A 72089-nucleotide genomic window follows, 5' to 3' on the forward strand; every position below is an offset into this window, starting at 1 on the left:
GGAGAGGACATCATCTGCCGCGCCGCTGCCCGTCGTCATCTCACCACCACATGTGACACCCCTGTAGCATGAGCTGGGGAGAGGAGGAACAAAAGACAATGGGCAATTGCCACCGTGCTGCTACAGCTGCCAAAATGTGCCGCGCTGCTGCCCCACAGTCCGCCTACTGCGCCGGCTGCAGCTCATACTCCGGGCCACCATCGCCATCGATCACTACCCCCTCTTTTGTCATCGAAATCTCCTTTTCCAATCATTGGCCTCCATCCACGTAATCCTGGGAAGCAGAAGCTTCCTAGAAGCTTCTAAAGGAAAGGCCCTTAAGCCCTGTGCACGTGGTCTTTACCTGGATCTTAAAACCCACGCCTTGTGAAGGGTATTCCTGCATAAGGGAGGAGCAGACAGACTTGAAGGCTGTTTTGCCAAAGCTCGGAGGAAATTCGGAGATCGCATAAAGGATCGCAGAGTTCGTCATCAACGATGGCTCCCAAGGAGACGCAAGGCGCACCCACGGGAGGTTCTTCCCCAAACATACAGGTGGACATCCCCACGAGCCCTCAAACCCAGGTTCTACGATTTTAATTCCACGTAAAATAAATGCGTTAAGCATGATAACTTTCATGGAAAGGAAGCACTTATGCATGTTTCTAATTCACCTAGCCTAGTTAAAATGCATTTGGGAAAATTTGCCTACTCGAATAATTTACTAGAATTAATTCATGACATGCAATTGGGTTATTTGCATTTCTAATGTTATGAATGTAAATTACCTATCCATCTTACAAGCTTAGTAGCATGTTGCCTTGTCGTGCATTTCAAAGTGACAAGCCTAAAACGCATATTGCCTAGCGTTAAAAGATGAAATTGTTAAGTGCATCTTTGATTGGCCGTGGAAAGAATAAGCGTATATTGCATTTAGTCAATAACTTCCTTGTTATGACTTGCATGGAAAGAGTTGTTAACGTCCGTTGCACGGCATGAAAATGAAACCTTGGACAATTGCATGTTACATATTCGTCATGCGAAAAAATCATTCATCAAGAGTTGCATTTGGGAAAGGTTGCATGGGTTATCAAAGCATGAAATTCTAAAGCTTAGACAAAAGGTTGTAGGCATAATTCCTTGATGTAAATCCTAGTAGGTTCTATGTATGTTATTCTCCACATTATCATATGTAATGACTTTAGCAAGAAATGATAGGGTTATTGCAAACCTTTTGGTGCGTAGAAGTAATGAATCGCATGTTTACATGTATTGTGACGTCTTGGAGCTATTTACACCTTTAGAACAAGTTTAGCTTCTCTAGGAAAGGATCCTCCTTGTCGCAAGACAAGTAGATCAATTTAGTTAAATCACTTGTAATATTATAACCATTAGGGATTCGTATGGGCATAACTAGTCGATAGGATAAATACCTCATGTACTAGCTAGGGCTTGGCACGTTAGAAATGCAGCCTAGTATCGTGCTTGGACGCCGAGTCGAAACCCTCAAACCCAAAGGTCCCACCCACATTCACGGAATGTTTGGGTCAATTGGACGCCCATGCAAACAACGATCTAGGGTTTCTACCCTAAGGATCGACTGACCTAATGTTAAAACTTGGATTGAGTTTGAAAACCCTAGGACTGAACGTTGTCGGCCTAGTACAATTAGGATTGGGATGGGTAAGAAGACACCCTAAACCCCGCATCTTGTCTAAATAAAAATCCTTGACAAGAAACGCCGTTCAATGGGTGAAATGATCCCATGAGTTAGGTGCGACACTTGTGCAACAAGTTGCAACGTCGCATGGCTTTGTGGTTTATCCACAAGATAAATTTGCCACTCCTCGAAATAAGGTTGGCAAGTTCTAGCGCAAGTCTAACTTGCAAGAGGATGAGTAGACATCCTGTTACATGACCTTTCTTGGGATGATTTGCCAAGTTAAGGGAAGTTATGTATTGCTTAGTAAGCAAAGGATCAAACAAGTTAGAGCGATGTGGTCACCAGGATTCACTGTCTTAACTTAAGAAACCTAAGGTATTGGTTAGTCTGGGTTGACAGGGTATGACCCTAACCCAAGGACAAAAGGGTAAACAAACAAACCCTTGGGGATCTTGCCAAGTCGCAATTGGTCCCGGATCGAATGGTGGATGCATTCGGAGAGAAGGATTCACTCCTTAGCAGTTGGCCAATTAAACGACCACTGGATTGATTGTGCTTGTAACAGTTTAGGAGCACTGTTTGCATTATTTGCTCAAGGAACTAAAGATGGAAAGATAATTAATGCTTCAGGTTGAAGGCTTGAAGGGAGAGACAGCATCAGTTACCCCCGACTGTCTGCCTGACCCTAACCGAGGGGGTTGTTAGCCGCGCCAGGAACGTGGACCGAACCCGCCGTGAGAGGTCTCTCCGTTGGGTGCTACTTGGAGAGCAGGAGGACGCTTGGGTGCCAAGGGGACCTCTGGTTATAAAACCCTTGCCTTCCGGGCTCTGCACAAGAGGCCAATGCGACTCGAGATTGGATCTCGAGGCCCCCATACTAGTCTACGAGGGGCGGAATCTTGGATTAGTAATCCCTGTGGATTGCTGGATTGCCTACGGGCGAATTATGGATTAGCCTACGAGCTAGACTATATGGATGTATTCCAAAGATAAATAAGATCAATTGATGTAAAGGAACTTGTTTGAAACTGTTTTTCTATGTCAAGTGCTAAGATTACGTGAAGGAACCAATGACTAATTGGCTAATTAAGGAAGTTGTTTTATGCATGTCAAACTAAATGTGGTAGGTAATTAGGTAACTAAAGCAAACTGAGGAAAGTGCGGTGGATGTGGCCATGGGTCCGTCTGTAATATTTTCGCACACTGCGTACCGTAAATATTGACTTCCCGCACGTCGTGTAAATCCTGTGCAAGGTTATCCCCTACATCGTATTATTGGTAGCTTAATCCATACCATGCACGCTCAAAAAAATGAGGCCTCCGCATTGTAAATAAGAGGCTGAGGTTGAAGACCGTAAAAGCCGCGAGGGAACACCCTTTTTGAAGGGGCAATTTGGAGATTTTTAGGCAAATTTTTTTTAATTATTATCCCTTCCCCCCAGCCGATGCATGGCTGGAGGAGAGGCAGTGTGGGGAGGAATGGCCAAGGAGGAGTGAGTCGGATTGCATGAGGAGGAGTCCTCCACGTGTGTGGAGGCCCTCTTTCCCACCCCAAGGCCTATAAAAACCCCCCCCCAGGGAGTCAGAGGGGGGAGGAAAAAGCGTGGGAGGAGGCCGCCGTGTAGGAAGTCGCCAGTCGCCTTAGGCCGCCACCACATTCCGCCAGACCGCCACAGTCCGCCGCCGTGCAGGAAGCCGCCAGGCCACCTCAGTCCACCGCCATCCCCGCCCTCTTCACGACAAACCCCCCCCCTCGACGTTGCTGCAGGACAGAAGCTTCTTAGAAGCTTCTTAAGAAGCTTCTAAGGATTAAGGCCATAGGCCTTGATCCTACGCGACTTCGCGATTTTGAATCCAGTTAGGGAAATGCCTATTCCCACACAAGGAGAAGATAGCGATCCTCTAGCCGTCTCGGAAAGCGAGAGTAAAGGAGTCCGTAACCACGACTACAATGGCTCCCAAGAAGTTGCAAGGCGCGACCGCGGGAGGTTCATCTCCGAGCATACAAGTGGATATCTCCCCGAGCCCACAAGTCCAGGTTTTTTCGAGTTTATTCTCGCATAAAGAAATGTTTAGGCACGCTTAATTCCATAAGGGAGAATGCATTTTACGCTTATTTTTAATGCATGTGGCAGTGTTAAAAATACATTTGATAAATTATCTCTTTAAACATTAGATAAGGTTGGTGCATGTCATGGAATTGAAACGGTTGCATTTCCGGAGTTGTCCGCCTTAAAGGACTAGCTGCATGTTGCTATTTAGGAACATTATCAAAGTAATGAGTCTAAACATATAGGATAAAGAAATGAAATTGATAAGTGCATTTGGTTACTAGACATGGTAGGAATAAGCGTGTGCCGCATTTTGGGTAACATCTTCCTTGTAATGATTTGTGGGGGAAAAGTTAACACCCATAAGATATTATCCGGGAAGAAATAGAAGAGTACGAAAATGATCTTATGAACTTGCAAGTAGCATGTAACATGGGATAAGTTAACACTAGTTTTAGTTGGTATGAACTTCATTAACTACATTGTAGCTAGGGGGAAGTTGCGTGTTGCATAGTCATCATGCAGAAATTCCATTCATTAGGAGCCGTATCTAGAAAAGGTCGCATGGGTTATCAAAGCATGAGATTCTAAAGTGTAGACAACAAGGTTGTAAGCATAATTATTTGATGTAAGCCCCAGTATGTCCTAGGAAGGTTAGTATCCAGATTATCATGCATTTTTACTATACCAAGGAAAGATAGAGTTATTGTGAACCATGTGATGCGTGGGAGCAATGAAGCACATGTTTACATGTAATATGTTAGTTGCAACTGTTTTTCCTCTTTTAGATCTAGTTTATTGTCTCTAGGACGGATTCATCCTTGTCGCGAGACAAGCATAATGAATTATCCAAATCACCTAGCCACAAAGGAATCATATGGTACTATAGACACCCCGAACACTAACTAGGTTAAGGATTCGACCAAGTTTTCCAAATGTCGCTAAGTCGAAACCTTCAAGCCAATAGTCCTAACCACATTCCCAAAATGTTGAGCTAATTGGATGCTCATGTAAACAATAATCTAGGATTCCTACCTTAAGGACCAAGCGTTCAAGACGATGAAACTCGATTTGAGTTGGACTAAACGCTGTCGATTTAGTGAAATTAAGGATGGGTGGGTAAAAAGACACCCTAAACCCTCCTTCTCGTCTGAAGTTAATTCCGTGACCTGAATACGCCATTCATTAGGTGAAATGATCTCTTAGAATGGAAGCGACACTTGTGCAATAAATTGCAACGTCACTTAGCTTTGCGGTTTGATCGTAAGAAGTTTTGCCATTCCGTGGATTAAGGTTGGCAGGTTCTTGCGCCAGTTTAAACTCGCAAGGGAAAAAGGGTAGTCGTCCTTTTACTCCATCCTCATTAGGGAAACTTTGTCAAGTTAAGGGAAGCTAGGCATTTGCTTAAACGCAAATGATTAATCAATAAACTAAAGCGACATGGTCGCCGGAATTTACCATAAACCAAACCTAAAGTATTGACAGGGTATGACCCTAACCCAAGGACGATATGAATCTTGCCAAGTTGCAATTGACTCCGGATCGAATGCGGGTTGCATTCGGAGAAAAGGAGTCACTCCTTAACAGTTTGCCAGCCAAAACGACCACTGGAATTGATTGTGCTTGTAACAGTTTAGAAAGCACTGTTTGCCTTGTTTGCTCAATGAACTAAAGGATGAAATGATATCTAAATACTTCAGGTTGAAGGCCTGAAGAGAGAGGCGGCTTCAATTACCCCCGACTGCCTGCCTGACCCTAACCAAGGGGGTTGTTAACCGCGCCGGGAACGTGGACCGAACCCGCCGTGAGAGGTCCCTCCGTTGAGTTCTACTTGGAGCAGGAGGACGCTTGGGTGCCAGAGGGGGCTCTGGCCGTAAATCCCTCGCCTTCCCGGCCCTGCACAAGAGGCTAACGTGACTCGGGATTGGATCTCGAGGCCCGCATACTAGTCTATGGGCAAAAGCTTGGATTAGTGATCCCTGGTGGATTACTGGATAGCCTTCGGGCGGATTATGAACAAGCCTACGGGCGGAACTCCTTGTATTTCAAAGATAAAAGGATAAAATGATAATAAAGAAGTTGTTTGACATTGTTTTCTTTATGTCCTGTGATAAGATTACGTGAAGGAACCAGTGCTTAACAGGGTTAATCAAGGAAGCTGTTTGTTACATGTCAAATTAATGTGGTAGGTAATTACATAACTAAAACAAACCGAGGAAAGTGCGGAGGATGGACCATGGGTCCGTCCTATGGATGGGTGGTCCCGGTCAGCCGGGAACTTTTCTTAAAAATCTTCAACGAACAGAGGGATGATCCTCATCGCCGAGCAAATAACTAGAAGGATGACTTAGATTTACCTGTTACCCGATTCACGCTGTTTTAGGGGAACGGAATGGGACTATGCCTTATGGCAGAGAGGTTGAGCATTGCATCCCTCTCATTTCCCATTCTCCTTGAACCAAGTGCAGCGTGAATCCGCTTCGGACCTGGCGTTTCTGCGTAAAGTAGTTCGCTCGGGTCTGACGCTAGTTGCTGCTAGCTAATGACCAAACTAGAAAACCTTAATTCCAGTCGATCCTAAGTGGGAAACGGCCAGGACACTTCCGCTACGTGGCAGACGCGGAAGGACCTAGATTACAAAACCCGTAACATTCCATGGGAGTGCCGGGCGGAGTTCTCTAGGCAGCCTTCCGATGGACTGCCAAGACGTGTCCTAGAGGATTCTAGTGGACACGTTACAGTTGGTATCAGAGCCGACCAACAATGGAATTGTTTTCATAAGATTTCATTAAAAATGAAGTAAAGAAATTGTTCCTGTCCAAACATTTCCTCATCTTCAATACTGTCTTGTAGAATTACGAGGCGTGGAACAAGTTTTTGGTGTTCCGGATCATGTTTATGACTGCAATGCATTCTCCGCATTATAGGCAGAGAATTGAAATGATGAACATCCTGGAGCAGATTTATAATCCATCACCTCTATATATAGAGCGAAGATGGACTGGGTCTTCAGGAATCTATTACATAGCTGCCCACCGGTTCACTTATCTACAGACCAACCTGAAGAGGATCAAGTGGTTGGAAGATTTGAAAATCGTGAAACTGTTCATTTTTGTGGAAGCTCACGTAAATTCAACTTTGCATATTCGAGGTCGGAAAGTTGAATTGAACTCATATGTATATGAGGAAGTAACCCGTGTAATTCCAGCTGATAGGATTAAGGTATTGGGCCGCCATGGGAAGTATGGATTCCAGCGGAAAGGATATCCTGAACTTCCGATGAATTATCGATTCCTAAAGATTCATGACCCAAAACCCTACTATTACACAGTTCCTGTAGACAAATCCAATACAATGTTGTTCTCCCCAAACTAAATGTAATGATTGGATTATCATCACACGAGATGTTGTATAGGGCTACGCCATATAAATATAAATAAGGACTTCTTTTTATCACTATCCGATTGTGCATCAGGGTTGTTGCAAGAAGTTAAGTAGCTTCATGATTTACGAGATAGCTGAACTAAAGAAAAGCTAATGTCAATGATCATACAATAATGTTAAGAAAACTTTTACTCAGGCACAACCCCAGGTACAGGTTCCAAATTCGCCCCCTACATCAAGTACTACTGTGATCCAGGAGAAGAAGTTCCTCCTCAAACAGATAAAGCCACTCGAGTTTGACGGGAGAGGCAGATTCGTCCAGTCGGATGCTGAGATTTGGATTGAATCTATGGAGGACTACTTCGAAGCAGCTGGCACTGCACCAACCAATCAAGCCATGCTCGCCAAATTAAAACTCACCGGTGAAGCCAGACTATGGTGGAAACAATGGTGAAGGGATCAAGGGATTTCAGAGGGGTCCGTTACCTGGGAGAAGTTAAAGCAAGCCGTGCAAGGGAGATATTTGCCACCTGCATATCGTACACAGAAAATGAATGAGTTCTATGAGCTAAAACAGTTAGGAATCACTCTTGACGCATACTACTCTAAATTTGTCTCACTCTTAAAGTATGCGCCACAAATGGACACGACACAGCAAGTATCCAAATTTTGCGCAGGCTTAAATCCACCTGTAAATACCCGTCTCGAATCTATGCATCCATCAGATCTTCAGGATGCACTCATTCGAGCGGCACCTATAATTCAGGAAGTGCAAGCTAAACCAAGGGGTATTAAGAATTGGTCTTATAGCGACCCGAACAGAGGAGCATTCAGACCCCAAGTTAAGAGAGTTCAAGGCCACAATCAGGGACAAAGGAAGAAAGTAAGGACAAATAACGTCAACAACTTTGTTCCTACTCACGGTAATGGCCGAAACATCCGATGTTTCCACTGCAATGAACTCGGTCACTTCAAAAGGCAATGTCCCAAGCTTAGCGAAGGACTCCGTCAAGGTGCAGGGCGCGGTCAAGGAGCCGCACCCGTGGTAGAGGAAGAGCTGCCTGCATTATCAATAGGCAAAGATGTGAAGCAGAGGAAGAGGAAGATCCGACTATGGAAGCGGATTTCGAAAGAGCGATGGTCCATGCCGCTCTACATAAGAAGGGCCCGAATCGCCAATTCTCGGTGATTCAGACACCGTCGGACTATCAAGGTAAAGGTTTCAAAACCTTGATTGATTGTGGCAGTACACATTCCTTTATCTCACCAGCATGTGCTAAGAGATTAGGAATAGCCACAGTAGAAGCACCTACCCTACTTGTGGAATTGGCAAACGGTCGTGAGGTAACTTGTACCAGGCAAACTGCTAAGGAGGAGTTCTATCTGGGAGGAAAGAAAACCTCAGTCAAATTCAGAGTCATGAATTTAGGTATCCATGAGTGCCTACTCGGGATGGATTGGCTTAAGCCTAATGACGCTCACATCCACTGTGGAAAGGGTCAAGTTTCTTTCCGAAACTCTGAAAGAGAGTTTGTTACGACTCAAGGTGAAGCGGGAGTGCCAAGGATCCAGTTAGCCAAAGTATCGCGGATCATAAAAGGGGTTAAGAAAGGATTACCTGTTTACTTGATCAAACTCAACAAGTTAGATCGAAAGCAAGAGTCTCATGAGGGACCCTCTTGGCTAAAAGAATACGCTGACGTATTCCCTGAGGAATTAACTGAACTTCCACCTCCAAGAGAAGTTGATCATGAAATAAGGCTAATACCTGGAGCTGCGCCAATTGCAAAGAGACCTTATAGAATGTCTATTCCGGAAGCTATTGAGTTGAAGGAACAACTCAAGCAACTGTTAGATCAGGGTTACATCCGGCCTAGCAACTCACCATGGGGAGCTCCAGTTCTATTCCAGAAAAAGAAAGATGGGACACTTCGACTATGTATTGATTACCGTGGGTTGAATCAATCAACAGTCAAGAACAAGTATCCTATTCCTAGAATAGATGAGCTTCTCGATCGCCTTCAAGGTGCAAAGATCTTCTCCAAAATTGATCTCAGGTCAGGTTACTATCAAATCAGGATCAAGGATGAGGATATTCCAAAAACAGCCTTCAATACAAGATATGGGCACTTTGAATTCTTGGTTATGTCATTCGGGCTTACAAATGCACCTGCCACCTTCAATAGATTAATGCAGGATATTTTTAGACCATATCTTGATGATTTCGTGCTTGTCTTCTTCGACGACATTTTAGTCTATTCTAAACAGGAAGAAGATCATGAACCTCAACTACGGATTGTTTTGGAGACAATGAGGTCTCATAAGCTGTATGCAAAAATGAAGAAGTGTGCATTCTTCAAACGTCAAATTGAATATCTAGGATTCATAGTATCATCAGAAGGAATATCAGTAGACCCAGCCAAAGTCAGAGATGTGCTTGAATGGCCAGTACCAGTATCCGTCAAAGAAATACGCAGTTTTCTTGGCTTGACAGGATGGTATAGGGTCTTTATCAAAAACTATGCTTTGATTGCAGCACCTCTTACCGACTTACTAAAGAAGCAGACTTCCATTACATGGTCAACTCCCGAGCAAAATAGCTTCGACCAATTGAAGCAATGTTTGGTATCGGCACCTATTCTGAAACTTCCCAACCTCAATAAGGAGTTCGAGGTAGTAACTGATGCCAGCATTCTTGCCTTGGGGTGTGTTCTTATGCAGGAAGGTCATCCAGTAGCATACTCTTTAAGGAAATTGAAGAGTCATGAAAAGAATTATGCCACGCATGATCTGGAGTTATTAGCTGTCATCCATGCTCTAAAGCTTTGGAGACACTACGTGTTGGGTAACAAGTTTACTCTAGTAACAGATCATAAGAGTCTCAAATGGATTTTTACCCAGAACGAGCTCAACATGAGGCAACGGCGATGGATCGAAGTATTGGAAGAGTATGATTTTGAAATCAAGTATCAACCGGGGAAAGAGAATGTAGTTGCCGATGCACTCAGTCGCAAGGCATTCCTAAATTCCCTAATCTTGCAGAATCCATCAACGGCCAGATCTCTGGCTACAAAGGTATCTATGCCAAGCAACCCTATACTCGAACTAGCTAGAGAGGAGGCATGCCATGATTTGGCCTACCAAACCATGATAAAAGAAATAGCTACCAAAGAGCAGAATCTGAAGTCACAAGCTAAGTATCGGGAATTTTCCACTGATAATGGACTTGTTTATTACAGAACAAGGTTATGTATACCAACAAGCCAGTCACTTAAGCAAAAGATATTATGGGAAGCTCATGATTCCCCTTTCGCAGGACATTCTGGCTATGCAAAAACTCTTAATGCAGTTAGGAAGAGCTATCATTGGGAGAGGCTCAAGGGTGACGTTCTCAAATATGTCACTGAATGTTTGTCTTGCCAACGTATCAAGGCTGAACATGTCTTGATGCCAGGAAAATTGCAACCACTTGACATTCCCCAAATGAAATGGGAATTCATCAGTATGGATTTTGTGGTGGGCTTACCCCAAGTCCAAGGAGGATACAACTCCATTATGGTTGTAGTTGACATGCTTACTAAGGTTGCACATCTGATTCCAGTAAAGACAAACTATAAAGCCTCCGACATTGCAAGGGTGTTTATCAAAGAGATATTCAAGCTACATGGGCTACCTAGAAGGATCGTTAGCGATCGAGACTCTCTCTTCACTTCACACTTCTGGAGAGCTATCTTTGAAGCTATTGGAACTCAGCTCTATTTTAGCACTGCCTACCATCCCCAAACGGATGGACAAACAGAACGAGTAAATCAAATCATTGAGGATATGCTTAGGGCTTACTGCTGTCGAGAGCCGAAGAGGTGGATTCAATACTTGCCGTTAGTAGAATTTGCTTACAATGCTTCTTACCAGCAGAGCATTCAAATGACGCCTTTTCAGGCATTGTATGGTCATGATTGTCGAAGTCCCCTAAATTTTTCTGATCCTACCCTAAGGGTGGAAGCTTCAAGACAAATGTTGGAGGACATGGATGACCAAATAAGGTCAATAAGACAAGATATACAAGCAGCCAAAGATAGACAAAAGGCATATGCGGATTTGAAACGCCAAGAGAGGGTCTTCGGAGAAGGAGACATGGTCTTCATTCGTGTACGGCCGAAAAAGAGTTCTTTATCTCTAGGTGAATGCAAGAAGCTAAGTCCAAGGTATTGTGGACCGTATAAAATCCTCAAATGCCTGGGACCCAATGCTTATAAATTGCAACTTCCTGATAACCTAAAGGTTCACAATGTGTTCCATATTAGTCTCTTAAAAAAATATGTACCCAACCCAAATCATGTACTAGATGACGAACAAATTGTAATGCCTAGTCAAGGAGTCCTTGAACTAAGACCGGAAAAGATTTTAGATGTCAGAGAGAGACAGTTAAGATCTAGAATCTTGAAAGAATGCCTCGTCCAGTGGAAAGATTATCCTGAAGAGGATGCTACCTGGATGGATGAAAGCTCTCTCAATCTTCAATATCCCCAGTTTATCTCGAGATGAGGACATCTCGATTCTTCCAAGGGGGAGAGAATGTAATATTTCTGCACACTGCGTACCGTAAATATTGACTTCCCGCACGTCGTGTAAATCCTGTGCAAGGTTATCCCCTACATTGTATTATTGGTAGCTTAATCCATACCATGCATGCTCAAAAAAATGAGGCCTCCGCATTGTAAATAAGAGGCTGAGGTTGAAGACCGTAAAAGCCGCGAGGGAACACCCTTTTTGAAGGGGCAATTTGGAGATTTTTAGGCAAATTTTTTTTAATTATTATCCCTTCCCCCCAGCCGATGCATGGCTGGAGGAGAGGGAGTGTGGGGAGGAATGGCCAAGGAGGAGTGAGTCGGATTGCACGAGGAGGAGTCCTCCACGTGTGTGGAGGCCCTCTTTCCCCCCCCAAGGCCTATAAAAACCCCCCCCCAGGGAGTCAGAGGGGGGAGGAAAAAGCGTGGGAGGAGGCCGCCGTGTAGGAAGTCGCCAGCCGCCTTAGGCCGCCACCACATTCCGCCAGACCGCCACAGTCCGCCGCCGTGCAGGAAGCCGCTAGGCCACCTCAGTCCGCCGCCATCCCCGCCCTCTTCACGACAAACCCCCCCCCCCCCTCGACGTTGCTGCAGGATAGAAGCTTCTAAGGATTAAGGCCATAGGCCTTGATCCTACGCGACTTCGCGATTTTGAATCCGGTTAGGGAAATACCTATTCCCACGCAAGGAGAAGATAGCGATCCTCTAGCCGTCTCGGAAAGCGAGAGTAAAGGAGTCCGTAACCACGACTACAATGGCTCCCAAGAAGTTGCAAGGCGCGACCGCGGGAGGTTCATCTCCGAGCATACAAGTGGATATCTCCCCGAGCCCACAAGTCTAGGTTTTTTCGAGTTTATTCTCGCATAAAGATATGTTTAGGCACACTTAATTCCATAAGGGAGAATGCATTTTACGCTTATTTTTAATGCATGTGGCAGTGTTAAAAATACATTTGATAAATTATCTCTTTAAACATTAGATAAGGTTGGTGCGTGTCATGGAATTGAAACGGTTGCATTTCCGGAGTTGTCCGCCTTAAAGGACTAGCTGCATGTTGCTATTTAGGAACATTATCAAAGTAATGAGTCTAAACATATAGGATAAAGAAATGAAATTGATAAGTGCACTTGGTTACTAGACATGGTAGAAATAAGCGTGTGCCGCATTTTGGGTAACATCTTCCTTGTAATGATTTGCGGGGGAAAAGTTAACACCCATAAGATATTATCCGGGAAGAAATAGAAGAGTACGAAAATGATCTTATGAACTTGCAAGTAGCATGTAACATGGGATAAGTTAACACTAGTTTTAGTTGGTATGAACTTCATTAACTACATTGTAGCTAGGGGGAAGTTGCGTGTTGCATAGTCATCATGCAGAAATTCCATTCATTAGGAGCCGTATCTAGAAAAGGTCGCATGGGTTATCAAAGCATGAGATTCTAAAGTGTAGACAACAAGGTTGTAAGCATGATTATTTGATGTAAGCCCTAGTATGTCCTAGGAAGGTTAGTATCCAGATTATCATGCATTTTTACTATACCAAGGAAAGATAGAGTTATTGTGAACCATATGATGCGTGGGAGCAATGAAGCACATGTTTACATGTAATATGTTAGTTGCAACTGTTTTTCCTCTTTTAGATCTAGTTTATTGTCTCTAGGAAGGATTCATCCTTGTCGCGAGACAAGCATAATGAATTATCCAAATCACCTAGCCACAAAGGAATCATATGGTACTATAGACACCCCGAACACTAACTAGGTTAAGGATTCGGCCAAGTTTTCCAAATGTCGCTAAGTCGAAACCTTCAAGCCAATAGTCCTAACCACATTCCCAAAATGTTGAGCTAATTGGATGCTCATGTAAACAATAATCTAGGATTCCTACCTTAAGGACCAAGCGTTCAAGACGATGAAACTCGATTTGAGTTGGACTAAACGCTGTCGATTTAGTGAAATTAAGGATGGGTGGGTAAAAAGACACCCTAAACCCTCCTTCTCGTCTGAAGTTAATTCCGTGACCTGAATACGCCATTCATTAGGTGAAATGATCTCTTAGAATGGAAGCGACACTTGTGCAATAAATTGCAACGTCACTTAGCTTTGCGGTTTGATCGTAAGAAGTTTTGCCATTCCGTGGATTAAGGTTGGCAGGTTCTTGCGCCAGTTTAAACTCGCAAGGGAAAAAGGGTAGTCGTCCTTTTACTCCATCCTCATTAGGGAAACTTTGTCAAGTTAAGGGAAGCTAGGCATTTGCTTGAACGCAAATGATTAATCAATAAACTAAAGCGACATGGTCGCTGGAATTTACCATAAACCAAACCTAAAGTATTGACAGGGTATGACCCTAACCCAAGGACGATAGGAATCTTACCAAGTTGCAATTGACTCCGGATCGAATGCGGGTTGCATTCGGAGAAAAGGAGTCACTCCTTAACAGTTTGCCAGCCAAAACGACCACTGGAATTGATTGTGCTTGTAACAGTTTAGAAAGCACTGTTTGCATTGTTTGCTCAATGAACTAAAGGATGAAATGATATCTAAATACTTCAGGTTGAAGGCCTGAAGGGAGAGGCAGCTTCAGTTACCCCCGACTGCCTGCCTGACCCTAACCAAGGGGGTTGTTAACCGCGCCGGGAACGTGGACCGAACCCGCCGTGAGAGGTCCCTCCGTTGAGTTCTACTTGGAGCAGGAGGACGCTTGGGTGCCAGAGGGGGCTCTGGCCATAAATCCCTCGCCTTCCGGGCCCTGCACAAGAGGCTAACGTGACTCGGGATTAGATCTCGAGGCCCGCATACTAGTCTACGGGCAGAAGCTTGGATTAGTGATCCCTGGTGGATTACTGGATAGCCTTCGGGCGGATTATGAACAAGCCTACGGGCGGAACTCCTTGTATTTCAAAGATAAAAGGATAAAATGATAATAAAGAAGTTTTTTGACATTGTTTTCTTTATGTCCTGTGATAAGATTACGTGAAGGAACCAGTGCTTAACAGGGTTAATCAAGGAAGCTGTTTGTTACATGTCAAATTAATGTGGTAGGTAATTACATAACTAAAACAAACCGAGGAAAGTGCGGAGGATGGACCATGGGTCCGTCCTATGGATGGGTGGTCCCGGTCAGCCGGGAACTTTTCTTAAAAATCTTCAACGAACAGAGGGATGATCCTCATCGCCGAGCAAATAACTAGAAGGATGACTTAGATTTACCTGTTACCCGATTCACGTTGTTTTAGGGGAACGGAATGGGACTATGCCTTATGGCAGAGAGGTTGAGCATTGCATCCCTCTCGTTTCCCATTCTCCTTGAACCAAGTGCAGCGTGAATCCGCTTCGGACCTGGCGTTTCTGCGTAAAGTAGTTCGCTCGGGTCTGACGCTAGTTGCTGCTAGCTAATGACCAAACTAGAAAACCTTAATTCCGGTCGATCCTAAGTGGGAAACGGCCAGGACACTTCCGCTACGTGGCAGACGCGGAAGGACCTAGATTACAAAACCCGTAACATTCCATGGGAGTGCCGGGCGGAGTTCTCTAGGCAGCCTTTCGATGGACTGCCAAGACGTGTCCTAGAGGATTCTAGTGGACACGTTACACCGTCCTACGATTGGGTGGTCTCGGTTGGCCGGGAACTTTTCTCAAACGAAATGGATAGCATGGAAGTTTTCTCAGGCGAAGTAGACAACAAGGAACTTTTCTCGAAGGAAATGAACAGCAAGGAACGTTGACTTAGAGTCTAGAATACTAGAACCCCGATTTATGTTGTTTTAGGGGAACGGAATGAGACTATGCCTTATGGGCAAAGAGGTCGAGCTTTGCATCCCTCTCGTTTCCCATTCTCCTTGAACCAAGTGCAGCATGAATCCACTTCGACCTTGTCGTTTCTGCGTAAAGTAGTTCGCCTAGGGTTTGAGGCTAGCTATCGTTCTAGGAATTTGACCACTAGGGGAAACCCTGATTCAGGTCGGTCCTAAGTGGGAACAACCAGAATACTTCCGCTACGTGGCAGACTCGAGAAGACCTAGATCGCAAACCCCGTAACATTCCGTGGGAGTGCATGGGTGGCACTTTCTAGACTCTCTTCCCGATGAGTTGCTAAGACATGTCCTGAAAGGGAACAGGTGGACATGTTACAGTTGGTATCAGAGCGAACCAACGAAGGATCTGTCTTTATAAGGAAACTTAATAAGAAGAAGTAAAGCAAGTGTTGTTGTTAAGAACATTTTCTTACTTATCGATGATGTCTTGCAAAGTCATGAAGCATGAACAGATTCATGGTGTTCCAGGTCATGTTTATGACCGCGATGCATGCCTCGAATTATCGACGAAGGATCGATATGATGAACATCCTAGACCGCATTTATAATCCATCGCCTCTGTACGTGGAACGAAGATGGACGGTTTATTCATGAATCTATTACATAGCTGCCCACCGATTTGTGTACCTTCGAACGAACCTAAAAAGAATCAAGTGGTTGGAGGACCTGAAGATCGTGAAGTTGTTCATCTTTGTTGAGGCTCATGTAAACACAACTTTACATGTCAAAGAGCGGAAGGTCAAGCTAAACACGTATGTGTACGAGGAAGTGACCCGAATAATCCCCACCAACAGGATCAAGGTGTTGGGATGCTACAAGAAGAATGGGTACCAAAGGAAAGGATACCCTAATCTTCCAATGACTTATCGATTCCTGAAGATCCATGACCCAAATCCATACTATTACCTAGTTCCCGTAGTTGAATGTAACACAACCTTATTCTCCTCGAATTAATGTATCAGCTTGCTCTACCATCCCAAGAAATATTTTACTCCAAAAGGGCTATGCCCTTATGAATGAAATAAGACTTCTTTTTATCTATGATTGTCTCGACTGTGAATATTCATAAAGAAGTAAAGTCATTTGGTCATGTGGCTAAAAGCTGAATTGGGCATGAAATGTAATGTAACTAACGTTTAACGAGTTGTTAACGTTAAGAATCTCATACCCAGGCACAACCTCAGGTACAGATTCTTAGTCTGACCCCTACACCAAGTACGGCCGTGATTCAGGAAAAGAAGTTTCTTCTCAAGCAGATCAAGCCACCAGAATTTGACTTGAAAGGAAGGACTGTCCAAGCTGATGTTGAGATTTGGATCGAGTCCATGGAAGATTACTTTGAAGCGGTCGGTATTGCACCCGCCAACCAGGCAATGCTCGCCAAGCTAAAGCTCACCAGCGAAGCCAGACTTTAGTGGAAGCAATGGTGGAGAGACCAAGGGATCTCGGAAGGGTTCGTTACCTGGGAAAAGCTAAAAAAAGCTGTGCAAGGAAGATACTTACCACCTGCGTATCACACGCAAAAGATCAATGAGTTCTATGAGCTGACACAGCTTGGTCTGACCCTTGACGCATACTACTCAAAGTTCGTCTCTCTTTTGAAGTATGTGCCACAGATGGATATGACACAACAGGTGTTGAAGTTTTGTGCCAGATTAAACCCACTTGTAAACACACGCCTTGAATCAATGCACCCGACAGACCTTCAGGATGCACTCATTCGAGCTGTGCCCATAATTCAGGAGGTGCAATCCAGGCCAAGAAATAACAAGACTTGGTCTTATAATGATCAGAACAAAGGAGTATATAGGTCCCAAGCAAAGAGAGTTCAAGGTCAAAACCAAGGACAAAGGAAGAAAACGAGGACCAACAATGTCAATAACTCTGTTCCTACTCAAGGTAATGGCCGCAATCTCTGTTGCTTCCATTGCAACGAGTCCAGTCATTTCAAAAGGCAATGTCCCAAACTTGGCTGAGGACAATGTCAAGGACCATTCCGAGGAACCGCCCGTGGCCAAGAAGCCGCCACCCGGGCCAGAGGAAGGACCGCCTATGTTGCCAATAGGGAGATATGAGAAGAAGAAGACCCGACCATGGAAGTAGACTTTGAGAGGGCAACAGTCCATGCCTATGTTGCCAACAGGGAGATATACGAAGAAGAAGACCCAACCATGGAAGCAGACTTTGAGAGGGAAACAGTCCATGCCTCCCTTCACAAGAAAGGCCCAAATCACCAATTTTCAGTGATTCAGACGCCATCGGATTATCAAGGTAAAGGCTTCAAAACCTTGATTAATTGTGGCAGTACGCATTCCTTTATCTCACCAGCTTGTGCAAGAAGATTAGGAATAGCCACAATAGAAGCACCTACCTTGCTGTGGAATTAGCAAATAATCCTCAAGTCACTTGTACCAGGCAAACTGCTAAGGTGGAATTCTTTCTGGGTGGAAAGTCGACTTCGGTCACATTCAGGGTCATGAACCTAGGTATCCATGAGTGTTTGCTTGGAATGGATTGGCTTAAACCTAATGATGCCCACATTCATTGTGGAAAGGGTCAAGTTTCCTTTCGAAACTCTGAAGGGGAATTGGTCACAACTCAAGGAGAGGCTAGAAAGCCGAAAATTCAATTGGCCAAAGCATCTCGGATAATAAAGGGAGTTAGAAAAGGGACTACCTGTCTACTTGATCAAGCTTAATAAGCTAGATCAGAATCAGGAGTCTAGTGAAGAACCTTCATGGCTAAAGGAGTACGCAGATGTATTTCCTGAAGAGCTAACAGAACTTCTGCCTCAAAGGGAAGTTGATCATGAGATCAAGCTAGTGCCGGGAGCTACGCCAATTGCAATGAGGCCTTATAGAATGTCCATCCCAAAAGGAATTGAGCTGAAGGAGCAACTCAAGCAACTGTTAGATCAGGGCTATATCCGTCCTAATAGTTCACCATGGGGAGCTCCACTGTTGTTCCAGAAGAAGAAGGATGGAACACTTTGGCTGTGTATTGATTACAGAGGATTGAATCAATCAACCATTAAGGATAAGTATCCTATTACAAGAATAGATGAACTTCTTGACCATCTTCAAGGTGCGAAGATCTTCTCCAAGATTGATCTCAGGTTTGGATACTATCAGATAAGGATCAAGGAAGAAGATATCCCAAAGACGGCATTCAACATAAGATATGGACACTTTGAGTTCCTAGTCATGTCGTTTGGGCTGACAAATGCACCTGCCACCTTAAATAGGCTAATGCAGGATATATTTAGGCCATATCTTGATGACTTCGTACTCGTCTTCTTCGACGATGCCCTAGTCTACTCCAAACAGGAAGAAGATCATGAACCCCAGCTTCACATTGTCCTTGAGACAATGAGGACACACAAGCTTTATGCGAAGAAGTGTGCATTCTTCAGATGTCAGATTGAATATCTGGGATTCATCGTGTCAGTGGAAGGAATCTCAGTGGATCCAGCCAAAGGCAGAGATGTTCTGGAATGGCCAATACCAACAACTGTCAAGGAAATACGGAGTTTTCTTGGTTTGATAGGATGGTATAGGGTCTTTATCAAAAACTATGCTTTGATTGCAACTCCTCTGACGGATCTACTGAAGAAGCAAACATTGATTGCATGGTCAACTGCCGAACAATCTAGCTTTGATAAACTAAAGCAAAGTTTGGTATCAGCACCTATCCTGAAACTTCCGTACCTCAGTAAGGAGTTCGAAGTAGTAACTCATGCTAGCACGCTTGCCTTAGGATATGTGCTTATGCAAGAAGGTCATCATGTAGCATAGTCTTCAAGAAAACTAAAGAGCCATGAGAAGAATTATGATACCCATGATCTAGAGCTGTTAGCTGTCATCAATGCTCTAAAGCTTTGGAGACACTACCTGCTGGGTAACAAGTTTACCCTAGTGACCGATCATAAAAGTCTCAAGTGGATCTTTACCCAGAACGAGCTCAACATGAGGCAACGTCAGTGGATTGAAGTGCTGGAGGAGTATGATTTTGAAATCAAATACCGGCCTAGAAAGGAGAATGTAGTTGCCGATGCACTTAGTCGCAAGGCATTCCTTAATTCTCTAATATTGCAAAATCCATCAACAGCTAGATCTCTTGCCATAAAGGTATCTATGCCAAACAACCTGATACTTGAGCTAGCTAGAGAAGAAGCATGCCATGATCCAACTTATCTGAAGATGCTAAGGGAGATCCCTATCAAGGATCAAGACCCGAAGCTACAGGCTAAGTATCAAAAATTCTCTATCAATAGTGGACTTGTCTACTATAGAACGAGATTATGTATACCGACAAGCCAGTTACTCAAGCAAAAGATACTTTGGGAAGCTCATGATTCCCCTTTCTTAGGACATCCTGGCTATGCCAAGACCCTCAATGTAGTCAGAAAGAGCTTCTATTGGGAGAGACTTAAAGGTGACATTCTCAAATATGTCATTGAGTGTTTGTCTTGTCAACACATTAAGGCCGAACATGTCAAAATGCCAAGAAAGTTGGAACCACTTGACATTTCCCAAATGAAATGGGAATGCATCAGTATGGACTTTGTTGTTGGCCTACCCCAAGTTCAGGGAGGATACAACTCCATTATGGTTGTGGTGGATATGATCACCAAGGTTGCATATCTTCTTCCTGTTAAGACAAACTATAAAGCCTCAGACATTGCAAGGTTATTTATCAAGGAGATATTCAAACTGAATGGGTTGCCTAGAAGAATCGTTAGTGATCATGATTCCCTCTTCACATCACACTTCTGGAAAGCTATCTTTGAAGCCATTGGGACTCAACTCTATTTTAGTATAGCTTACCATCCCCAAACCGATGGCCAAACAGAGCGAGTCAACCAAGCCATTGAGGATATGCTAAGGGCACACTGCTACCGTGAACGAAAAAGGTGGATTCAATACTTGCCACTGGTTGAGTTTGCCTACAATGCTTCTTATTAACAAAGTATTCAGATGACCCCTTTTCAAGCATTGTATGGGCGTGACTGTCGAAGTCCTTTAAACTTCTCGGATCCAACCTTGAGGGTTGAAGCTTCAAGGCAAATGCTGGAAGATATGGATGACCAAATGAAGTCAATAAGACAGGACATCCAAGCCGCCAAGGATAGACAGAAGGCATACGCGGATTTGAGACGTCAAGATAGAACCTTCGTGGAAGGAGACATGGTCTTCATTCACGTACGCCCAAAGAAGAGTTCCCTATCCTTAGGAGATTGCAAGAAGCTAAGTCCAAGGTATTGTAGACCCTACAAGATCCTCAAGTGCCTACTAGGACCCAATGCTTATAGACTACAACTCCTTGAGAACCTCAAGGTTCATAATGTATTTCATATCAACCTATTGAAGAAGTATGTACCTAATCCTAGCCATATACTTGATGATCAACAAGTTGTAATGCCTTGCCAAGGAGACCTTGAGCTACGGCCTGATAGGATCTTAGATGTTAGGGAGAGGCAATTCAGATCCAGAACCTTGAGAGAATGTCTTGTCCAATGGAAAGACTATCCCGAGGAGGATGAAACAAGGGAGAACTACTACGCTAATCCAACTATATCCGTGTGTGCCTCCGGCTATCCACTCGCCTAAGGGGGAGAAATATTTTTTAAAAGGATCTACTACAAAACCATTTCAACTCCCATTGCCCACCAAAGGAGCTCGGGCGCACATCACCCCCACCAAACGACACCTCCACAAAACCACCTCAATCTAGTTCCACATCCACTTCGAATCCATCCACATTGTGCAAATGAGGCCGGGGATTAAAACCGCAAAGCCGCGTAAGAACTCCCTTCTACTAATTATCCCTTCCCCTAGCCGATGCATGGCTGGAGGGGAGGGAGTGGGAGAAGGAGGTGAAGAGGTGGAGTGCATGGGGAGAAGAGAGAAGCATGAGGGCTCCACGTGTGTGGAGTCGCTTCCCCCCCCTTAAGCACTATATAACCTCCCCCTTAGCCTTGGGGGGAGGTACGATCAAGAGGGTTCGATCAGAGAGCGAAGGAAGGAAGCTGTGGTGCTGCATGATTAGAGGGAGAGGACAACATCTGCCGGCTGCCGTCGTCATCTCGCCACCACACGTGACCCCCCTGTAGCATGAGCAGGGGAGAGGAGGAACAAAGGACAAGGGACAATTGCTGCCGTGCTGCTACAGCCACCAAAATTTGCCACCCTGCTGCGCCACAATCCGCCTACTATGGACAAGGCAACATGCTATTAAGCTTATAAGATGGATAGGTAATTTACATTCATAACATTTGAAATGCAAATAACCCAATTGCATGTCATGCATTACTTCTAGTAAATTGTTCGAGTAGGCAATTTTTCCCAAATGCATTTTAACTAGGCTAGGTGAATTAGAAACATGCATAAGTGCTTCCTTTTCATGAAAGTTATCGTGCTTAACACATTTCTTTTACGTGGAATTAAAATCGTAGAACCTGGGCTTGAGGGCTCGTGGGGATGTCCACCTGTATGTTTGGGAAAGAACCTCGCGCAGGTGCACCTTGCGTCTTCTTGGGAGCCATCGTTGATGACGAACTCTGCGATCCTTTACGCGATCTCCAAAGTTCCTCCGAGCTTTGGCAAAACAGCCTTCAAGTCTGTCCGCTCCTCCCTTACACAGGAATACCCTTCACAAGGCGTGGGTTTTAAGATCTGCGTAAAGACCGCATGCACAGGGCTTAAGGGCCTTTCCTTTAGAAACTTCTAAGAAGCTTCTAGGAAGCTTCTGCTTCCCAGGATTACGTGGATGGAGGCCAATGATTGGAAAAGGAGATTTTGACGACAAAAGGGGGGGGTAGTGATCGATGGCGATGGTGGCGGGGAGTATGAGCAGCAGCCATTGCAAAAAGTGACAAGCCTAAAATGCATATTTCCTAGCATTAAAAGATGAAATTGTTAAGTGCATCTTTGATTGGCCATGGAAAGAATAAGCGTATATTGCATTTAGTCAATAACTTCCTTGTTATGACTCACATGGAAAGAGTTGTTAACGTCTGTTGCACAGCATGAAAATGAAACCCTGGACAATTGCATGTTACATATTCGTCATGCGAAAAATTCATTCATCAAGAGTTGCATTTAGGAAAGGTTGCATGGGTTATCAAAGCATGAAATTCTAAAGCTTAGACAAAAGGTTGTAGGCATATTTCCTTGATGTAAATCCTAGTAGGTTCTATATAAGTTATTCTCCAAATTATCATGCATAATGACTTTATCAAGAAAAGATAGGGTTATTGCAAACCTTTTGGTGCGTAGAAGTAATGAATCTCATGTTTACATGTATTGTGACGTCTTGGAGCTATTTACACCTTTAGAACAAGTTTAGCATCTCTAGGAAAGGATGGTCCTTGTCACAAGACAAGTAGATCAGTTTAGTTAAATCACTTGTAATATTATAATCGTTAGGGATTCGTATGGGCATAACTAGTCGATACAATAAACACCTCAAGTACTAGCTAGGGCTTGGCACATTAGAAATGCAGCCTAGTATCGTGCTTGGACGCCGAGTCGAAACCCTCAAACCCAAAGGTCCAACCCACATTCACGAAATGTTTGGGTCAATTGGACGCCCATGCAAACAACGATCTAGGGTTTCTACCCTAAGGATGGACTGACCTAATGTTAAAACTCGGATTGAGTTTGGAAACCCTAGGACCGAACGTTGTCGGCCTAGTACAATTAGGTTTGGGATGGGTAAGAAGACACCCTAAACCCCGCTTTGTGGTTTATCCACAAGATAAATTTGCCACTCCTCGGAATAAGATTGGCATGTTCTAGCGCAAGTTTAACTTGCAAGAGGATGAGTAGACATCCTGTTACATGACCTTTCTTGGGCTGATTTTCCAAGTTAAGGGAAGTTATGTATTGCTTAGTAAGCAAAGGATCAAATAAGTTAGAGCGATGTGGTCACCAGGATTCAATGTCTCAACTTAAGAAACCTAAGGTATTGGTTAGTCTGGGTTGACATGGTATGACCCTAACCCAAGGACAAAAGGGTAAACAAACAAACCCTTGGGGATCTTGCCAAGTCGCAATTGGTCCCGAATCGAATGGTGGATGCGTTCAGAGAGAAGGATTCACTCCTTAGCAGTTGGCCAATTAAAAGACCACTGGATTGATTCTGCTTATAACAGTTTAGGAGCACTGTTTGCATTGTTTGCTCAAGGAACTAAAGATGGAAAGATAATCTCGACTATCTACCTAACCCTAACCAAGGGGGTTGTTAGCCGCGCCGGGAATATGGACTGAACCCGCTGTGAGAGGTCTCTCCGTTGGATGCTACTTGGAGCATGAGGACGCTTGGGTGCCAAGGGGGGCCTCTGGCCGTAAATCCCTTGCCTTCCGGGCCCTACACAAGAGGCCAACGCGACCCAGGATTGGATCTCGAGGCCTGCATACTAGTCTACGGGCAAAATCTTTAATTATTAATCCATGTGGACTGCTAGATTGCCTTCGGGCAGATTATGGATTAGCCTACTGGCTGGATTATATGGATGTATTCCAAAGATAAATAAGATCAATTGATGTAAAGGAACCTGTTTGAAACCATTTTTCTATGTCAAGTGCTAAGATTATGTGAAGGAACCAGTGACTAATTGGCTAATTAAGGAAGCTGTTTTTATGCATGTCCAACTAAATGTGGTAGGTAATTAGATAGCTAAACCAAACTGAGGAAAGTGCGGTGGATGTGACCATGGGTCCGTCCTACGGTTGGGTGGTCCCGATTGGCCGGAAACTTTTCTAAAATGAAATGGACAGTAAGGAACTTTTCTCAGGCGAAGTGGACAGCAAGGAACTTTTCTCGAAGGAAATGAACAGCAAGGAACATTGACTTAGAGTCTAGGATACTAGAACCCCGATTTATGTTGTTTTAGGGGAACGAAATGGGACTATGCCTTATGGGCAGAGAGGTCCAGCTTTGCATTCCTCTCGTTTCCCATTCTCCTTGAACCAAGTGCAACATGAATCCACTTTAACCCTGACGTTTCTGCGTAAAGTGGTTCGCCTAGGGTTCGCTACCGTTCCAGGAGTTTGACCACTAGGGGAAACCCTGATTCAGGTTGGTCCTAGGTGGGAACGGTCGGAACACTTCTGCTACATGGAAGACTCGGGAAGACATAGATCGCAAACCCCGTAACATTCCATGGGAGTGCAGGGGTGGCGCTTTCTAGATTCTCTTCCCGATGGGCTGCTAAGATGTGTCCTGGAAGGGAACAAGTGGACACGTTACAGGAGGCTCTTTGGCCGCAGTCGAGTGCTGATGGTTGCGTGCAGCTACCTCGCACTCCTTGGGTTTTTTCCACTAAAGAAGAGCGCATTGTGAAGCAAGTAGTCAAGTCTATCCGCACTCTGACAGGTATGATGCATTTTCTCAGGTCTGCATTTTCTAAAGACGACCAATTATCAGGGCTAAAATCCCATGACTGGCATAGGATATGTCAGGATTGTACTACGAATGGATTATAATTGGTGTGCACATTTTGTTATTTGGAGTGTAGCCATTATTCATAATGCTTTCTCATTTGTGGCAGTTTGTACTACCAATTGTGATCGCAGGATGTCTTACTCCAGAAATACGCGGGGCCATTTACAGGTTTTCGACTTTGGTGCAATGGATCTCATAGAAGGAGATTAAGACGTCCTCTATTGAATTTGCAAGGCGGGGAGCAGTGGAGACAGTCTGTCTCTTTGAGAAATACTTGCCTACCAGCACGCTCACGCTATAAATCCACTTTCTTGTGCATCTTGTAGATGAAGTGGAGATTGCTGGACCTGTCCATATGTGATGGATGTTCTTCTTGGAGCACTTCATGAAAACCCTAAAAGGCTTTGTGCGACAACAAGCTTGACCAGAAGGTAGCATGGCTGAAGGTTGGTTGGTGACTGAGGTACTATTGCATATTTCACAATGGCTACCAACTGTGGATCCAGGCAACAATATGCTATGGTCGCTAAAGGATAATGATAGACTGACCGGAGATGTGGTGGGTTGAAAATGGGATAGAAAAAATAATGGATGCTACAATGGAGGAGAAGGTGAATCACTTTTGTATGTTGCACCATGCCTCTATGGAGACGTGGCTCACCAGGTACCAGCAAGCTAGGCAAGATCGAGAGGAAGCATGATCTAAATTTCGATGTAGTACACGCCATCGACCGATTCGATATCCCAAGGGCATGGAGGAGATGTCGCGGTTCATGTCAACGCGATGGTTACATGGAGCTTTGACCGCAGCATCTCGCGAAGAGGCGGAGGTCTCAATGGAGGAGTGGGAATTCTCGAGGGGATGTAGTCCAAAAGTGATGGCGTGTTTAGGATTTGTCGTATCTATATTTTATATGCAACAACTAATTTGAGTGTTTCAATGTACAATACAAAATATATAATGCAGCATGGTTGCGTGGATGGCATTTTCACGTGGAGTGTATTGACAAAATGCGCTCCACAATGGACTATGGTATCATGGCAAGGTTCGAGCAGGAGAGTCGACAACGAGCAATGGATCCAAATACAGTTATAGATGAGATTGAGTATTTTGGGAACTTGCAAAGTATTGTTACGGTGGATTACCGTAGCTTCTCCATGATACTATTCGATGTGCAGTGGTTCAAAGTGGTACTTGAAGGAGCTGGAGCAACAGTTCGACGAGGTCCATCTGGATTTCTCGAAATATATTCCAAAAAAAATAGACGAATTTGCGCGACACCTTTGTGTTGTCGGCCCATTGTGAACAGGTGCATGAACTCATTTGTTTATTAATTGTATTACGACATGGTACATGTCACAATAGTTTAATCTCTCTTGTACGTGTTTGTAAACAAGTGATCTTCTATCCAAACCCTCGATAACCTCGATGGTGGTATGTTATACCTTCAGCTCCCCAAAGTGCGAGAGTATATGATCAAAGCGATGTTCCGAGCATAGATAAGGACAATATGCAAATAGAGGGGTTAATATTGCAAGGGGTGGAGGCCATTGAAAGCTTGGAGCATGTAGAGGAGCCAGCATCAGCTAACAATGATGGAAATACAGGAGTCCAAGAATTCTTTGAGAATGAGGTGGACTCATCCTTTTGTGGTGACATGTCTATCAATCTTCCAGTGTATGCGGAGTTGTGTCAGGAGATTGACATGGGACCATAGGATACTTCATACTTGGAGCATCCACTTACTCAATTCGTTGACTAATCGCTTATAAGGGTACATAAGATATGCATTTTAAGTGAGATCATTTTTTTAGGATTTATAATATCGTGCTTTATATGATTTAAATTGATTATGCTAACATCATTTTTTGTCTGTGCAGGTGACCTTTCAGGATGAGTCGAGGGATGAGCGATGAGGAGTTGTAGGATATCTTCACGTGCATGTCTCCAGATCAGATGGCGAGATTCAGAGACATGGCAGAGCAAGAGCTGTCTCGGACATCGTCAGGCCGCTCTACTAGATCTACTTCAGTGCGATCAGATGCTTCCGCTTACAGCAAACAAGGTCGACGCTCTAGACTTGGGCCAGAGGAAGGGAGTGCTTCAGGGTCAGGGCGATGCTGTAGAGATATGGAGGCAGTGAACCCGCGGTCGGCACGGGATACAAGTGCGACTCCTCGCTCTTGTGGCGATTCCACGGAGCGTGGCTCAGGTGGATGCTGTGGAGGCACGGACGCGGTATCTCCTTCTCGTTGTTCTACTAGAGTTGCGTCACCTCTAGGATTTGTCACACCTGTGGGGACACCTACTTCAGTTACTCCGGCTTTTGCTCAGCTGTCTGTAGCCCCGGTCGGTACACCAGATGTACATAGGGTCTCTTGGATATGCCCAAGAGCATGGACGCAAGTGGGAGAGGACCCATCTTAGGCATACCCCAGAGGGATATTCCTATCTTGTTGATGATAGGTCAGGAGCCATCATCATGAATGATGAGGGGAGAAGGGTGATGGCTCACATGAGAGAGTTATGCCGACAAGTTTTTCGGCACAATATCTTAGATCATTGGAAAAACATATCGGAGGGGAGCAGTAGCATCCTTGCATGAGGAGTTTCTAGTTCCAGCCATAGCAGATAATTTTCTACGGGCTGGATGATGGATTGGATGTGCGCCTATATGTCACACAAACGATCGGATGCATGCAAGGCACTCAAGAGTGGGGCTGCAAAGCCCGAGTGGCTAGACGCGGACGACTGGCGCCGACTGAGGGAGGAGGCTACAGATTCTCCAGGACGTTGGAGTCAATTGCATGAGGTGGCGAGGGCACGACTAGAGGCTGGAGTGGTCCATCATCTTGGGAGTGGCAGCCATAGGTCATATATGGAGGACTTTGTAAGTTTTTCTTTTGTTTTGCTTGCTTTTTTTTTTTTGCAATATCCTTTGTACTGACAATCATGTTTCTAACAGTTAATATTTTGTTTTCTTTGCAGCACTCCATTACAAATCGCGATCCGACCGGCCTTGAGACTCGATATGCAGAGAGGCATGGTCTCATTGCATTGATCAATTGATTGTATAGACGCGACGGCCCTGTAAGTCACTCATCTTTCTTATCCGTAGTTACCATATTTAATTAGAATGCATTATTGTATGGTGGACTGATATGTTGTTGTTTCTTTTTTTGCAGAGTCCGTTCGATGCTCCTTTGCGGCACTGGACGAGCTTTCGAATGGCGAGGATATGTAGCTCGCCCTTGGATCCCTGGAGCTCACACACCCTTCTTTTTTGGTCGCCCTATCTGTGTAGACATTTTCTATGTATAGTAGTGATATCTTGTCATGATTGTACCATTCGCTTTCATTATGCGATCATGTATTTATTTTATGTATCAATGTTATGATTTCAGTACATTTTGTTTTTGTTTACACGAGCATTGTACACAATGCAGAAACTATTTTGTATGGTGCCCTGCCACAAAAAAAAAAATTCCCTGTTACCGTTGTTATTAGCATCGCAAATTTTACTGCATTTGTCGTTATTTGCATCGCAAAGCGTCTTTATCAGCGTCATTATTTAAATGCGACGCTGATACCGACACAAATAGCGACAATGTTATCATGACATTGAAAACAGCATCGCTATTTGTGTTGCTGATAATAGCACGCTATTTGCGTCGGTATCAGCGTCGCTGATACCGACGCAAATAGCGACAATGATAACGACGCTAATATCGACTGTTCTATGGCATCGCCAATAACGACGCTATTTGCGACGATGGAGGTAAATTTTGTTATTTATATTTTCGTCGCTTTTAACGTCAGTATAAGGCCTATATCTTGTAGTGTCCCCTTTCCACAACCCTCCCCCCTACCGTTTATGGGTTTGCATTTCGTTGGTAGGTATAAAGAGTATTTTTAATGTGTTTTTCATATATAAAAAGTAATAAATATGCACTTTAACACTTTAACATAAAGAATGGGGATCAACTTAGGCTAAATCTCATGCCCTAGCTCCACCATACATTCATGAAAATATTCATAATTTTTTGTAAATTTTTCATATGTAGAATCTATTTTTTTCTATTTTTTATTTTTATTTATCTTTTTATTTATTATTGGTCTTTTTGGTATAAATATTTGTTAATCATAAATATTTTTGGTATTCAAAATGAGATTTGTTTTTATGGACTTGACTCTAAGGGACACAAAGTATTTAATATAGTCATAGACATTAGCTAAGTTAAAAGACTTGGCACTAAGGGACATACTATTTATTATAGTTATAAATATTATATGTGTTAATCATAGGGTAAAATATATAATTCACTTACATTATGCTTTGTATTTATGTCCTTAGCCTCACTTGGCATACAAAAACAAAGACTACTATATGCATGCACTGTGCATGGTGTCTAGGTCCCATATTTTTCAATCTTGGGATATTACCCAAGTTAGTTTTAACTTAGTATAGTCTAGATATTGTCCAAGTTGCTTATAACATGCAACTTAAAATAAACCTACAATATGCCTTCACAAATACCATAGTGTCTAGCTCCTATGTCTCTAACTTGAAACTAACAAACATAATATGTAGCAAGAGAGTTAGTTATTATTATAAGAGTCATAGTACTTGTGCTCAAGTGAAAGACCTTATCATATAAAGGATTTGGGACTCAGAGAAAATATTACTCTTTTCTAAAGAAGCTAATTTTCTAGATTTACTTACTTTTATTTTTGTATAATTTTCATTATATAGGGCCATATTTAAATCAATGAGCTGTCCAATGTTTCTCAAGCTACTTTTGTGACTATGATATCATAACTTCATGTGACCTATAACAAGTATTCACCTTGTTAATTATAAATCTTTTTGGTATTCAAAATTAGATATGTTTTGATGGACTTGACTCTAAGAGACACCAAGTATTTAATATAGCCATAGACATTATCTAAGTTAAAAGACTTGGCACTAAGGGACATACTATTTAATATAGTCATAGATATTATCTATGTTGATTATAGGGTATAATATAAAATGCACTTACTTTATGCTTGTATTTATGTATTTAGCCTCATTTGGCATACAAAAACAAAGACTACATTATACATGCACTAAGGATGGTGTCTAGGTCCCACAATTTTATGTCTTCGGACTAAGTCCTTATATAATCATACATATCACCCAAGTTAGTTTTAACTTAGTGTAGTCTAGATATTGTTCAAGTTACTTACAATATGCAACTTGAAACTTGCAATATGCTTGATGAGTATGCCCCAAACCTTTCTTTCCATAGAGAAACACAAGCACCACCTTGTGCCTACATTGAGCATGGCATCTAACTCCTATGTCTTTGACTTGACACTAACAACATGATATGTAACAAGTGTCAAGGGGGCTAGTTATTATTATACAAGTCATTAATACAGGTTTTTGAAAACTCTTCACTCGCATGTGACATTTCTTCTTTATAAAGAGTGAACCCCCCAAGGGGTTCTCATGGGCTATATTCAACATGTGCATAATGCCATCTACTTCGACTCCACTTTTCAAGATACTAGGGTGGAGGTGACATATTACACCATGGAGTTGGTGAAGCTTTGCCAATCTTGACTCAAATCTTGATTGGTTTGCAACCTTCTCTATGGAGTCCCTATACTTCTTGTGTTAAACATCCTAGGGTGGAGGTGACATATTACACCACGGAGTTGGCGAAGCTTTGCCAATCTTGGCTCAATCTTGATTGGTTTGCAACCTTCTCTCTTGAGTCTCTATATTTCTTGTGTTAAAGATCGGCCACCAACCCCCCGCCCCCCCAAACAACACATTAGTGGCACGTGTCTGCCAATTCCATGGCATTTGCAACTTACAAGGACTTGCGTGTGACAAGTGACAACACGAGTACATAGTTCCCCATTCCCAAACATTGATAGCCCCGCCATGCGCAAGTCAATTGACTTGTGTGAAAGTAGGGAGGGAGGCTAATAAAGAAATCACACCGCATCTACAAGTGGAGCTAATGAGTGGGATCCATTGCTAGGGAGTAGAACAACAATTTGGAGTAACAAACATAGTGAGAGGAGGGAGAAAGTATAGAAAAGCCAAAGTCGAGGTAAGAGAAAGGTAAACTAGGCCATTTAAAATTTTCCACATCACTCAAGTCGATGAGTAAATTGAAAATTCTCCATTTATAGGGGTGCTTTGTTCACTCCACCCTGCAGTTGGACGGTACAGGTCATCAACTATATCGACCTACGTGTGTCCTGGCCCTCATGCGAGTGCGCAACTTGGAAGGACCCTAGCAGATATTTAGGAGAGCTCACTGCCACGCGCAACCGAGTCAAACGAGACGCGGTCCATCCGAAAAAGTCATGACTCATGAACTCTCTATCAATAAGCCGACCTACACAGGCGAACGATCGTAGCAAGATTGAGATTCCGCAGACGCTCTGAGAGAGAGAGACAAGAGAGTCCAGACTCCAGAGTCCACACTCCACAGTCGAGTGTCGACCGTTCGACGCCTTGAATATACAGGCATCCCGTCTCTCAAGATTCGCTGCTGGAAGTGCATCGATTGCCTTTTGTCTAGATGGCACAGACGTTGCAGCAGTTCCTAGCACAGACCGGCCAGCGGCCCCACGGTGCAAGCCCTGGGGCGTTCGAGGTAGAGAGCGAGCGCTTCCTGCAGGTGAATTTCGGGAGCCCCGGGAGCGACGGCGCCCCTTTGTCCATGGCGTGGATCAAGATGGGAAGCATGGTGGCCTACAAGGGGGAGGTGAGGTTCGAGAGGGAGGGGGTGCTGGAGCACGGCTTCAAGCACGCCATGAAGAAGGCCTTCACGGACGAGGGGGCGGACCTGGTGAAGGCGAGTTGCAAGCCGGGGTTCCGGTCGGAGCTGTTTCTGGCGGACGAGGGAAAGCGCGTGGTGGTGCTGCGCCTGGCGGGCGACGCCATCTCCGTCAACGGCAACGACCTGCTGGCCTTCGAGCCCAGCATCAAGCACAAGATCATCATGATGCGGAAGCTCTCCGGCATGGTCTCCGGCGGCCTCTTCAACGTCCGCCTGGAGGGCCAGGGCTTCGTGGCCATCCTCACGCACGGCAAGCCCCTAACGCTGGCCGTCGGCCCGGGAATGCCGCCGGTCTTCACCGACCCTCAGGCCACCGTGGCCTGGTCGGCCAACCTCTCCCCGGACTTCCATACCGATGTGAGCTTCAAGACGTTCCTGGGGCGCAGCTCCGGCGAGAGCTTCCAGATGAAATTCGACGGCAGGGCTGGGCCGGGATTCGTGATCGTGCAGCCCTACGAGGAGCATCCTCCGCCGCCTCAGGTAGCGTCCTGAGTCCTGCACGGCATGTTCAGAAAGAGAAAGTAAATAAAAGCCTTTCTTTAACTGGGTAGCTAGTAGTAACGACCACTTGCTATTACTTTTCTTGATTGCAGGCTTCAAACGTCAGCTTCGGCTGACTTGGGTAAGTTGTATCGCCAGCCGCAGCGCGGCGCGGCCAGCTGGTGGTCGGCAAAAGAATTTGGATTTTGGAGCAAGCTGCTGTCAATTGGGGTTAGAAATAGGCAGTGGTGTCCATTAAGCCGCCTATGTACCATGGTGCACTCAAGACCCCAGCAATTTCAAGGGCGTTTGAATTCTAAATGGGAGTGGTCTTTATTTCATGGTATGTGCTTGTCAATGGGCATTGACGTGGATTTATTACTCATTCCATCCCATGTGCTGATTTTTTGAGAGAGAGACTCTTGTGTTCTAACATGGTAAGAATAATTCTATATGTTCTAGCATGGTAAGAAAGCATTGTTAAAATCGTATATTGGGTCAAATAATACATGTTCAAGAATTTCCTTTCTCCGCCATCATGTGCACACATGCTCGCGCACATGCCACAAATAAAGACTCCTCAACCTTTTCCAAATCACGGGAGGAACTTTGTACATTTCCCCCAATAACAATGTTTTCCAAGCCAATATCGTTGGATGGTAGGGAAGAATTAATGCCTACAAAAAGCTCAATGTATTAGTGCTAGCTCTCATGTTTAGAAACACATGTGTGGGGATTGTTTCTTCTTTTCTACATCTTGGACAAAGACCACTCCCTACACTTATTATTTGTGCTCTACTATTGGTCCATACTGCTTTTAGTAGGATTAGCCATGTCATATAGGTAGCTTTGGGTTGAATACTCTTTTCCCACACGATTTGGAAGTGGGAGGAGCATTGTTAGTATTTCCAACTTCGTACTCATCTTTTGTTGAGTTTTTAAGCAATCCGTTGGATTTTTCCTTAAGTTGGGAAGTGGAAGAAGAGGTTGCTCATTTGACTACTAGCATATGCCTCTATGATTGAACTCCATGTTCAATTGCATGGTTTTGCATAGGTTTGGATCCTAGCACCGGATTTGCTATTGAATCGTCTCAAGTTTCTCCTCATTAATGGTGCATTGTTGTCCAATATGTTTAAGCCTATGCGCCCAAGTGTGGTGTTCATAATCCCAAAGGTCATTCCACTTGTTTTAACCTTTATTGATATCTTGTAGGTTTGGGATATTTGTTTAGCACATGTAAAATGTTGAACCAAATGGATTATGATGTTGATACTCTTGGTGACCACAAGCTTGAGCTTGGTGGTTCTACTTTAAGATTTTGAATATGGTGTCTGGGAAGCTGCGAAAGTAAAGGGTTTCTTCTTAGAGCCCTTGAGGTAGGTGCATTGTTTCTCCTCTATTTGTTTTGGTATTTTCTTCTATTCTCTTTATCTTCTCGTTTGTGAAGAGATGCATTGAGAGAGAGAGAGAGAGAGAGAGAGGGAGGAAGTGAGAAAGAAAGAGGAAAAGAGGGGGGGAGAGAAACATATAGAGAGAGAGGGAAAGAAAGAGAGAGGAGGGAGAGGGAGGGAGGGAGGGAGGTAGAGAGAGTAAATCAACCTTTCTTTAACTCACTAGTTAGCAGTAACGACCACTTAAATTCGAAGGGATTGCTTGCACGCACGACCACATAAATTTGAAGGGGCTCCTATATGACGAAATGGCTTGTTCTGTATACTTGAATTAAAGAAATTCTGACATGTTGCTTAAACTCAGAATATGGTAGTTTTTATTTCATTTTATGTGCTTGTTAATGGGCATTTACTCGGAATAGAGAGAGAGAGAGAGAGAGAGAGAGAGAGAGAGGCTATATTGTGTTTAAAAGTGCAGTTATAAAACTCAAAAGCACCATTACAAAAAATTAATCTTGTATTCTAAATAAAAACAAGGAAGTTAGGTTCAATGAGTGTTTAAAAAACTCAATTGAGTAAGGAATAACATTTGTGAAATCTCAACTTGGTTGATAACTCCACTCACAATTATGGTTTGCTAAGGTATTTCATGTGCGACCTCAATGTCTATGAAGATATCCACATAGGTGATGGTTATGAATAATATTATGTTGGATCCAAACTTCAAGCCACATAGACCATGACTTGAAGGACTAGCTTTTTTTTAAAGAAAACATGAAGACTGCAATATAATAAAAGAAAAACAAAAGGTTACACCTATCATAGACTTTTTATACAGGATGTTTAACCTTCAACCTTGGCTATCATATTTGAAAATGAACAAAGTTCGTATTGTAGCCTATGTCGATGTTGAGATATCGAGCTCCACTCGTGATACGCCAAGGTGACCGTTGTGTATTTATGTCACCGACTTGTCAGTTGCAGACGCGGTTGGTACACCGCCCATGAATAATAGCTACATGATAGCTATCCTTATCTACTCTAGTTCGTAGCTCAGTTAGTATGCCACCTTAGTTAGTTGAGTTTGGTTTGAGACCCATATATAGGGTTCTTCTATTTCTTTGTACTAGAGTTCTTTTGGCTTACACAACTAAGAAGAGGAAAACTGTTTTCAGCCTCCACCCTTGTGTGTCTTCCCCCATTGTGCAAGCAAAAAAGCTGCAAGCGAGACTCCTTCCTTCTCTCCCACAATCTTGACATGGTATCAGAGCCTTGTTCATGGTAAGGAGCTTAAGAAAGCAAGCCAAGCTCGCGGTGTTCTGGTAAGAGGAGCAGTGTTGCTTTCATTTTCTGTTTTGGGAGCAGATCTCTGCAGGTAGCACAGCCGGAAAGTGCAGGAGTGCATTGTCTCAAGTTGAGACGCCCTTCGCGGTGAAGCAAGAGGGCAGTATATGCTGCGGGCGAGGGCTTTAGCCCTCGGCGACCTTGTTTTTTTGATTTGAGGCCATTTTGGGGCTTGTTTTGGAGGCGGAAGTTTTCTGCACGCACTTAGGAAAAGGCCCAATTTTATGTTGTGCAGCCACTGTTCTACAGGTCGGTGAATAGTTACTGTAAAAATTGCATTGTATGCTTGTGCGTAGAGACATTGGGAGTTACAGAATCACATCCCTGTTGCCTGTTGATGCAAAATCGTCACTAGGAAGTGACTGTGTGGTCAAATACCACTTTCGCCAGTTTTGCAGATTTTCCCTTGTGAGGGTGAAGCTGTGGTTTTTGCAGTGACAGAATTTTTTGCAGTCTTCTGTAATGGCATCTGATTCTCTTTCACAGATTGTCACTGAAAAGCTTGACAAGAACAACTTCCAAGCATGAAAGTTTAGAATGACGAATTTCCTTATGGGAAAAGGATATTGGGAATTTGTTGTAGGAAATGAAGAAGAACCAGTTCTTCCTGATGTTCTCAATCAACAGCAAATGCAGGCATTTAAAGCATAGCATGAGAGAGCTAGGAAAGTTATGTATTGGCTGTCTATCAGCATTTCAGACTCTATGATTGTGCATATTCAGGATGCAAGTACGCCAAAGGAGGCATGGGATACTTTGTCAAAAATGTATAGCACAAATACGCAAGCCAGGAAAATGCTGCTCAAGCAAGAGTTGCACAATGTGCAAAGAGAAAATATGAGCATCAACGACTACCACATGAAGGTGAAGAAGATTGCAGATGCACTTGCTTCCATTGGGTCACCAGTGGAAGATGATGATTTAGTTTCTGTGACCTTGAATGGTCTAGGAAAGGATTATGCACAGTTTCGGACATCCATTTCAGTTCGTGAAAGATTTTCTGATTTTGAGAAGCTGATTGCTCTTCTAATTTCTGAGGAGCAAAGAAATGGTGGTGCATCTTCTTCAGGAGGAACTTCAAAAGAAGCTGTCTTCTACTCAAATGCTGGAAGAGGTAGAGGCAGAGGTAGAGGAGGCCGATATGGAGGCCGTGGTAGAAATCAGAATATGCAGCAAACTCAAGAAAACCAGTCCTATGGAGGAGGACGTGGTAACTCTAGAGGCAGGGGGAGCCAAAGAGGTCGTGGTGGATGGCAAAGAGGCCAAAATGCAAACAGTAATGGTGAATGCTACTATTGTGGTAAAATGGGTCATATGGCTAAAGACTGCTATAAAAAGCAGAATGATATCATGAATGGAAAACTGCAACAAGGAAATTATGCATCCTCTAGTAGACAGGGTGATGACAGAAATGAGCATATGTTTATGGTGTAGCACATGAACAATTCTGTGACAAGTGCAGAAGAAAGCAACGATGTATGGTATGTTGACTCAGGTGCATCAAACCACATGACAGGTCATGCAGAATGGATGGAGGATGCAAGGAAAATGGAAAAACCAGGATTTGTGGAGACTGGTGATGATACTGCACATCCTATTGTGCAGATTGGAAAAATTCCCTTGTCTATGCAGGATGGGAAAAAGAAATAACTGTCCGATGTATTTCATGTCCCGAATATCACCAAGAATCTGGTTTCAGTTGGTCAAATGGTTGAACAGGGCTTGCAGGTCAGATTTAATCCTCATAGATGCTTTGTTGAGGATATGAAAAATAAAGGTCGCTTGATAGCAAAAGGAAAGAAAAATGGCAGAATGTTTACATTGGATGCAGACATGTCTGAATTGAGTGCAGCAATGTTTGCACATGGGACCGGTGTAGTTGCAGATATTGATATCTGGCATAAACGCATTGGTCATGTTAATGTACAGCGACTTAAATCAATGCAGGCCCAAAATATTGTTGCAGGTTTGCCGAAATTCAAGGTTGCAGAAATGCATAAGGTATGTGAAGCCTGTCAATTTGGAAAACAGGCAAGGAAACCATTTCCTAGACATGTTCAAGAGAGTAAAAAGCCATTGGAATTAATCCACTCTGATGTGTGGACAACTAAAGCTGCATCTCTTGGAGGCTGTCATTATTTTGTCAGTTTTATTGATGACTATAGCAGAAAAGTTTGGGTGTATTTTATGAAAAAGAAAAGTGAAGTTTTTGGACATTTCAAAACTCTTAAAGCGATGGTTGAAAAAGAAACAGGCCTGCAGATAAAATGCCTAAGGTCAGATGGAGGGGGAGAGTACCTCTCAAATGAGTTTGCAAGGTTCTTGCAGGAGCATGGCATAAAGCAGCAATATTCATGCAGTCATACCCCACAACAAAATGGAATTGCAGAAAGGAAAAACATGCATATTGGAGAGGTATCTCGTGCCATGCTCAATGAAAAAGACTTGCCAGATTTTTATTGGGCTGAAGCAGTTGCTACAGCAGTCTACATAATGAATAGGACTCCCACTGCAGCAATACATGGAATGACTCCAAAGGAGAGGTATACTGGTAGGAAACCAGATATTTCTCATTTGAAAATTTTTTGTTGCATTGCCTATGTACATGTGTCAGATGAGTTGAGATCCAAGTTGGATCCAAAAGCTGAGAAGTGCATCTTTATTGGTTACTCTCTGCAGCAAAAAGGGTATAGATGCTATAACCCTTCTACTCGTAAGTTTACAATGAGCAGAGATGTTGTTTTTGATGAGATGAGTAGCTGGTATAAACCAGTAAATGTGATTGATGATGTAGATGCACAAAATGGTAATGCTGCACAAAATTCACAGCAGCAGTCACAAAATATTAGTGGACTTGGAGCGTCCTCTAGTAGTGGTTCACATTCTTCGCCATGGACAGGCAGCTTGAGATCAGGAGAATCTTCTCAAAGTAATGCAGATAGTGGTATGCAGGTATCACGAAAAGGAAAAGAGAAGGTTGATCAGCCCATGTTTGATGTGAATGCAGGTCATTCTTATGTGGATGGTGAATCCAGTGGCTCAGAACAGAGCATTGATGATGAGTTGGGTATTCCTTCTATTGTTACACCTGGAGTAAGGAAGACCAGGGATGTTTTGAGAGCACCTGGGAGTGAACCTACTTTGCGCAGGTCTACGAGAGCTAGGTATCCTGTGGATAGGCTGAAATATGATGGATTTACAGCCATTCACTATGCATATATGGTTAAAGTGATACAGGAACCAGAACCCACTTCTTTTGAGGAAGCCATGGAAAAAGAAAAATGGGAGAAAGCCATGGATGAAGAAATGGATGCCTTGGAAGCAAATGCTACATGGGAATTGGTACCTTTGTCTAAAGGTAAAAATGCAATTGGCTGTAAGTGGGTTTATAAGATGAAGCACAATGCAGATGGTTCTGTGAATAGATACAAGGCAAGATTAGTAGTCAAGGGGTATGCACAAACATATGGCATTGACTATGAAGAAACATTCAGTCCGGTTGCAAGGATGGCAACTGTAAGAGCAGTCATTGCTATGGCTGCATCAAAGGGATGGTCTTTACATCAGATAGATGTAAAGAATGCCTTCTTGCATGGTGATTTGCAAGAAGAGGTCTATATGGAGCAGCCACCAGGTTATGTGCATGCTGTTCATCCTAAGTTTGTTTGCAGGTTGAAGAAAGCCTTGTATGGCTTGAAGCAAGCACCTAGAGCATGGTCTAACAAGATAGGACAGTATCTTGTCACTATTGGCTTTCAGATTTCCAAGGCAGATTTCTCACTTTATGTGAGAAAAACAGAGAAAGGTATTATGCTACTTGTCATTTATGTTGATGATTTGATTATGACAGGTGACAGTGATGAAGATATCCTTCATGTGAAAATGCTATTGAAGCAGAAGTTTGAGATGAAGGATTTGGGAGAGCTGCGTTATTTCTTGGGCATTGAGGTGATTAGATCACCAAGTGGGATACAGCTCTTGCAGAGGCAGTATGGATTGGACATGCTGTCCAAATATGGGATGACAGGCTGTAAGCCTATTTCAGTTCCTTTGGAGCAGAATGTGAAGCTGAGCACAGATGTAGGTGAGCTTCTAGAAGACCCTACTATGTACAAACGCATAGTAGGAAGTTTGATTTATATGACTATTACCAGGCCAGATTTGAGCTATGTTGTTGGATTGGTAAGTCAATTTATGCAGGCTCCAAGGAAACCACATTTGGATGTGGCTAGACGCATACTCAGGTATGTGAAGTCCACATTGCAGTATGGACTATTTTATGAGACTGGGGTTCAGATACAGTTGCATGGATACACTGATGTTGATTGGGCTGGTAGTATTTCTGATAGACGATCTACCAGTGGATATGTGTTCTCTTTTGGGAGTGCTGCAGTCACTTGGAGCAGCAAGAAACAACCTACAGTTGCCTTGTCGAGCACAGAGGCTGAGTACAGGGGTGCAGCAATGGCTGCATGTGAGGTAGCTTGGTTGCATAAGCTACTTTATGATATGCATCAGTCTACAGATGGACCAATTGTCATTTATTGTGACAACATGAGTAGTATACACTTGGTAAATAACCCAGTCTATCATGCTAGAACAAAGCACATTGAGGTGCATTATCACTATGTGCGAGAGAGGGTTTTACTAGGTCTTATTGATCTAGTTTATGTCAGCACAGAGGATCAGGTAGCTGACATATTCACGAAGGCATTGGGCGCAGAGAAGCTGCGCAAGTTCAGAGACCTGCTTGGTGTGCAGGAATTGGGATTGAGCTCGAGGGGGAGTGTTGAGATATCGAGCTCCACTCGTGATACGCCAGGGTGACCGTTGTGTATTTATGTCACCGACTTGTCAGTTGCAGACGCGGTTGGTACACCGCCCATGAATAATAGCTACATGATAGCTATCCTTATCTACTCTAGTTCGTGGCTCAGTTAGTATGCCACCTTAGTTAGTTGAGTTTGGTTTGAGACCCATATATAGGGTTCTTCTATTTCTTTGTACTAGAGTTCTTTTGGCTTACACAACTAAGAAGAGGAAAACTGTTTTCAGCCTCCACCCTTGTGTGTCTTCCCCCATTGTGCAAGTAAGAAAGCTTCAAGCGAGACTCCTTCCTTCTCTCCCACAATCTTGACAGTCGAGACCTAAAATGGGCCCGACACTGGCTCTAAGCACTAGCCGGGCCTTTCTATACTTAAAGAACACAACCCCTCAGTCTCGCGGCTAGGAGCATCTAAGGGACACACTACCCTAACTTCTATCGTAAATTTTACTTTTGTTTTGGATTGTAATCCAACGGTTAAGCCTTCCCCACACTCCTCAGAGGGAGTCCTATTGAGAATAGCAAATGATGCTTGCCCATAGAGGCTAGATGTATGCCCTGAAGAGGCTAGAAGATAGACAAATGATGTATGCTCTAGAAAGAGATGTCCTGAATCTCATATGCATAGTGAAGAGAGTGGTACTATCCAAAAAGCTATAAAGGCGTGTACTTGGTTGACACTCGTAACAAGATAATGAAACTATCAATTCGAGTCACTATTAGTGTTATTTTTCACCTTATACAAGAATGTGTTTATGAGTCCAATCTAATCTATCTTGGAACCTAATTCACTTGTGTAATAGTTAGTCTATCTAAGTCTATGTCATCATGATTTGTGTATTCATCTTCCATCCTCCATAGCTCTTGCCATGCTCTAGATCCATGTTTTTTTTTACAAGTCCTTATACATATATCGGTGTAAAAATACCTCGTAAGCATAGATGGAAGGAGGCATCCCTCTGCTGAATGACGTGCCCAATTGCAGCTCTCCTACACCTCCGATGTGCCGCCAACACAAATAACACGTACATCATAAACTCCACTCTTGATTTCAAACATTCCAATATATATATATATTTTCCTCACTAAATAGTCCCCAAGGAAATCGATCGTCTAAATGTATAGCTTAGGTATTTGTGTATGAACCATAGTGCTCAATCATTCTATGATTTAGAAATCAGCATTGTGAAGTGTAAATACATTTTTTTCAATGATTTCAATCTACACGTAATGCTACGTTGCTAAGGGTCAACACCGAGCCTTCTTGTGCTGCTAGACCCTCTTAAACTTAAATTATAAACATCCTATATGGTATGCATAAGAAAATAGATCAGAATTTTGAATGTTATCAACAACTAATCACCCTTAAAACCCCTCATTCTTCCTCCCGTTTAGGCTATGCATGGGTTGATAGGTGTAGAAAGCGATTTTTTCATGTGTTTTTCTTGTAAAAGTGGTAAAAACTATAATTTAACACAAAGATAAGGCTGAACTAAGGCTTATCCCTCATGCTCCAGTCATGTCATACATCCACGAACATAAAGCATATTTTTCCTAAATTTTCTAATGCAAAAACCTAAATTTTTTCATTTTTTCACTATGCTTTTTCATTTATTTAGATAAAAATTTTGACATTTCTAATTTATGGATTGAGACTAATCACAATCACAGAGAATTGATTTTATATTCATTTCCAATCCATATGAACCCCAAAAGTTATCATTTCTATAAAAACCACATTAATTGCGGATTTTGCTTGTTTTGGTATAAATTACTATATGACTAAATTTTTTGGTTTTCTTCAAGATTTCTGATAGATTTCAACATTATTAATCAAAGGCAACCATTTTCAAACAATTCCATCAAATATCTATCATAAAACAAATGAATCTATTACTTACGCATAGAATCACGCTTTTGAAAACGTATTTCATGGTTGGCAAGCCGCTGATGCTCGTTCTTGGTTGCTGACGCTCTCTCACAACCTGATCTACAATCTTCTTTTCTTTAGCACCATCATTCCATAAAAATGTCCATCTCAATCCATCCCCCTCTCTTTTTCATTGATCCATAAGGACAATCCACAAGAGGAGAGAGGGAGGAGAGAGGAGAGAGAAAGACTAAAAATAGATATTTTTGTTTAATGCATCAAATTTAGTGATTTCTGGAGTGATGACGGGTAAAAAAATTCAAGATCTCATGCCCTAGAGCATTCCTCCTGATTTCCATGATTTTAAAAACTCATTTTCTGGCCATGAAAGGATACGCCAAAAAAATGGTGCCCCCCTCCCCAAAAACAAATTTTTGTATGTATGGCCCCCTTAATCAAGTCATTAAGGCTTAACATTAGAATATCTAGTTTAATGCTCAAGTTTTGCTCTTCTTTGCTATTTTGGGGCTTCTCTAACTACCTCACACTAGCAGGGACTCCTAGGAAAGCTGCCTAGCAAGCAAGAAGGACAGGGTCATGAGGACTACCCTCTATCACAGGTTTTTAATGTCTGACAATGTCCTAACAGGAGGTAGATGGCTACTCAAATCTCCCCGAGATATACCTAACCAAACCCTAGGACTTCATGCCTTGATTGCAAGTCCCCACAAACAAAAAGAAAATAACCCCCACATACACATATCACACTATTAACTTAAGAGAAAAACTTGGAAAGGCGACAACACCACCTGGAATGGCCACAAGAAGCTCCTGTGCAACAAAGGCTCCCTCTAAGCACTTCGTCCAAACTAAGTGATGCAATCACTAAGATAGAAAACCGTTAAATGTACTTTCACCAAATAGACATATGGCCCTCTTGGCCTAAAGAGATATAATAGTTCACAGAAGAAATGGCCCTCTTGGCCTAACATAAATCATTTTGTTCTAACCAAATATGGTCTACTTGGTGTGTAAATTGTATCTTGTCAAACTAACCAAGCTAAACCAAGTCCAAGCCTTCCTATTGATATAACCTCAATATGGGCTATTCCTCTTTGTGTGCTATTAGCTGAACGAATGACCTCCTTAGGTTCGAGTGTCTTATCATTCAAATAGACTGGTTGTTTTAGCTCTCGAAAGACCTCTCCTATAGAGAGATCCGTAGATTTTGGCTTATTTAACCCTTTTTTATTTGGATTTTTGAATGTGTCATTGTTACTACCCAAATTAGGTAGGGATTGAATCCTAGGCCCATCACATCGATGCATCCTAGAGCGGTATACATTGCTAAATATATCGTTATGGCCTCTGGTCTCATCCACTTGGGAACTAACCATAGAATATCCACATGGAACTCTTTGCTTGTAATCGAGCACACTAGCCACACTTTTAGAGATTTTGGGCCTCCAAACCCATTTCTTTCTAATCTTTGCATGGCTTGATTGGTTGCCACCACTCCTTCTATTTTAATATTCTTTCATGGTGACTGATCCATCTCGGCTCACTTACTACCTATCACTTCCCTTGAAGCAGATCCTCTTACTAGATTTAGCTCTATGTGGATTAACTATTGTAAATCCTAGGTTCCCTATTACCCTAGTTCTCAATGGTTGAGACAACCTCCACATGGTAGCATATATCAGCTATGTTGTGGGGTGTCATCTCATTGACATGATTTTGTTTCAAACTTAGATCACTAATGGGTTGCTTAAACTCTCCACTTTCCCTATTAGGTCTACACCCATTTCTATCTAGCTCCTAGCTTTGGAGCATGGGATTGGCTACACTAGGATGCCAAGGTTCTTGGGCCTCAAGGTCATTATAGTTAATGCCAGGATTCTCCCTAGTATACCTGTTATTTGCACCTCCAACACAACTAACATTCAACAAATGTTGCCAATCCTTATGGATTTCAAGGGTGTGGGGAAAACTCCAATAGCTCTCCGAACATCTCTGAATACATTTCTCATAATCTTCTACTTGACCCTTTGCCTCCTTCAGTGACTTAGGGTTTCTCATCTTAACTTGGAAGTGCGTATTTGTTTCCAAGCTGCTAACAAAGAGTTCACCAAGCATGTCTTCTGGTAATTGACTTGACTTTCCTTGGCCAAAGCTTCAGAATGTCATCAAAGGCTCTCATGTACTCTTTGATGGAGGTATACAACTCTTGTCGAGTCTGCATAAGCTGTCCCAAGTCCTGAGCCATGGAAACCTTCTTCTCATAATCATCCAAAAATCTATCACATAATTCTTCAAATGATTTGATTGACCCTCTTGGGAGGCTCCAATACCATTTTCTGGCGCCCTTTAGGGTATTTAAGAACACAAGCATCTGATGTAGATCATCAAACCCACTTGCAAGGCAAGTCAGGCCATACTCTTTCAAATGTAGCATCATATCCTCATCTAGTAGCCCATGAAACACTGGGAGATCCCTGTAAGGAGAAGGACATTTAGTCCTCTTCTTTGGGATCAAGACGAGGTCATCAAAATCTTCATATTCATCTTGACTTAATACTCGTGTGACAGGGTCTCTAATCTCTTCACAGAGTGGTTTAGGGAGTCCAATATGACATAATAGGGAATCTAACCCATCACTGACTAGTGGTACTTTAGCAAGGCTATTCTCGTCTACCACCACTTTACTAGAACCTAGAATAGGTCCCAATAGAACCTTTCTTGCTAACAATGGTCTTCCACACACATAGACAACATCCAATGCTTTATCAATCTTAGCAATTGCACTATGGTACCCAACTATGTCAGGTACTAGCATCGGATGTATTCTTGGATTGGAGTCATGTATTATTGTGTGCATATTAACCATTGTTAACATAGTCTTTTCATCTAAAGAGTCATCATCCTTAGTGGATGACTGTATCCACTTAGCCTCACTTTTGCTCTCTAATGTTTTCTCTAACTTCCATGGCCTATTAATCTCAAATGTCACTCCATGGGTACTTTCCCATAGTGGCCCGAATTCGAGCATGGTGTCACTTTTAGGGCAGAGGATAAAATAGTTGACCACATGACTAACAAGTAGGAAAAAAATGAACTCACAAATGGGCCTTTTAGCTCCCCCCCCCCCCCCTCTCTCCTCCTTAAAACAAGAAAAAGAGGAGAGAATAATAGTAAAATAATCCTCTTCTCTCTCAACTTTTGCAAACTCATTTTGCCTTTTTTATATTATTTACAAACATATACTCAGATTCCTTCTCTCTCCTCATTCAAGAAGTCTTTTTCAACCAAATTTTATATTCAAAAAGGAGTTAGTTACAGGAGTGTGGTGCTTCGTTTTCAATGCAAAATGATTAATAGATACGAGGTAATTGATTTTTAAATCGAGAACAATGAAAATGAAATTTTTGAAAGTTTCTTTGAAGATATTTTGGGGATTTTTTATATTCTAGCTTTTGGTCAAAAAACAAACCAACTGGTCAAATTTCGTGTTTTTTGGAGATGTTTTTGGAGGTAAAATAGAAATGTCTAAAATACGAAAAGTCTTGGACATCCCTATTCTCTAAGCTATTTTCCCCCATATCTATACTCTCTTATGGCTCTATTGCGACCTCTTCTCTGTGTTTATACAAACTTCATCAACAGAGTGAATTACTTACACCCTCCTTTCCCTTGGCACCTTTGTGTGCCTCTGTGCATCTCCACTCTACCTCCTGTGACAATAAGTAGGCTCCCCATTTCTATTAAAGTAAAACAAATACAGGAAGAATGAGTTGCATATTGAGGCAGAGTTTGAATATGCCCCATTATTCAAAAGAACCCAGCGTACTAGTGTCAACGCTTAGGTTTCGCAAAGTTACAGGCAAATGGGATTGAAACATGTGGATTTGTGGGTTGATGGGGGAATCTACACAATTGACCCCTTAAACAATAGATCTCCAACTTTCTTAGGAATCACAAATTTGCTAAAGTATGTGTGCGAGGGTGAAAATGGGTTACTCGGTTATACTAGGCGGCTCAATGATTAGGCATTCAAAGTATTTACAACTTACCAAGCAACCATAAAAATTTGCCATGATGTGATCATTGCACATCAACTTCATATACAACAGCTCATAGGACAAGTGGTACAGCTCAATCACACTATAATTCAACAAAACAATCAAATTATTTCAATGCACGACACTATCCATGACATTGGTATCCCATATAAAGAGGCAAAGGCACAATTGGATGGCTTGAGAAAGATCAACATCAAGCTAACACAGGAGCGCAAACGAAAGAAGAAGCCAATCAATGAGTTAATTGTGAATAGCGGCCAGTGGAAGCGACGTATCAAAGCATGTAAGGTAGCTCAAAAAGAGAACCTAGGTGAGGGTGAGGTTGGATCGTGTATTAATAGATTGCTGAAGGCAAGTACATTGGAAAACACTTTGAGAAATCCTAAGTTTAAGGTTGTGAAGGAAAAGGTGATTGAGTGCACATTAAAAGATGTGTCAAATGAGTTCTCAGTTGTGGATGCACAATCTATTTGTGACAGGGCCGGTATTAGCACAACGACTTACTCAAAGATATTCAAAGGTGTGAAGGCTGGGTTTGGTTGTGTGTTGAAGAGAAATAGAGTTGTGCCTCTTCCTCAACCTTCAAAGTTAATAGAGGCCCAACGACAACTTAATACAAAGGTTTTGGAGCTGATAGGAGATCTCATGCATGTTCAATGCGTGGAAACACTAAAGTTTGGGACAAAAAATGCATATGAGGTAAAGTTCACCGAACTCAACAATTACTATTTAGATTTGTACAAGGTGCAGTCCGCAATGGTAATGTACTACAATATGTCTGTTGAGAAATGTAATGGTAAATTGCAGTTTGTTATAAAATTAGATGAAAGTGAGGTTGTCAAAGGAGTAAATCTTGAAAGAGTTAGTATAACTCTGATGAATAGAGCTTTACAATTCAACAAGAACAATCCAGGCAATTTTAGTGTTCAAATTTGAGCGCCATGTGTGGTGGTTCGCTGCATTTGAAGTTCCTAAGGAAACATTTGAGGTGGTGCAGCTGTTCTTTATGCACACAAGCATTCCAAGCATTTCAAGCATCATCGATCGTCAAGAACATGGTGAGATGCTCTCGGTTGAAGGGTATGGTCAATACTTGGTTGAATGGAATCTTGCAGGAGACTTGAAAATTTTAAAATGCATGTGTGGAAACTCCAATGGTGCAAATACAAAGAATCCATGCCTATATTGATTGACAGAGAGGGTGGAAGGAAAGGACGGAAAGAAGAACTGGCAAAGGGTGACAAGTGCTGCACCGACACGCAATAGAGAAGAAACTTGTCAGAAAAAGAATCATTGCATACCTTTGTCAGAATCATGGAGAAACTTGTATATGAATACATTTGCTTTACTTATAGGATGCAACCAAAAAAAGAAGCCATTGCAACGTGTAGGAATGTGGAGCGAGTGCTATCAGAAATTAGGCTACACAAGCATCAAGTAACAAGTGAAAAAGATGAGAGGAGATTAGAAAAAGCTGGTAACTTGCCAAAAAAGCCTTGCTTTGGAGGAGCAAAGGCTAGGAAGTTTCTCTCAGCACCCATCAATGAGGAAGGGAATGTTATGATTTGTAGGCTGCAGGACTACGATGGGTGAAAAAAGTTACATTTTGCAGTTCCTGATCGAAGTAATGGAGGAAAAACAAGATTGGCCAAAGCTAAGGTTTGTATAAGTCTTAACAAATTGGCTCCCTTACTTTGCAAGATAGTGTTTAACAATGAAGATAAGCAAGAATTTATCAATGCTGTGCATAGCTTCTATGAAAACATGGTGAAAGCGTTTTACTCATGTGTGATATGTGTCTTTGTAGCATATCCTTGAGGCACATGGGCCATACTTTGCAAAAAAGGAAAGCATTGAAATTTGGTCCACACAAGGGATGGAAAATTCACATTGGATAGCGCATGGTGCATACCAAAGAAAAACTAATCATGGTGGAGGGGTGAATGGTAGCAATCCAATGATCCAATAGCTATCTTGGTGGTATAGGATTATAGTAATGGATGAAGCTAAACTCTTGTAAAAGAGAGTAAATGAAAGTGCTAATGAATTGGCTGCATACATGATGGAATCACATCTTGTCACTAAAAGAGTGTGTTGTGAAGCCTCAAGTGCCAAAGAAAACCATGCCAAGTGGATAGAAACAAGGCTTCGACAAGGCAACAATGGGTTCGAAGAGAGCTAAGATAGTAAGATGAATAATGTGTTCAATGTGAATGCAATTCATAGTTTAAGAGAGAGTGTGCATCTATGTGAATGAGTCTTACAGTTTAGGGTTATATAAAAGAGGATTTCACTTTCTATCTTATTCATTGAGTTCTGACATCTCTTGTGCAAGAAATATGGCTAGGTCTAGGATAGTTGCAAATAAGCTTCTGCTCAGAGCCCCATATCGTGTTCATCCCCTTGGAGCATCTACTAGCTCAGATGCACCCCCTTCTCAACCTAACCCACCTTCCTCAAGCCGCCCTCACAAGACTCCTCCTCAGCATCCCCACAAGAAATGTAAGTGGAAGCCAGGTACAATGGCCTTGAGAGAAATTAGGAGGTATCAGCACTCTTTTGATCTCATCATTTCAAAGGCGAGCTTCTCAAGACTTGTTCATGAGATTGTGCAAGACCTCCACCGTACAGAAAGCACAAGGTGGTTTTTGGCACAAGGTCAAGATAGACCTGATCACTTCACAAAAGAATATCTTCATGCTCTACGGTGTGCTGTAGAGGCCTTTTTAGTTGACTTGATGATTGATGCTCAGCGTTGTGCAATACATGCGAAGCGCATCACTGTAACTCCCAAGGACTTCCAACTTGTAACAAATCTTCAAGCAGTGAAGGATGTATTCGTTCCAATGGAATGAACACAGTTCGTAATATTATCTTTTTTGGCATAGTGTTATCCTTATGCATTGGACATATGACTATGTCCCAGTGCAAAACTATTGTATGTGCCCTTACTCCAGACGCCAAACTTCAAACTGGGGGTTTACATGTATTTTTTTTCAAAAAAATATAATTTGGGCTCTTGGCTACCTAACGAGTGCGCCTGTGAAGCTTTATCGCATTCCGATAGAAGATTATGGATTTACGGTCACACGATGGACAGTGCGTATGAAGCTGCATTAACACCCGATTTTGGGGTTTAAATTGCTTAAAAGTTCATTCTTCTTCTCATTTTCACAACTTGCTTTCTTTGCTTCCTCCATTTTCACATCCCCAACCTCTGTCTCATCTCCGTCTTACCCTCCTCGAGCTTGCATGGCACGCATCAAGCAAGCATGTCGCTGTTTCGGCCCCGAGAAGACCTCACACCAAGGCCCACCACCTGGAGCACAAGGTGGAGTCTCCTCTAGTGTAGCAATAGGTGCTCCCTATAGAGCGCAAGGACCACCACAGAAGAAGAGGAGATGAAAACTGGGCACTGTCGCCCTTCGAGAGATAAGGAGAATCCAATGCGGATACGAGCTTCTCATCCCGAAAAGTTCTTTTCATAAGGTTGTTCGGGAAGTCATGCAATACTTGGAGCTGAAAGGGATGGAAAGATTTTGGGCACGAGTGCGGGATGGACCACCAACAAGAAGGTTGACTATTGCAGCTATGGAGGCCCTACCAACAGCTGCAGAGGGGTCTATCATCGACTTGTTCGATGATACATAGCTTGCAGCCATCCATGCAAAGCGTGTCACAATCACAGATAAAGACATGAACTTTATCATTCGACTTTGATACGGCAAGGGGACTCCGCCATAGATTACTAGATTAATGATGCAAGGTTTTGTAATGAGTGTTATAGCACCATAGCATCTTAGAAGGCCAAAAAATTTTGTATACTCTACCACATTGGAATGTTTATTTACATATGCATAATATCTCATGCGATGTGTACTGAATTCAAATAATTGAGTAAAGTTGTTTTTTTTTTCTTGAAATGCACAACTCTTAATTTTTGTTTAACGTACAAACACATCAAAAGTAGTAATACGTATAGATACGAGTTACGTTATTGCTTATGCACAATCGCAAGTGCAGTACTACACATTGAATTATGTTAATGTATGTGAATGCATCATTCACGTACCACACATTTTCGTCACACTTACACAATCGCAAGTGTACATGCCTTGCCCTCCTCTCACAATTTTGTCGCCAAGAAGGGGGGTGGTACGTTCTAGTAGCTGTCGTTTTGAAATAGCATTGCCCCCCCAAAGGCATGCCCAAATTTTTAAAACATCTCGACCATTTTGGTCTTTGGTATTGTTTGGCCTCCCAACCCACCGTCGCTTCCGAATTGAGTTTTGAAAAATTTTGCCTGACTGGCTCAACATCCTGAATGGCCGGGAAGCTGTCTCTCTTTGGAAAATTTACTAAAAATGTGCAACCACTGCAACAATCAAAGTTTTACATTTTCATCTTCCTTGGTCTTTAAAATTGTCAGATCTTCATGTTCCACTTCTGTCAGCTTTAAATTCCCACCTAAAATTTGCATTAATCCACTTCTGGTCGGCACTTTACGGTCTTTGAAATTTGCTCTCATTGGTTTATCCACATGAATCCCCAAGTCATCCATCAACTTAACGAGCCAAGCAGCCTCACATGCAACCAATGTTGTATCCCTATATTCCACTTCTGTACTTGATGTTGAAATGCATGGATTTTTTACTACTCCAATTGACCATGTCACTTCTAAGACCAAATGCATATCCACTTATCGATCTCCTTTCATACATATAGCTAGCCCAATCTGCATCATAATAACATGTAAGCTCAACAGGTTTACCATGCTCATAGAATAGTCCATAAAAGTGTACCCATCACATATCTCAAAATCCTCCTCACAGCATCTAGCTACACAAACTAGATTATCAAACCAACTGTATAACTCAAGTCCCCAGTCTAGTGATAGTGAGATAGATCAGACTATCAACCTTATGTCTATACATTGTCACATTCTCTATCACATTTCTTATATCAATAGCTAGCTTTACATTTTGCTCTAGTGGTGTGTCCATGGGTTTGCATTCCAATGTGCCATACTTCTCCAACATATTCTGTGCATATTGTTTTTGTATCATCCATATCCCATGAGGTGTATGCATAACTTCAATGCCTAAGAAAAAATTTAGCTCTCCTAAGTTTGTAATCTAAAATTATTTCTACAGCATAGCTTTTATGTCATTAATGCCCTATATGTCATCACTTGTGATCACCAACTCATCTACATAGAGCACCAAAATCACATATCTTGTCTCTATTTTCTTGGTAAATAGGCTATGATAAGCTTTGCCTAGCTGAAATCCAAGTGTCTGTAATAACAAGTAGGAAGTAATCCTAGCATTGTAGGCTCACAGAGCTTACTTTAAGCCATGCAATGCTTTCTTCACTCAGCATACATATGACAAATAGTTGGGATGCACATAGCCCTTTGGCTGATCCATAAAACCCTCTTCTTTCAAAACACCATTTAAGAAAGCATTTGTAACATCCATCTGAGAAAGATTCTAGCCTTTGGATATAGCCAATGCTATGCCAGCCCATACAGTTGCCATCTTAGCAACTCGACTAAAGGTTTCCTCATAATCTAGCCCATACTATTGAGCATATCCTTTTAGTAACAATCTAGCTTTGTACCTCTCTAGTAAGCCATTAGACTTACATTTTACTTTATAGACCCACTTGCATCCACTAGGCACTTTGCCCTCAGGCAACTCAACCAAATTCCATGTTCTATTTCTCAGCAAAGCGTCATATTCACCATCCATAGCCTTGCACCAGTTCTCATCCTTAACTTCATTTGCAAAAGATATAGGCTCTTTGTATTTCAACAATTCTATCATGTATGCATAATGTCTCATTGAGTATCCATTCTAGATAAGCCTATCCAGAGGCTTCCTTTCTCTCTACTGCAATCTCCGCAATGGAGGTGAACTAGATTCCGCTCTCTCATGAGGTGGTAGATATCTCTGCTTAACTCTAGGTGTAACCACTACAAGTATGCCAAACTCGCTATCAAGACTCTCAGTGGAGTCATATCTTGAAGTAAATGAACCTATAACAACATCAAAAACCTTCTCTTTTCCTATATCTCTCCCCCTCATTTACGTATCCATATCAACGGATGGAGACCCATGGCTGTGTAGCATGCATGTCCAAGGACTTACACTGCCAAATGCATCCTGAATAGGTTCACTGATAGAAGGAGTCCCTTGCTATCCATTTTTTGCATACATGCCATGCCCTATGAAGTGTCATCATTTACTACAGCCTCCTTATCATCATACCAAGATGCTAACTCATCAAATACGACATCATGGCTAAGCAATAACTTGCGTGTAGTTAGAACAATGCACCAATCTACATCCTCTGGCCTTTAGCAACCAATCTACATCCTCTACCATCCTTCTCTATGAAGTAACCATCTCTATTAAATCGTACTTCTAGGCTCTACTCAACCATCTAACATACAAATAAAGAATTCTTGGTAATTGACGATACATGCAATACATCATGCAAGTGCTTAACCAAAGGAACAATCCTTTTGTGTACTATGTCATGCTGAGAATCATCTCCAGTATATACCTAGCCCTTAGCACATGATTTCAACTCACCAAACCACTCGCCATGTAATGTCATGTGGTTTGAGACACAATAATCTATATACCAAACATCATTTGACTTTCCTTGCCGTTGCCCCTTTTTCATACATGAGTCATAACAAAGAGTCTTTCACTAGTCGTAGCTCTACATGACTAGAAGATGCATAGTAACCTTGTTGTCTACCCTTCTGATCAACCTACTTCTTCCAACACTCTTTTGCAATGTGGCCATGCTTGCTGCAGTAATGGCAATGTTTATCCTTATTAGCATTTTCATGGGTAGATTGAGTATGCCATGATCCTCTACCCTTAGACTGATATTTCCACCTCGCACGGGAGTATACTAGTAAATCCCTATGCTGACCTTGTCCTTGCACTGAGATGGATGTTGTTGAGTTTCCCTACCATGGCTAGAACCTCTGCCATGATAACCACAACCTCTTTGTTAGAGTAAGAAGCTCCATCTTTGCTTTTAGAGCAACTCAAGCTTGTAGCCAAACCCAATTTCACTTCTTTATGGGTAAGCAAGGATACAAGTTCATTAAAGTCAAGAATTTCAGCCTTGACTGAAATTGATGTATCAAAGGAATTATATTATGGCCCTAGACCATTCAGGGTCACAACCACCAAATTCTCATCATCTACCTTTGTCCCAATGGATTCTAGCTAATCCGCAATAGTCTTTATCTCAGTCACATAGTCATGAATGGACTGTCCTTTCCTACCCATTGTGTTAAACTTCTACTTCAACTATATTTTTATGGCACTAGTGGTAGTACCATAATATCTCATCAGAATATCCCATGCATCCTTTGGTGAGCTCTGCAATTCATTATTTGCATAACCATAGCATCAAAAATACATAGGGATAGCCAATGCAATACCCTACGAGCTCTCTCAGTCCATGCTCGATGTGCCCTAAGCGTATCAAGTGTTGCATTTGCATTGGGGAGTTTGGGCTTAGCCTTCACAAGTCCCAATAGCCCCTTGCCAATGAGAAAAATCTCCATCCTCAACTTCCAGATAGCTTAATTATTGTTGTCTACTTTGTCACCCACTATTTGAGTTATTTTATCGGTCTTTTCAACATTTTCCATCTCTGCAACTCTATGTATTCAATGCAGTATACATTAAGCCATTATCTTGTGGGTAGTAAGGATAAGATTTCTTATGTATAATAAAAAAGAATGATGTCAGCTCATTGATTGCCTTATTTACAAAAGTACCTTTGTTGCTAACAAGTTCAAATAGAATGAAATATCTTGTGGAGATATCATTAAAAAGACATTTAGCAACTAACTTTTCTATATTGTCTGGCAGCAGGGTCCATGCTTCACCCCATTTGGGGCAATAATTTGTTGTCATCAAGATAGAACTTATTGCTTGTGTATATCATAGTTGGAGAGATGGGACAATCCCTACTTTTGGAAAGGTTCCAGAGGCATGATTGGCATGAGCTCTCTTGATCTAGGCTAGCTCAGTCTTTAAAATAGGAATCACATCATTGGACCTAGTTGCAGACATCACCATGCATGGTCAAAGAGATGGAACCGATGAAGTCTTGTCCCCACTTCTAGAAAGGTTCTAGATGTAGGATTGGCTGGAGTGGCAAGCAATCTCTGGCTCTAGCTTGGCCTACCCAATTGTAGACATCACCATGCATGGTCGGCCACCATAATCCAACTTACTAGATTTTGAAAGTTGTAACTTTAGCAATGAAGTAGCCATTGGAAATTCCTTGATGGGATTCCTCTAGGACAATTGACATCTCCATAGGGCGAATCACTCTTTGTAGTAGTCTAGAGAGCGTGCAGTAGTACAACTATCCCATGACAATTTCAAAACGTTGGCTTCAAAGAGCCAATCGATTCCATTGGTCCTTTTGAAGATGAGGTGAAGGTACTACAATTTCTATGAAAATCATTGTTTCTTCATACCACAACCATGGAGGGTTTTGTGGCTTTGGGTTGGGGTGCATTCAATTGTATAGGAAATAGCTAGGCATCCAAGAAATCACCTTCTACACCAATTGGGGTTCTTTAGAATCAAGGTGGGATAGGAAAACCACAATGATATGCTAGGCTTTGAGATGATGGATGATTGTGTATTCAAATTCTTGGAGCATGAAAACAATCGGGCAAGTCACCTAGTGACATTTTGCTACTTGAACAGGTAGTGAATGATCCATATGAAAAACAAAGGCATGTCCTAGTAAATAATATCAAATTTTCTTGATAGAGTAGATCATGCCAAGATACTCTTTTCGATTGCTGAATAATTTTTCTCAACATTAGATAATATTTTGTTGGCATAAAATACAAGTTTGAACGGCAAACCATTTGCATCTTGCTACATAAGCATGCTTCCAATAGCAATATCAAATGCATCTACAAATACATGGAAGGTCTTTGTCCAATATGGTGTGGGATCACAATAGGAGCTTTTGAGAGTGAGAGCCGCAAGCATCAAAATGTCAACTCCACTTCTTCATTTCATTGATATGTTGACTTGTCCACATGTGCCAATTTATTAGGTGGAATAGCTAGATATACCAAATGATATAGATGATGGCCATGCCATGAGATGTGACCTAGAAAATGAAGTAACATGGATGGAAAATCTCGTATTGTAGCTTGCATAATTGCTACCACCTTGGTAGTGTCAATATCTATGTCATTTTGTGAAATGATATGGCCTAGCAAAATACTACCTTGAATAACAAATAGACATTTGAGTGGATTTAAGCTTAAACTTATCTCTTAGTATTTGGTGAGGCAAAGCTAGAGGTACATTAAGTGAAGCATGGCCTTTCCAAAGATTCTAAAGTGGTCCAAGAAGACCCTAAAAAAATCAGTGGGATAAGGTTCAAAGATCTCTTGCATATCTCTCTAAAAGGAGACCGGAGCATTCTTGAGACCAAAACCGCATCACTATGCATATATATACTCCCCATGCAATGATGGAAGCTGCTTTAGCTTGGTCTTCTATAGCAAGGTGTACTTGATTGTATTCATTGAAACCATCAAGAAAGGAGTGCATCTTGTGGTAGCTATTTCATTTAGTATGGTATCCACGTAGGGTATAGAAAAGGGATCTAGGATTGTGGTTGTGTTAAGCTTCTAGTAATCCACACATACCTAGAGTTTCTTATTCTTCTTCTTTAGAACAATGACAATTGAGGATATCCAATCCATGAGATCTATGGGAGCAATAAAGCCTACTCTCAGTAGTAAATCCATCTCCTCTTTGACCTAGCCTTTGGGAAAACATTAATCCTCTTTGACCTACATCTAGATTAGAACATCATCTAGTTTCAAAGCAATCTGATGTTGATAGAAATTATGATTGTGACTTTCATATCTGAATTTTGTCATGCAAACACATCCTTGAATTTTATCGACAAGTTGATGAGTTGTTGACAAAATGGTGGTTAGAGTTTAGCATTGATCCTAACCAGTTAGGTTTTTTTTGGGACCCAGATAGACCATGTCCAATTTATCTTCTTTTACTCTTGTTACTTTATGTATCTGCACCTCAAGCTCGTGCTCTTGATTCAGGATTTCACTAAAGTCAACATCATCAACAATCCAGTTAGTATTGATATTGCCCTTAATGAAGTCTGGGCTCTGAGTTCTAGAATTGGCTGATGTTGTCCTATTTTTACTCTTCTTAGGCTTGAGATTATAGACTCTAGGGTTGCATGTACTATTTACTAGTTTGGAAAACATTAATGAGACACCAGGGTTGTAGGTCAATACTATCCTTCTAGAACTCCTCTTCTTCATCATCACTTAGACTCTCGACTATGTTGACTGTCGAAGTGTGGGGTAGATGGGGCAACATTAATCAAGAACATCATTACCTAGTGCTGATTTCTTCCAATAGATAGTTTATCCTTATCCCGCTTATGACCGACTCTTGCTTAGACTCTTTCTTGTTGGCGTAGCCAAGGCCTTTCCAATAGTAGGAAGTATTCTTCATCAATATGTTCCATATTTAAGACAACTAAGAAAACTAGAAATTGGACTATGGAAATATCTAAAAGTACTTACCTAATAATACCTGTAGGTTATACTCACATGCTATTGATTGGCCATCCTCACTAGGAAGGGGATTGGTTCCCATTCCATCAATCCTAGTTGCTGGCAAGTTACTAATGTGATGATATTTACGCCTCATTCATTGTCGACTAAGATGTTCTAGATGATCTAGCCCTTGCATCGAATAGGAATCACTAGAATGGTCAGATGAGACATCGAGCCTGCTAGAATTGGATCTTGTAGATTGTTTCCTTCAAAGCATGGGCCATCATGGACATTACTTCTGGTTCTGGAAATGTCAAACACTCAGGTTGAATCATCTTCAAGAGATTATCTTTGAAAGTTGGGACTAGGTTTAATAAATCATCTACTAGAACAGTAATATTAATAGGTCCCCATTCGCTTGATGCTTCAGATGAGTTTGGAACAACCAAAGTGCTTGGCATGTTCCCTTATGTTGTTGTGGGTTTAACTTCCTTTTTCTGACTTCCACTACCTCTAGGTTTAGCATCTGGTATTTTACTCTACCTCCTCTATTTGGGATGATACTCTAGATTCTTCTTATGAGCTTTGTCGGAGTGGGTATCCTAAGTCTAACTTTTTTGCTTGCCACAATGAGCTTTTTGTAGCTTCTCTTGTTGACTTCCAAGTCTACTACCTAGGTTCTACTCTCCACTAGATTGCGGGTCATCTCGCACAACATATTTATTTTTCTCATGTGGTGGGTGTTGTTGTTCTTTGGGTTAAATCATCAGGTTATGGTTTGAACTTGGTAGATCTAGATTGATGATCTAGTTAGGGTTTGGATTTTTCCATGTTGGGTGGGGGTGAGTCTCTATAGATGGATGCATCCCCTGAGTGGGTGGGATATGTTGTGTAGACTGTGGCTACTTAGAGCTGCCATGACCATTTCTAGGTTTAACCTCTAGACTCAACCTCAGGGATGAATATTTCATGGCCAACACATGACCTATAGTCTATCCTACCATCTAGTCGTGCACTTTCTCCTACTTAGCTGATAAAGGGTCTATGGGATGCAATTCGACCCTTGCAGGTCTTGCTAGATTGGGTAATCAAATGCACCTCCCATTTGGACAAATTCTTGATCTCCATTGCATTGGCATTGGGTATATATACTAGGTGTTGAGCCAAACACACCAACAATCGAGAATTTGGAAATACTTTTATTAATTCAGAAGCTGTAACTCATGCTGGCAACAATCTCTCACCTTGTCTCTCAAAACTCCACTCTAAGTGTCCAAGCATCCTCCTCTCCATTGCAAGAAAGCGAGTTGTAGTGAACTCACCTAACTTACCTTCTTGTTTTTGATGACTTGAAGGCTTGAAGATGGTTCCAGGACCACAATCAACACGATCCAATATCATCACTCCATATCCATAATCAAGCACACTAATGAGTTGAAGAGCTAGTAGAGAAGACGAGAAAATTAAGACAATGGTGAAGAGCTTCACTTTCCATCAATCCCTCACTCAACACACCTCTCACTCTCTCCCTCTTAGTCACTCTCAATAGAATAGAAGCAATATGATAGAATGGAAAGCTAGAATAGAAAGCTTGAGTAGTCACATTGATAGAGCTTCCGCAGTATGGATGTGCCAAAAGGATAAATACAAATAAGGCCTCCCACCCTTATATAGACTAAGAATTAGGGCTATGGCTAGGGTTTGTACCCCTTTTACATTTTTCATTTAGGGTTTGCACCCTCTCTTGGGCATCCTACCCACTTAGTGGGCTCTAGGCCAGTCAATCCTTGAAGCATGCTTCAACCCTACCCTAAATGGACCAAGGCTATGCTAATCTAATCACACATCCATGTGTGCAACCCACACAAAACTTGTGGGTCTGACAATTACAACTATGGGTGATAAATACAATGTGCATTGGCTGGCTCTCACAAAATAATGCATCCATGATTATCTGATGGTGTCCATGAGTACAAAATAATACACAAGTGCCTAAAATAATACACAGAAGCTCCACAAAATAAATATCCACCAAAAAATACTAGCCAACACTTGCACCTTCTACAACCTTCTCAAAATACCATTGAGATTATTCCCCCCTAGACGAGTGCTAGCCCCATGGCACTCATGTCATAGGTAGCATGTGGTAGCTTGCACTGAAGACACACAATGCTAGGAACAATCGATGAAGGAGTAGTGGTCCTAACGGAGGAGAAATGAATGTTGTTTATGAAGATTATATTCTTTCTGTCATGGTTGGTACTGATGATAGTGCTAGTACTGGGGTAAATGGTGACTAAGGCTGTTGATTATATTCTTTCTGTCATGTTTGGTACTAATGATAGTGCTAGTACTGGGGTACTGATGATAGTGCTAGTACTGGGGTAAATGGTGACTAAGGTTGTTGATTGTGACAATCCTATAGAAGTCGATGATTTTGAAGATACACTTGAGGGTTTATCTTGTTGATGGAGGTAGATTGAATGATCATTGGAGATGAATGGGAGATTGCAAAAGATGGGTTATGTGGTGTTGATGTAGCAATGATGACGCTGGATGATTTGCCATGAACTTTTGTACCTGCAAAGCAAAACCTCACGTGTAATCACTTCCTAAGGGAAAGTGCTAGTCTTTTGTTCGTGCACAGAACATATGAAGATGTTTCTTAGGGAGCAAACTCCAGGCAAGCCCGAAGTGTTGTCCCACACTTGAGGACCCAAAACTATCAATAGGTTATGGTGCAAATACTGATAGTGAGTGCATGTGCATACATAGTCTAATATATAGTTAGAAGACAACTTCAAGGGTGCTTTTGATGATGTTGGCAAATGAACTAAAGAACCTTGAAGCTGATGAGGATGGGAAGAGTTGTCATTGTTGAGGGAAAAGGGATTGTTGATGAAGAGTATGGAAAAACACCAATGAGAGAGGGATATGAGCTAGAGAGTCCAATCCAATATGCTCTTGAAGCGCATGGTTCTCTGTTGGACCAACCACTCATGGTAGATGATGCAATTGTGATCTCTGGACTGAAGAAACTTTTCCACCTTGTGTTGGAGTTGAGTTGTGGGTACTATGATGAAATGGAGTGGTAAGGGAAAAAGTGCAAGTGACTCAGGGATATAGATCTAACCAAGGCAAGTCAAGAATCCCTAGGTATGTCCTGACCTTGATGTTCCCTAAGTAAATGTGCTAGAAAATGAAAAAAGAGCTAGGGGGTTAGTGATAGAGCCAACCGACCGAAGCCACTCGGCACATCCAACTTGAGGACCCCTATGTGTGGTACAGTGCATGTGAGTGCATATTTCTTGTTCTTTTTTGCTTCTTTTTTTTCTTTGTCTTTTTTCTTTGACAACAATGATATAAAATAAGGCATGTTGCCCTACAAGGAGAAATGGAAGTATGAGATCAGAAGGATGACTGCAAAGAATAAAACTTGGTGCATAAGATGATTGGTGCACTAAGGTGCATACAATGAAGATTTGAATATTGAGCCTAGACATTGAAGCACATTGCCACATTGTTGATGAAGCTGTTATTGAAGAAGAACTTGAACTTGTTGATGAAGACTTGTATGCTCATTGATGAAGCAGTTTGCAACTACTCCTAAGAAATTAGATGACCATTAGATGTTGTAGTCAAGGTATGTTGTCATTGAAGAAATCAGAACCTCATTGTTGATGGTTCTTTAAGCTCTGTGTTTCTTCAGTGAGGCTCCAAGATAAACTTATTGTCTTGATTGGCCTTTGATGTCTTGATATGATGCCTCTCGAGCTTGAGATCTTCAAGAAGGTTTTGATGCTACTGTTAGTTTCAAGTCTTTAATGTTTTTGTAGTGTAAGATATTCATGGAAAGCTTCTATTATTAATGATATTGTCTTCAAGCCATGAGGTTCATTGCATTGCTTTGTCACCTATTGTTTTCCTGCATTCACTTGGTGAAACTTTCAGCGTACCATGCATTGGATTCAAAAGAAAAATATAGAAAGAATTATGAACAACTTTCTTCTTTGAATTTCACCATCACACAAGGAGTGAAAGGTTTTTAGCTTGTATCTCTTCTTTTTATTTGTTTCCCTCGCATAAAGATGTAGCATTGTTTCAAAAGTCAGAGGGACTTTTGCTCTTGTTAGTGTAACAAATTGAGCTAAATAAAAATATGTACAAAGAAACTAAGACTAAAAAGAAAAAAGAGTTAGTATACTACAGTTTTTGGGATCCACCAATCATAGAAATTTGGATTGTACTGCAATTCGACAAAAGCATCCAAGTCATGTGGTTTGGTAACCAGTCCACAAATGTAGGTAATTAGATCTCCAAGCAAAGAGGGTCCTACAAAGCGACTGGCAATGTGTAGTTCCTCTTCGATCAAAATCTTATCAAGTAATGAGTGATATATCAACTTTTGTGGCAAGGTGAGATTTCAAGCTAGGATGATAGAGCGCAGTGAAGTGGTCTCACAGTAGGTTGGGCCAGCTTGAAGTGTAGTGACTCTACGGCATTGCTCAATTGTGGTCATAAGACAACTGCCATTGCAATTAATCTCAAGTCAATGAGAAAACCACTTCTGCAAGAACAGACTTGAGGAATGACAATTCTACTCAAGCTCATCAAGTACTAATTAGTCTTGGATTTTGGTCATAGAAGCATAAGAAGGAATAAATTGGCATTTAGAAGTAACCTGAACTACCTCATCATCAGCAAGGCCTTGATCAATCATTGCAAACAACTTGGCATAAGTAGTGTATATGGCCTCAAATTGGAGTAGGCATTTTGTTTCAGAGGAATTGAATTTTCTTGCCGAATGAGCAGCCGTGGTATTCAATGGTCGACATGCTAGCAAAGGCTTGATGCTAGAAGGAGGGTCAGGTTTAGTAGGGTTGATCTGAAGATATGTCTCAGTAACCTCCTTGGAAGCATCTCAAGGTTTAATTGGCTCAATTGGGGGTGTTGTGTCATGCAGCTTTGGAATAAACCATTCATAGAAATTAGGATTGTATTCTAATGAAGCATCCTCATCAAGAAGTTGTGGGTCATGGGTGAGACAAAAGATATATCTAGTGACGTCAATCATCATGTCTCATTGTCTTAATTGACTTGCAATGCGTAGCTCTTCCTCTAAAAGAAGTTTGTCACACAAGGGATCAAGTTTAGCCAATTTAGAAATGTTGAAACCATGGACAAGTGCAAGCACTTAGAGAGATATAGGAGCAACACACGTAGGATCATGCATTGAAGTTCAAAGTTCCTTTCTCTGCTCAACAATTGTCATTAGGAATCTACCACATCGTGTAGCTAACCCTCAACTAGAATACCATTTTCGTTCAAACTCACTTTGTCCTTCTGCTTCATTGGCCAATGCTGCAACATCTTCCCTACTTGTTGTGTGCTAAGCGATGCTTCTCTTGCTCTACCTTGTTCATTTGCTTTATAACTTCTCCCACAATTGATGGGTAAATCCAAAAATTTTGTGATTTAGCTGACCATGTCCAAGGCTTTTCTAAGAGTTTCGATGCTCAACAATCTAATCTCCAAGGTTGGCATGAATATATGCATGAGCAAGTGAAGTCAAGAGTGTTTCATCTAGCTCTTCAGAACTCGTAGCTTCTGATTGATCTCTATGTTGTCCCCTCTTTTCTAACATCTCCATGATTGATTGTTTAGATAGTTTCAAGTGTATTGGAGTTTTTGGTTGAGAATAACATGACTTGTGAATCAATGGGTTCATTATGCTCTCTGCACTAGATTCTATATCCTCGTGTGAGGCTGAAGTACTAGAGGCTTGTTCTTCAGTAGAAGTGAAACTCTTGGTCACAACCAAGTGCTGTGATTGTATGGGTTCCATCTCAGAATTGGAAGTAGTAACTTTTGAATCAGTGGAGTGGTCAATCGTGACAGTCAAAGATGACTGTGCACTTGAATCCTCAGACTGAGTGGAATTACTCATGGTTGTGGTATTTCTAGATTTATTTGTGACAACACTTATAGAGGAAGGTCGTCGCTCTTTTGATGTTTTTGGTCATTTGTTGTGAATCCTTTTCCTTAGATTGAGCAAGTACACTAGGTTGCTACTGCCAAATTTTTTGTTTTGGTTTAGTTGACAAAGGTTCTTGGTTTCGAGGTGACTTTGGTTGTTTTGAAGAACCAACAACAGCATGGGGTTGTTTCTTATCAACACTTGAGGCCTTTATCTCATCTATCCTTGGACTTTTCGTTTCAGCTTAAGCAACCTCACATGGAAGTGGTTGCTTTGGCTCTAGCTTTTCCTCCTTATTTAATGACTTTTTGGACACTACTAGCTCCTCTTGTGAAGTAGGAGCAACTTCAAGTGGTTGCTCTTTTGGAATTGTGGCCTCAAGTGTCACAGGAACTATCTCGTTAGTCACTAACTTATCTTGTGTTGTCTCCTCAAGTATCTTGGTCCATGACTTAGATATGTGTGTGGATCTCTTTTGCTTTCACTTGGATTTGGATGGGAATTGGTCTATGGTCACTGGAGGTGGCTTTGCGGGTGGTGGTTTTGGTAACCAAATCCAACAATTTCCCACACAAAACCCTTGAGCACGGAGCAACTCTTTGGGCACCCATCACGGCCTTGTGCTAGCTCTCCATCAACGCTTTCAATTACTTGCCCTAAATATATTCCCCTTGTATATGTAGTTCTATTCCCAATAGCTTGAGAAGCTGTGGTAGTGTTTCTAGTAGTTGTGGTCTTTCCTTTGGTTCCAAGAGGCTTCCTACTAAGTGGTTCTCTCTTGTTATCGTGTGTCATGAGTAGTTCATTAAGAATTCTCTGGTTGCCCTCTCTAAGTGTTTGATTTGACTCTAAGACAAGCTTCTTGCCCTTCTCTAGAGAAGAGACAAGGTTCCCTTTGCTGAAAGTAGTGACTATCACCACATCTCATAAGCTTAGGTGTATATGGTGTGCTTCATAGTCCACAATGCATGTAGTTGCAAACTTGAAAGGTCTTCCAAGCAATAATTCCTTTCCCATATCTTCTCGATTTGGAAGCACATAAAACACTATGGGCATGATTTTAGTCTCAATAGTCAATATAATTTTGCATCGTCCTAAGAGGGAATAGGCTAATCCTCAATATGGCTTGATAGCTGCATTGGTTGGGATGAGTTCAGGTTGTTCGATCTCAATCCATACCTCATAGATCAAGATGTTATAATCTGAACCTTTAGCTATGAGATCATCAATGATGAGCTCTCACTTGGCAGTTAGTTTGACACTAAGATATGTAGGAGAAATTAGCTCTTCATCTTTTGGGTTAGTGTGTTCGTCACTTGTACATTTCATATATTAGGCATGGTAGACCTAGTTAGGGTACTACATGAAACCTTGCATATTGGACAATCATGATACATGTGAATGATGCTCCACTCAATGCATCTAAATTTAGCCCTTGGAAATTTATCTATCACCATTCAATCTACTAGCTTTGTCCTAGGCTCTTGTGTTGCTAGCTCTAGTAACATGTGAATGGATAAATGGATGGGAATATTTACTTGTTTGTGTTGACTCATTAGGTTTTAAGACTTTGAGACCTAAGGTCAAGTCCACTATGAGGCACATCAACAGAGTGTAAGGCTCTTAATAGCCATATGACAACTCTTTTACTCTTCTTACAATGGTCTTGTGTGGTTCTTGGTGTGGGTGTTCTCGTTCAACTCTCTAGGCTTGTCAGTTCTTCTTGCATTTCACAACTTCATTTCTTGGAGTTCCTATCCTTCAAATTTGTCTCTCATTGGTCAATTGGTCTTGTGATATTGCACTAAGTGAAAGTGGTGAAATGATGGGCTCAATGTTTGGCTTCTCCTTGCAATTGTTGCCGTCTTGACACTTTGTTTGAATGGGGTTCAAAATGATTCAAAGGGGGCTTAGGACTTATGATAGCTTGGTCGACAATATTTTACTCATCATGCCCTTGTAATGATTGGAAAGGATCACATGATGATGGTGACTTGGTTGGACAATTCCCCCCCCAGTGACTTACAATGTGTCCTATATGTAGATGTGAAAGTGACTGTTGTGGTTGTGTACTATGATCCTAAATGACCTAAGGTAAAGTCAGCCCAATGTGTGTTGCCAAGGTTGCCTAGGTGCTAAGTGCAATGTGTGCCAGGTCCTTGCAATAAAATGAGGTGGTTGCTTAGTTTAACAAGCTCCTAGTTGAGTTCCTAAGTCATTAAGATATTTACTTCAAATGCTTGACTCCAAAACCTACAAGTTATCAATGCACTTTGCAACACTTTCATTCAAAAACTTGCAAGAGTGTGGTGCGCAAAATTAGGCTTTCTTCCCTTCAAAAATCAAAGTGCACTTGTGCAAGAAATTCATAATTCAAAGTACACTTATGCAAAAGCAATTCCAAAAGCCACACTTTCATGACAAATATGGAAAAATATCAAGACCAACCTAATGCAAGAGGCAAAGACAAGACTCCTAGAGGTGATTGTGCAAAGATAAACAAAACAAGACATCTAGATGTGTCTAGATACAATGAGAAGGAATGGAGGTTGTGCAAGGGTAGACAAGTGTATGTATGGAATTATGTGTGTTTGGAGGAGTATTGTACATATATGTGGAGGAGTGTGTGAGTGATCTATGTGTGCAAGTGAACTTCAATGTGTGTGAGTGAACTCCTATGTGTGTGAGTGATCTAATGTGTGCCAATGATCTCCTATGTGTGCAAGAGATCTATGTGTGTGAGTGAACTCCTATGTGTGCGAGTGAACTCCTATATGTGCGAGCGATTTCCTATGTGTGCAAGTGATCTATGTGTGGCTTAGTGTGGGAGTGAAGTTTTAGGGTTTGATGTTGTCTGGAAATGAGTGCTCCTATGTGGGAGTGAGATGGATGGATGTGTGGGAGTTAGGGTTTTGGGTGTGAAAGAAAAATAGGGGTGTGCAAGTTAGCGTGATAGGTGTGAGTGTTTGGGGTAGTGGGAATGGGGTATGGGGTGTGTAAGGGTTGTGGTGGTGCGTGATCCAAAGTTGTGTGTGAATGTGTGAATGTGTGGATGTGCGAGGTGTGGTTCGAATGCATTGAATGTGTGAATATGTGTGGTATGAGTGCTTGTGAATATGTGTTAGTGTGTGTGTTTTTTTTAAAAATGGGTGTGTGCTTGTTGAGTTTCGGTTTTTGTGTTGGTTGTTTTATATTTTAATGGGTGTGTGTGGGCATGTTGCTGTGCGTGTGTGTGTTTTTTTTTAGTATAGGTAGCGTGTGAATAAGTGTGTGTGTGTGTGTGTGTGTGTGTGTGTGTGTGTAAATGTTAAAGGTGTGTATAATTGGTGTGTGTGTTAGGTGTTTAGGTATGTGTACACAAAGAGTTTGCTGTTTTGTGTGGAAATGGATATAGGATTGTGTGTGGGTGTGTGTAGATAGAATGGGAAAAAAAAAAAAAAAAACTTACCTAACATGGTCATTGTCGTGTTGATCGTCGTTGCCATGTGGCAACATGCCACCACCGCCAGCCTGCCCCATGCCATCGTCGCCAATCTACTACCCACCAGCCTGCATCATGCCGTCAACATCAAGCTGCTGCCGCAACCTCTCTACAACCAACACAGACAGACAGAGAGAGAGAGAGAGAGAGAGAGAGAGAGAGCCAACATAGGCAGATATATATGTGCGTGTATGTGTCTGTGTGTGTGTTTGTATGTGTGTGTGATCTTTACATCGATTCCTTTTTTTAAATAAAAATTAAATATACTATTCTTCTTCTTCTTCTCGTCCTCTTCCTCTTCTTCTCCTTCTTCTTATCTTCTTCTTACTCATTCTTCTCTCTACTCCTCTTCTCTTCACCACTACTTTCTTCTTCCCAACTTCTTTCTTCTTCCCCTTCACTCCTCCTTCTCCTCACTCGCTTCTCTTCTTCCTCCTCCTCTTTTCTTCTATCTCCTTATTCTACTTCTTTCCTTCCTTCTTCTACCCTCTACTTCTCTTCCTCCTAATCTGTCCTACTTCTTTCCTCCCCTCTTCCTTCACTATCTCCTCTTGCATGTACCCCTTGTTCCTTCCTTCTTCTACGTTGCCTTCTTCATTCATCTCCTTCCTTTGCATGTCGATGACACAAAGGGTTCAAGAGATAACTACAATGGTGAGCTATGTGTTTGGTTGGTTTTCAATCATGAATACATATGCAACCGATCACAAGGGAAAGAAAAATAAACAATCATTTGCAATGTTGTCACATGACTTATCCAAGCAAGAAGGGTTTGAGTTTTGCATTTTGTGTTTGAGATTTGAGTTTTGAGTTTTGTGTGTGTGTTTTTTTTAAGTTTGTATTTTATCTTTCTTCCTACCCTAATAAGCCTATCTTCATAATCGTAACCCAACAAACCGGTTCCTTTCAATTCAGCCTTCCTATCCACAAATGTAGACGATTGGAACCCCATCGATCCCATCCATGCCCATGCAAAAATATTCTATTCCACCACATGGTAGGAGTGTGAGAACCTTAGTGATTGCACCATCCTAGGTCCTGGCAACAATGGAACCAAAATGTTGAGCCAAATGTACCAATAGTCACGACTTTGAACCAAACTTCTATTGTTTCAAAAGCTACAACTCATGTTGGCAAAAATCTCTCACCTTGTCTCTCAACACTCCACTCTAACTATCCAAGCATTCTCCTCTCCATCCCAAGAAAGCAAGAACACAAGACTAGCTCGAGTTGTAGTGAACTCACCTAACTTATCTTCTTGTATTTGATGACTTGAAGGCTTGAAGATGGTTCCACAACCACCATGATCAACACGATCCAATATCATTGCTTCTTCACATCCACAACCAAGCACCCCAACGAGTGGAAGAGATAGTAGAGAAGACAAGAAAAGCAAGAAAATGGTGAAGAGATTCACCTTTCCTCAATCCTTCACTCAATGCAACTCTCACTCTCTTCCTCTCTATCACTCTCAACACAATAGAAGCAATATAATAGAATGGAAAGATAGAATAGAAAGCTTGAGTAGTCACACTAATAGAGCTTCCACAGTATGGATGTGCTGAAAGAGTGAATACAACTGAGACCTTCCACCCTTATGGAGACCAAGAATTAGGGTTAGGGTTAGGGTTTGCGCTCCTTTTGTGTTTTTCCTTTAGGGTTTGCACCCTCTCTTGGTGGGCATCCTACCCACTTAGTGGACTCTAGGCCGGTCAATCCTTGAAGCATGCTTTAATCTTAGCCTAAATGGACCAAGCCTATGCTAATCTAATCACACATCTATGTGTGCAACCCATGCAACACTTGTGGGTGTAACAATTACAACTATGGGTGATAAATACAATAATGTGCATGGGAGTGAGTCCCCAGCTCTCACAACATAATATATCCATGATGATCTAGTGGTGTCCATGAGTACAAAATAATACACAAGTGCTTTAAATAATACACTGAAGCTCCACAAAATAAATATCCACCAAAAAATACTAGCTGACACTTGCACCTCTTTTGTAGTGTTCTCAAAATATTGTTAACACTAGGCCTTGTGTCTTCTAAGCATTGTATGCTTGGACATCTAGACACTCAGCTTGCTAGTGTTTGTCCTACATGCAAAAGAAGCAATGTTTAGCAAAAGGTCAAAATTTCCATTAGCCTCCTCCATTTCTATTACACCCACTACAACCATTGTGAGATTGTGGATAGTCTTGATTGTTATATGCCACAGGCAAGGTAGGAATGAGGTTGGCTTGGAGGTTTGTCCATTGGTTGGAGTTGTTTGCTCTTGTTTCTTGCTATCCTCCAAGATAGGCCATTTGGTACCTTCCACTGTACCACAACAATACTCATTGTTGTATGTGGCCATGTTGTAAATGTTGCACCATGTTTGGTCTAGGCCACATTTAGCCTGGACATATCTAGGATTACTACACTTTGTGTATCAAAGGTGTTTGACCTCATTCTTCTTGGTGTTTTCCATCTTTTTCTTCCCTTTATCTTTCTTCTTACTCTTATATTTATTTATTTCTTCCTCCTCCTCAGAATCTCAAACCTTATACTAGTGGATTTTGTTTCCAAGTCAAAACCAGAAGACAATTCACTACTATCATCATTTTGATATTTTGCAGTGAACTTGTTGCATTTCTTCCCTTTTTCTAGCTTTTCTTTTGATAGTAACCTAAGAGATTTCTTATAAAATAGGTCAATGCGATTACTAGATAATCATTAGAAGTGAATGCCTTTTGAATAGTATTTAGCATTTCATCTTTTAGTTGTATATTTGGATCAATGTGACTATTTAGTATTTTGAACTTGGTGGTGTATTTAGCATTTCATCTTTTAGCTGTGCACTTGAATCAATGCGACTATTTAGTATTGTGAACTTGGTGTTGTATGCTTGGACTAATGAATAACCTTGTTTGAGATGGCAGAGTCTTTTAAGTTTTTGTAGATCTATTTAGTCTAGTTGGAACGAGATACGAAAGGAATTTAGTACTTCATTCCATGATGGCTAGTCATGTTTTGCTGCTGCCATTGTGATCTCAACATAGTTCTTGGGAAAAAAAAAAAAGGAAAGTTGCGATCGTAAGATATAATGACCAAGGTAGTATTATTGCTAAACAGAAGGACTTAGGGATAGTATAATATGAGCTCTATTGTTAGACAGCACCCAAGATGCCAGTCAAAGTATGGCTATGTGTATACTCAAACAATGATGACTCACTCCCTTCCTTTTGGAATGGGACATTCTCTCCCATCAATGTGGCATGAAAGGTAGCCTTTACTACATCTTCACTCATCGGAGGCTCCTTAATGTGTCACTGGAGACTTTGGCTTTAAATGCTACTAATTGTTGCCACCTTTAGTATTACCTTGCAATCCAACTCAACATTCATGCATGTAAACATATCCTTCATGTACTCTCTAACATAGAGATACACACTACTATTATTTACCTATATTTAGTTAAGCTGGACTGAACTACATGTAGGCTACCTATACATGGACATCATTTGAGAATTAATGCTTACTACATGTTAGTTGAGCTGGACTGAACTACATGCACGGTACCTATGCATGTACATGAGTTGCTTGAATGTTATGCAAATATTTTAAGCAGTGATAAGACATATTGGATTGCAGGGAGTCAAGCATTGACAGGTTGCATATTGCAAATATGGAAACTACTACAGGTACTGATATATCACCCAGATTATGGGAGAGAAGTTTGACAACAAGAACTTTTCTTTATGGAAATTTAGAATGCAAAACTTCATGATTGGAAGAGGCTATTGGGATTTGTGCACAAGAGATGAAGCTGATATCGGCTCCCAGAAAGAAATACAACTGCAGAGCGAGAGCTCATTGGTAGTGGTCAAAAAGAGCTAGCAAAGTTTTTCATTGGTTTGCTTTATGCATCTCAAATGCAATGACTATACAAATTACTAGATGCCACACTCCAAAGGATGCGAGGGAAATTCTCATGAAGAATTATGGCAATATAACTCATGGATAAAAAATACAGCTAAAGCAATAGTTTAATAATATGATGAAAAATGGTAAGAGCATTCATGCTTATATGACATAGATTAAAACCATTGAAAATTAGCTTGCTACTATTGGTTCCAAAGTTGATGATGATGATATGATTGCAATCACCTTGAATGGTTTGGGAATGGAATACAAGGCTTTTGATATGTTGATCTCTATAAGGACCAACCCCTTGATTGGGATGAGTTGCTTTCTTTGTTACTATTTGAGGAAGTCAAGCCTAGTTTGAATAGAAGTTCTAGTACCTCTAAGAATAGAGATACTATCTTTTACTCTAGTGAGTGAGCTAGAGGTGGCAGAGCTCTTGGAACTTTTTGAGGTCATGGGTGTGACACTTCGAATACCTATGGATAGTAGCAACAATATGCATGATAGAGTTCAAATGCACAATGCTAGGGAGGATCTGGAGTGTTTAGAGACAAGGGGAGATCACTTAGAGACAGAGGTGGTTCTTGGTAGTCACATGATTAGTCAAATAGGGATAAAGATTGTCATTACTGTGGTTGATATAGACACATAGTAAAGGACTGTCATAAAAAGGAAGCTAAGATGAAAGCAAAAGGCAAATAGAATGGCAACTATACATCTTCTAATAACAATTATAATGATCAGATAGATAGGTTTTTTACTATGACACATTTTTTTAGGGATATGCGTAAGAAAGCTTTGGCTAATGAGAAACGGTATATAGAATCATGTGTATCCAATCATATGACTCCACATGGTGAATGTTTTGATGAGATGATTGCAGGCTGCTTTGGCAGCTAATTTTAAGGTCAAATTCAAAGTGCAAAAGTGGCCCAAGTTCCATAAAAGAGGTGTTTTTGACAAAAAAATTGTTAATCACACATCAAGGAGTTGGAGTTTTCCTAGATACATTTTGATATCAAAAATCCCATGCACACAAGTGTCTCTTCATCAATTCAAGTTCATTTGACCCCCTTTTTCTTGGCTGCAAGGTTTGGTGTTATGGAGCAATTACCTGATCCAAAAGCCAAAAAGCAAGTGACATAGGCCAAGATAATAGATTTCAGTACCTAGTTGGATCGTGAAGTGATTCAATAAAGTTTAAAAGAAGAAACTAATCAAAAACCTATCAAGATGGGAGGAGGGGACACAAAAAAAATTTGTGCCCAATTTTTCATCGTTTTTGGAGAGTTGTGACTCTTTGTATTAGACTTCCTCCTCCTCACCATGGATTGCTATAATTCTATGCAATTGCTCCAAACCACACGAGATCTGACATAATAAATGAAAAGTTAAGATTTCATTCATACGCTCTCCTCTTTCTCTCTTGCCATAAATATTGTTTATACGGGTAGAAAGAATGAGGAGAATGGGTGCCAATTCATGATGAGTTATAAGGAATGGAGCAAGAAATTGCAAAGGAGATGTTAGCGGGGATGTAAAGGAGCGTTAATGGCTTCATGTTTTGAAATATGATGCGTGCATATGCAGATTATAGCATAAATTATCTTTTATTGAATTTTATGATGAATCTTTCATTATTTTTATAAAAAATTATTGAAAATGGTTGAATATGTCTAAAATCATAGACTAATTGGTAATTTTTAGCAATTCACATAAGGAAAATCAAAACCATAAAACTTGCAATGCAAAATTTAGTAGAAAAATGATAATTTTATGTATTTTTATGATTCAAATGGTGTTATTATGGAGCAATATTAAAGCTAATACTAAATCACAATCCACATAAGCTTCATAAATTTGAAATTTACAAAAACTAGTAACTATGAAAATTTACTAAAAAATAGGGGAATGTTTGTGAGTATATAATAGCTATAGGAAATGAGGTTTGCCTTAGTCTACACCCATTTTGTATTAAGGAGGTCGTTTAGAGGGTGTTTTTATGGAAAAAATATCGTGAAACATAGAAAACACCCTACATAATAAATGAACACATAAAGAAGCTGAAATGTTAAGAATTTTACATAGAAATATAAGTGCTTATGCATTGAAATGAAGGATGTAGTGTTCATTTAATATTTTTTAAAGGGATAATAGTAGGAATTGGTATAGTATTGTTTCTAAACAATGCAACACTTTGATAGAAAGAAAATCATTGATTTTTTTTTACACAACATGTTAGCTGATTTGTGGTTAATTAGTTTGAGCACTATATGGAATTACACCTTGCATTTGCATCCTTATACATGGTATCAAGAAAAAGGAAGTCTCTTGGATGCATTGCAATTGATTGCTAAA

The 72089-nt window shown here is 41.6% G+C and overlaps 1 protein-coding gene across 1 annotated transcript; it reads left to right on the plus strand.

The window, feature by feature from the left end:
- The first annotated feature begins 28681 nt into the window (after positions 1-28681).
- LOC148026300 (uncharacterized) lies at positions 28682-32580 on the plus strand. The gene is made up of 3 exons (XM_087690666.1): positions 28682-28687; positions 31361-32234; positions 32348-32580. The coding sequence occupies exons 1-3, from the start codon at positions 28682-28684 to the stop codon at positions 32491-32493; spliced, it is 1026 nt and encodes a 341-aa protein (XP_087546792.1). The 3' UTR covers positions 32494-32580.
- Positions 32581-72089: the final 39509 nt, after the last annotated feature.

The sequence above is a fragment of the Lygodium microphyllum genome, chromosome 13, assembly GCF_053477565.2.
Source record: "Lygodium microphyllum isolate KBCC chromosome 13, Lygodium_microphyllum_v1.1.10, whole genome shotgun sequence".
In the NCBI taxonomy this organism is placed as follows: Eukaryota; Viridiplantae; Streptophyta; class Polypodiopsida; order Schizaeales; family Lygodiaceae; genus Lygodium; species Lygodium microphyllum.

What these genes read in the sequence shown, in the direction of transcription:
- LOC148026300 (XM_087690666.1), top strand. An exon ending in AGCATCCTCCGCCGCCTCAG is followed by an intron (nt 32,235 to 32,347) that starts GTAGCGTCCTGA and finishes TCTTGATTGCAG; the next exon opens with GCTTCAAACGTCAGCTTCGG.